This window comes from Rosa chinensis, chromosome 4 (assembly GCF_002994745.2).
Source record: "Rosa chinensis cultivar Old Blush chromosome 4, RchiOBHm-V2, whole genome shotgun sequence".
NCBI classification, from domain to species: Eukaryota; Viridiplantae; Streptophyta; class Magnoliopsida; order Rosales; family Rosaceae; genus Rosa; species Rosa chinensis.
Genome location: NC_037091.1, coordinates 57,006,864 through 57,077,055, shown reverse-complemented (window position 1 = coordinate 57,077,055; position 70,192 = coordinate 57,006,864). Strand labels below are relative to the sequence as shown.

Here is a 70,192-nt window from a genome sequence, read left to right as displayed (position 1 = left end):
TTACTCTATCCTATCGATATGAAAATTTACTATAAAAATTTGTTGTTGAAGATTAGGAATGAGAGAGTTGACAAAACATATATATATATATATATATATATCAATTACGGAATTAGAAAGTGGTTAAAGTTTTAAATAGTAGCATTCATTGCATGTTTATCTCTGAAAAGAGTAAGTAGATTATGACATAGAATGATGTAGAGCGGATGATATCTAGGATCGAATAGCAATTTGATCGTGAAATGAGTAAAATCGGTTTGCTGCAAAGTTGGCCGGTGTCAAAATGCTGATTATTATACATTTTCGAGAAGGAAAAGACACTAGGAGTCAAACTTGTTACTTCACCACGATGTATGAGCTTTTTTGGGCTTCCGAGGTCGTTTCGGGCCTCAAAACTGTATTTTACTATTTTTCCAGCAATTTAGGTTTTCTAATTTATTTTTTATTTATTTTGATTTAATCTGTGGGCTTTTATGATTGATTGTTAGTCGCCCTTGGGTTTCCTTTCTACTATATAAGCAATCTTAAACGACTGCATGCGGACTCTATTTTTCATATTATTATCAATCAAATTGAGATTTTTCTTATATTCTCTAGTGGAATCATAATTTTTGTTCTAGAGTTTATAGCTTGTAACACGTTACTTCCGACTACATCATAGAATAATAGTACGGCAAGTTGTCTTATTCTCCGCAACTCCAAAAGAATGATTACCTAGGGTTTATCAATTGTCAGGTTTAGATCACTCTTGCAGCCTTGCACAAATGTACTAATACTAAGGCAGGCATGCACTACCTCTATATATACTAAGAAGTTCACATAATTAGTCTCCCATAATCCATTGTTTAAAGAAAGGAGAAGAATAAAAACCTAAAAGTGCTCCCAAAAAGGTGGAGGAAAACCTAGACGCGTTGGGGAGTTATGCCTTGTCCAACGGCGTACCCTCACGGTGTCGTCGTCGGATCGGCTTGAACAGACCTAGTGTCTGGTGGAGAGTGGTCTAGTCGAAGCTAGGACTGCGGGGGGATGGCGGTGTTATCGAGAACGGTTAGAGGTTCTAATGGGGAAGGACCGCAGCGGTTAGAGACAGGGCCGGTGTCTTCTGACCCTAGAATGAAGTGCAAATAGCCTAAGGTTACCTGGAGGTGATGACTTTGTGGTGGCAGCGCTAGGATGGACGGTTCTCAGATCGGATCAGTGGGATCCGATTTGCTTTAGGCGGTTTGTCTTTGATCTGGGGAGGAGCGGTGTCTCTATCCGACGTATTGATCGGAACACGATCGCTTGGCGGTCAAGCTGGTAGCAGCGATGATGTTGGCGGCGGTCGAACAACAAGGGTGGTGCAGGTGAGAGGGTGGTGTCACTACAAGAAATATGGGCTAATAGAACGAAGTGATCTGCAAGGACTTGACAATTCATTGCATTTGGTTATGTTATACAAAGAATTATACAAATCTTTGCTTTTGGTTGGAAGGATATGCAAGGAATAGAAAAAGTCTTTGCATTTGAGTAACCAAAATAAGAAAAAGCGTAAATTCATTGTATAAAATTTTCATTTCCTTGCATTAATCGGGCGGGATCTTTGCCGCTCAGACTATTTGCTTTTTTTTTTCTTTTTTTTTCCCTTTTCTTTCTTTCTCTATCTTTTACTTCCTCATCTCTCCTCCAAGTCGCTCTCACTCTCAGAAACCAGATCGAAAAACACACCAAACACCAACAACCAAATCTGAATCGGACCTTCGCCATCCATCTTCTCCCATCCTTCTCTCTCAGCCTCTCACATCCTGCTTCATTTCCTTTGAAATCCAATCTAAGCCCAAAATCCGTAATACCCAAAACCCTAACACCTCAGCCCCAGTTACCTCCTCCAATCTCACATGCTCTCTCGACTTCTTGCTTAGCAATCAGTTTCTTGTTGCCCTCGATTTCTGCTTAGCAATCGATTCTTGTCACTCGTTTGGTATTTTTTTGCGTTTTGGTTTACGTTTGCAATCTATTGTCGGTAAATTGGAGTTAATTTTGGTAATACTTTGGTTTTGGTTGTGATTCTGTCAAGAAATTGAATGGGTAGCAGGCTCAGATCAAATTTGTAGGTTGCAGAGGTCTTTGCCATTGAAGCTCCCTCTCCTCCATCTCTATCACCTTCCCATTTCAGGTTTCATTCATCTCATGCCTAATTCCCAATCTATACCCAATCCCTGATTCCCAAATCACAAACCCGAACACCTCAGCCCCAAATACTTCTTTCAATCTCACATGCTCTCTCTTGATTCTTTAATCCTTTGTCTTCTTTGTTATTCGTTAAGGAATGGGTTAGTTCTATGAGGGCTTAGTTAATTATCGGCTCATGATAGATTACCAGACATCGGAAGAAATATCGGTCTCTAAATCACCGAGCTGCGCATGACTAGCCATTTCCTTCTGGTTACTTTGCTTTGCCGTTTTGGAAAGGTATTATTGGACCTTTTCTGCTTATCATCAATTTCTTGCAGCTAGTTTGGTATTTTCTGCATTTTGGTTTACCTTTACAGTTTATTTTTGGTAAATTGGAGTTAATTTTTTGGTCTTTAATTGTGATTCTGTTAAGAAATTCAATGGGTAGTAAGCTCAGAGCAAATTTTTGTAGGTTGCAGAGGTCTTTGCTTTGGCTATATTTGCAGGTATGCCCATTTGTTGCATTTGTGTTTGGGTCTTAGAGGTACATTTGTTTCTTCAATTTCTTCTTTGCTGGTTTTGTAATTTTCTAATTCCAAACAAGATTTGAGCTTGTTGCCTATTAGGTAGAAAATTATAATTTGGAATTGATGTTATGATATCACGATAGTGTAGCAACAGATGTTTGTTAGTACACTTTAATAAGTTAATGAAGCTCACAAATGGTAATGCTTTCTTATTTGGTCTGGTGCAGGGCCTAGCATACTCGTAAATATTGATGAATAGAAGAGAGATGCCTCCAAGAGTATGAAGTTGTGGACTGTTTTCTTGCATTAGATCCTCTGAAAGAACAAAACCAAGTTATCTATCAAATTTTCCATGGTAGCAAGAATACTTTTCTTTCACTTAAAGCTATAATTGGTTGTATCTTCTTTCACTTTAATGATCACACACGTTAACTTTTCTCAAGGACACATTAGATAAACATACACACCATATATTAGTATATTCACTGATTAGTCCAAACTGGCTTTGAGCTTGTTACCTTCATTTTGAGTTTTGAATATCTTCTCTTCCTGCTTGTCATTTTCAGCGCCTTTGCATGATGGACAAGTCAACTGACCCCAGGTGATGCTATTGTGTGCTTGTCGGCTAGCACTAAGAAAGTCAATGGAGTTGTCAAGCTGGTGAAGCTCTCTACATAGATATGTACCCTAGCTAGATACCTCTTTTTTTTTTTTTTCCTTTTAACTGTTACTGATTCGTGATCTCCTCTGCTTTTTCTCTCCATCAGATCTAATCTTAGAGCTTTTTTTCTTTATATTCATGTCTATTCCTACTATTTTTATCCCTTTCTACTCACTGAAAGGATATATGTACATTTGGGATGTGAGTTAGCCATAGTTCGGAGACAAATTTATGTTTCACTACAGTAAGCTACAGCTTTGTGAGTGAAGCATCTGCATTAAGCAACTTGGACGCAGGTCCCTTTATTTGTTGCTATTATTTTCAGGTATTCTCTTTTTCTTTACCAAGTTTCTAGGTCTTCAATATTTTGTTGTACAACCACAATTCTCTCATTCAGAAATGTTATCATAGCTGAATCCAAGTTTAACATAAGTGTATTATGTGACTTGTGAAAAATGTATGTTTTCTGGCCGAGCCTACTTTTGATTGAGTTAATTGTAGTTAAGCAGTAAGTTAGGTTTTAATGATGTTCCAATGTGCCATCAGAATGCAAGTTAAGTAACTAATGATTCTCTATTCCTCTGACCTTGATTTGGCAAAGTAATGATTCTATTGTGCCAAGCATATTCCCGTGCAAATGTCAATCAACCATTCCCCTGTACTTGAAGAATACATGCAATCTTCTGTTCATGTTCTTCTCTTTCAACTTTTTTTGAAAGTTGACCTCTATTACTAATCTTCCTTTTCTAGTTTAAGAAACTTGTTTTTATGAGTTTCGTAATTGTCCCAAGGATTACTTGTCAAGAATAAGCTCCTCACTTTCTGTTTTAAGTTCTGAGTTGTAGATAGTTACGCTCTGGCCTAACTATAAAAATAATATGTCAAAAATGAGTCTTCAGGAGAAGTTTTCTTACACTTCTATTTTTATGGCTGATTGTCATTAAATTGGAACTCTAGCTTTGATTCTAAACTGCTGCATATGCACTTTGTTGGTTAGTATATTTCAACTTTGGTTTTTTGTGAGCTTGTTATCATGTATACCGTTTCTAATATTAACCAAGTCCATGCCAAACCCAAAATAGGTTTGGATTTCTAATGTTTCTACGATACAAATATGAACTCGTTTTCTGTGAGGCTGTTATCATGTATGCTCTTTCTGATGCTTGTCATTGCTTGTCTTTGTAGGCTCGACGTACAACTTTTTGGTCACCATTAAATTTGCGCTGCTCCAGCTAGAACTGTTATGTGCTTGTAAACTTGTAAATCTGAAGCTTTGAGATTATCTCAAAGTCTTTGTGAACATTTGAGTTATTACTCCTGGAATTTTTCATATGTAATCGTTACTCTAATTTATAATAAAGTAAGTCATTTACTGAAAGCCTCAAATTTTTTTTGTTAGATTTGGTAAGTAATTGATAATAAATTAATTTTAATTAAACTTTAAATAGCATGTAATTGCTAAAAAGGGCCTTGCATCTACTAAATGCAAGGAATGATATGCAAGGAATTGTCCTTGTATATCAGTTAACCATAGTTAACCTCAAGTGCTAAATTCCTTGCATTTGAGATGAAAAATTCCTTGCATTTGTGAACTCAAATGCAAGGAATTTTCAAGTTGTTGTATTTGCTCTTTTGCAAGAGCATCTTTGCAAGGACTCAAATGCAAGGAATATTCCTTGCATTTGGGTTAATGCAACGAATTTTCAGTCTTTTACAAGGAAAAAAATTCCTTGCAAAAAGCCATATTTCTTGTAGTGTGTCGTGCCTCCTGCCGTCTGGAGCTTTGGCTTGGGCATGATAGTAACTGGGCCTGAGCTTCGACTCTGTGCCTAAACTATTTTTCTTCATTGTTTTATTGCTTTTTATTTTTAATTAGATGTGGCTTGATGTCTGTAATTAGTCCTTATCACCATTTGGTAGGGCGTTATGGGTTTGATCCCAGTATGCACACTCAGTGTGTCTTATCTGGCCTAGCGAGGAAGCGAGTCATTTACTTAATCAAATGGACGCAACCTCCTAGTGGCAGAATAAAACGAAGTGCCATCGGATTTGTTTCCGTGCAGCAACATAGTCAGAAAGTTGTGCTATTTGTAATGATGTTTTTTAGTGATAGAATTATCTTTTCCAGTATGTCACCGCTTTATCAAAATAAATGGAGTAGTCAGTCATGCACTCTTTGCTAATTGGTGTTTGTTAAAGTACATATATTTTGTAGAAGATATTTTCTCAATGCTTATTGTAATATAGGATTCAGGCTCTATGTCTCATTTTTGTATTCTGCAGTTTCATTAATCAAATCTTGAGAGTAGCCGTACCGGCCCTCTTTAAAAAACTATATATAACCACCGGCCGTAACTTAGTTAATTAAGTACGTCTTTCTTAACTATATTATCATTAGCAACAGGGTCGGGAAAGACATGGATGATGGATCAGTCGATCTCAGTCACTTTCACCAACAAATGCAGTGTTCCTAGTGTTCTTTCAGACCCTTATCTGCTTATCCTTCATTAATCAATAGATGGGACACTTCCAGCGACCTTGCATCAAAATTTGATCGATCAAACATACAGATGCAATCCAGAACACCTCTGCAAAGCTATCTACCTATATTATAGCTCCTCGATGTTGCTCTCTCATCTATGTGGGATCCAAATATGTTGTCATTAAATTTTCCAACTCGCGTTTGTTCTTGGTCAAAAATTAACATGATTCATTATATTATGATTCGATCATTGTATATGATTCATTGTATTATGATTCGATCATAACACAATCATCGAATCCAGACAAATGATTCGATCATTCTACTCAATAAGCTAATGCGATCCCACATGGTAGGGCATAGGCTCGCTAGCAAAGTCTAGAAGCATCAGAACCTTAAAAACAACTCCCTTAATTAAGCTGTCACGTACCCAGAAGCAAGATTTAGATATCTCGTTCACTGGGAATCAAATCTCAAATCACTCGACTTTTTCCGCATATTATTACTTCTAAACTAATAAATTAAAAGAGGGGCCAAGGGAATCTCATCGTCACCACCCTTTTGAATGCTACATGAGTGGACTCAAAAATCACTCTGAGGTTCTCTATCTAACATCTGTGTTCACTGACATTGATTTTAATTTGTGTTTGATTAGATTTAAATATACGTGCACCTTCATGCACCAATTCCATTACCAGCTGTCGTACATAATATATTATGGCAATGGGATCCATACAGAAAAATTTATTATGGCTCACTTCGATCTGGCTCCCATCCCATGTATGTTAATCAAATTTGTTTTGGCATTCAATTCATTGATTGATGAGAACCTCCTTGTCTATTTGTCATTGATAATTAATTTGACACCCAAATGGTCCCCAAATTGCTTCCAAGAATTTCTCTATTGCGATTGTTATGCTTTTTGGAATTATACGGATGTTTGAGTATGATACGATCGAAATAACCAGTAATTCTACCTTCTTATCGTCCCCAGCAGCCAATCCTTGATCGAATCTGGTCAAAATAGCAAACAAACCATCATATGTACATGCATCAGCATCACTAGTTAGTTATGGTCCCTCATGGCCCATAACTGTGATATCATAAGAATAAAATATCACCCCTTTCAAAAAAAAAATATATATATATATATATCCGACCGCAACTGTTGTTTTTTTTTTTTTTATCAAATAAGAACTTCATTAATAATGAACTGCTTACAACGAGTTTTAAGCAACATGTCTTATACAGAAATGGTCATTAGACTTCACACTGAAACTCTATAATAATAATAATATTGGACATTAAGAATATCTTGATTTTTAATTGTAAATTTAAGCTTGCTTGAATTAGGTTAAAAATCCTAGTGTTCCCATGTTTTACTCATGGCAACAATGTACCAAGAGCTGCACATCAAAAATCGACTCATGTTCATGCGTCTGGAGGTTAAGTCGAGTGGGCAAGACCATCGTGTCAAGCACGTCTTATTAGTTAGGCCCTAGGGTTAGAGTGATCACAACCTCCTCCTCGATCACTCCAAGCTGTAGTACTCTTCAATCTCAATCACTCAAGTAGCACGTAGCAAAAATAGACTCATGCTTTGTGTCATTATAAATAGCACTGAATATGATGAAGTTTTGGTAGCACTAATGCTTTGCATGCTTATGCTACGTACTATGATAGAAGTACATAACACTAACCCAAAATAAAATTGAGTTTGCTCAATCATCCGAGAATCACTGAAACATGATCGAAGAACAGAAAAGGTCAAGTATAGAACTTACTACGTGCTGCTCCCAAATGAGTCGAAAGCTAGCTATTTATCTTCCCAATCATCACCCTGCTTGGTTGTTTCATTTTAGTGCCTTCGTCATAAACCTGCAAGCAGTGCCAAAGTACAAATAAAAAAAAAACAAAAAAAAACTGATTAAGATAAGCATGAAAACATGGAGAAAACAACAAAGACTGAAATTGTAGGATTCAGACCGACGAAAAGACCGGAAAAAGATGAGGATCAGATTAGGGTTTGCATGCTCGCGCGGCCCCCATAATACAGTGACACATCACAGAGACACAGTACGTCTAAGCGGTGACACGAAACACTACGTGGCAAATATATACAGGTGATCTGACACAGCCACCAGCTGTTACGCTTACGGATTCAACACAAATTACAATGCACAACAGACTACGGCCTCAACGGACTCTCTATCTAACGACCGGGAAACGGTGACGGAAAATTCCGTTGTTCAATGACAAACAATGGATACTGGATTTTTGGGAGCAGAAGAAAAACGAAAGAGAAGGAGAACAAAAATTAAAAAGCACTCACCAAATCACAAAAAATGAGGAAATTGGAGAAGTACTGAAAATTCATTAATCGCCGCGGATCAAAATAAGCAACCCTTCTGAACGATTACATCATATAAATATATACTCTGATTTTTGTTTTCTTTGGATTTTTGGTATTTAGTCTCTTTCAAATGCGGCATATAGGATTTGTTCTGTCCGACTAGTCTCTCAGATCAAAGGTTTTATCACTGCCATGCACATGGTGTGTTATTGCCAGTGGTTGCCGTTGTGGACGAGGTAGAGACGGCTAGGGTTTCCATGAGCTTGGTAATTAGCACAGTGAGGAGCTTTCCCAGCTGCTGCTGGAGCTCGCTGAAACGGCGCCGTATGCGAAACTTGACGGAGGCAACGTTCCGCCAGCAACGGCATCGAGAATCTGGGAGTGGATCCGGAGGCATATGTATTACTGTGATTTGAAGACGAGGATTTCGAGGAGGACGCCGAGGATGACTGAGGAGACGTCGGAATTTTGTTGGCGGGGAGCGAAAGGAAGGCTCTGATCTTCAACGGCGTGGCGGCCGCCGCAGCTGTGTCGTACTCCTCGATGAGATTGGCGAGGTCCTCGTCGCACTTGACGGAGATAAGGGCGTCGAGGTCTTCGGTTGGCAGTTGGCAACGGAGGCCGACGGTTGTGCCACACAGCTCTCCCAGCTTCAGCAATAGCTCTGTAATCACCCAAAAAAACCCTCATGAGCTTACTATGTATAACATATTACGAACAAACTGAAAAGGGCAGTAGCGGAAGTGGAACTGACCAGAGAAGGAAATGGAACGGTGGACGGCAAGGACGCGGGTTTCGCCGCCGAGATAACGGAGCTTGCCGTCAGGGTAACGGGGGAGGATTTTGCCGCCGTAGCTGCAGAGGAATTTGAGAGTGTTGGTGGGGTCAGCTGATGGTCCGACCATACTGCCTTTAACTTTAGGGGTTTGAGTAAAAGAGAGAGAGGACTACTGGACTAGGGATTGGAGAAGAGAGGAGGAGGATTGGGGAGGTTGTAGACTAGACTTGGAGTTGTGTTTTCAAGCCTATGTATAGAACCCTTTGGACCTTATTTATAGAATTTTGATTTGCAGAGGGGGTACCAAGTGAAAGGGGAATGGGGTTGGTCAGCTTACGTAGGTGGATCAGATTCCTATTCCTGTGGAGTTAAAGCCGAGCTCACACTGTAACTTTCTTTTTCCCATTTTCTCTCGGCCATCAAATTATAATTTTGGTGCACATCAAGAAATTATTTGGTGCTAATCAAACAGTGTCATAGTCAGTGATGACTTGTCTGTCTTCTTTTCTCGATCTTTTTACTTGTATGAAGATTTTTATTCATGTCGACTTTGCTTGGCGGATACATTTGAACATAGACTGTCATTTCATAGTAAGAAAATTCTAGGCATTTTGATTCTCTTGGGTTATACCGGATTTTAGGTAATATATTCGTGTTAAACAAAAAATTGTTATTTTCACCACATATTAACATTTATATATAAAGAGCATAAATTCTAACTGTCACTGTCTTTATCTGTGAGCCTAGTCAGTTTTCATTCTATAATCATCCGGTGGTGGCTAGCATGCAGCAGTGCCGACCTTGGTCATGCTACTGTCGTTGGCTGTGGCCGGACGGGTGATAGTTCTTAAAGTTGGGCTTCTTGAGATCACTCTGTTCGGAGTCTGGACGGTGGTGTTCCGACTTTGTTATGTTTTGTTGCTCTATGACGAGTGAAGATGGGTGCACTGGTTTTGGTTCGACGTTAGGTGCACGTGGGAGGGCTTGTTCCAGGAGGCGGAGGCAGCAGCGGTGCCCTGCTCTGTTGGTTGTGTCGAGGTGGGGGGATGGAGGAGCTCCTCGTTTTGACCACAGTGATGGCGGATGGAGTGGGTGCTCTTGATGGGTCTACATGGAAGGTTGAGGCAGGGCTGGGTTGGGCCTATTGCTAGGCTTTCCTTAGGGCCTTGCTTGGGCTATTGTCCTTTTCCATTGTTTTAGTTTACTTTTCAATAAGTCCCTTCTTTTGGGAGTGGTAGTGGGCTTCGACCTGGTCTATGCATTTTGTATGTTTTCTTTTTCTAGTTTAGGTGACAAACCGTTCAGCTTGATCTAGTTTGTCTCATCTATCCTGGCTAAAGTTCTTCTATGTGTCTTCCTAGAAGTGTTATTGGTGTTTCCCACCACAATTACATGCTTGACGGGTGCAAGTAACAGCCTATATAGTTCCTTCAAAGGCAAAGTGTTTTTGTTTAGCTTAGACTAGGAGCTTAACTGTCTAAGGTAGTTATGTACCAATGTAGTTAGGCATGTCTGCTTGAATTTCATGTATTGGTGTATGTACTAGGTTGATTTCATTAATACTATGAACCTATTCTACCTATCAATATATAAATATATATATATATATATATATATTTCACTAAGATATCCTTTTTTTAGTAATTTTAATAGATCCCTTGTGGGACCCACTTTGAGATCACATATCAGCATCTCGACTGTTCACTTCTTAGGACTCCATGAATAGATCTCTGTTGCAAAATTTCAGCTAAATTAGTGACTGTTAAGGTATCAACCTAGATTAAATCAATAGACAAACCAAATCTGTCAAACCAGAACCATTCATGTTTATAATTGTAAATCACAATTCTGAATGCCTTAACAATTATTAATTTGACTGAAAATTTGCAGAATTGATCTACTCATATAGATCTAACAACTGAACGGTGGAGATGTTAATAAGTGACCGAAAAATTGATCAAAGAATCAATCCCTTAAAATGGCCCAAACAATCATCAATTTGGCTAAAAAGCTAGAACGGTAGAGATGTCGATATATATATACACAATCCGTCTTAGGTGCGGACGTCCGTACCGAATTTTCGGTCCGGATTTCCTGTTTTCGACCACTTTCCGGCCACATTTTTACATCTTAACCGTTCAGTTTTTAGGTCCTAGTGTATAGATCACCTCTGCAAAATTTCAGCCAATTTGATGATCTTTAAGTCATCCAAAACTGCAATTTACCATTATAAATACGAACGGTTCCGGTTCTACAGATTCGGTCCGTTCGTGTAAAATGCAGTTTTGGATGCCTTAACGATCACCAAATTGGCTGAAATTTTGTAGAGGTGATCTATACACTAGGACCTAAAAACTGAACGGTTAAGATGTAAAAATATAGCCGGAAAGTGGTCGAAAAACAGGAAATCCATACCTAAAATTCGGTACGGACGTCCGCACCTGAGAAAATTCCTATATATATATATATATGAAGTATCCACGATTATGTGTATAATACATACTCCATATTTCCTAATTAGTGAAAATAACACAAATCAGCATGGCGAGTCACAAACCCTAAGAGTCTCTCTCTTTCTATCTCTCTAGCCGCTGAGAGCCGTTTTTCGGTTTCAAGCTACGCTTGCAAAGGAGGTGGTCAGCGTCAGTGCCGACCTCTACCGCTCTGATGTTGTGGTGCTACCGGACGAGTGGTGGTCGTCATGGCTCCGTTGTGGCTCTTGGGATCTCGGACATAAGGGAATCATGACATAGATTAGCCGGCATCGAGCTCTTTCTAATCCTTGTTGGCAGTTGGTGTTTGCGACACAAGCTCCAGGAACGGCAGTGTTGGCATCTGAGTGGCAGCAGGGTTTAGTAACCCAAATCCGAATGGGTTCGGGCTTCATACCCTGGCCTGTTGCTTAGACGATGATGGCGGTGGGAGGCGGTACTCCTGGAATGGCGGTGACTGAGTCATGGCTGGTGCTCGGGCATCCATGTTGCAGGGGATGATGTTGGGGTTGGGTCGAGCTAATCTTCTTGGGTTCTAACCTTGGTTTGGGATTCTCCATTGGGTCATAGTTTGGGTTGTTGTTTTAGTTTAGTCATTTTGATTACAGTAATTCCTTACTTGTTAGGGAGGTATGCTTCTAGGTTTTTAGTGAGCGTCATCGAGTCTATTTTACTCCACCTATTTACTAAATAGTAGTTAATAGTCTATAGGCTCCCTTTATGAGCATGAAATCGTCAAATGATTGGACCTAATGTATATATCACTGTGCTACTACCACAAACTCTTTATATATTCCGTGACGATAGAGGGAGGATATGTAATGACCCTTTCTGACTTGAGTTATTAATATATCGATATGATATTTATTAAAAAAAAATGTGTATAATACATTGGCCTATAAAATAAAAGAAATTAGAGCATTCAATGTAACTCGCAATAATTAGTTGATAAAGATCGACTTACGAAGTCAAAATTCATAGTTTGATATGCAAAACTTAAAAATTCTGATGTAAACTGTTCTTGATATTTTGGAATAACATCATTGTCCTTAGTTATCATTGTCCTCAGTGACTGATCTCGATTTATTGCATTCGATCAATTAAGACTAAGGTTTAATTAGTATGATCATCAAGTCTCCCAGCATACCCATGTTCAGAGTCATTTTCATGGAAGCAAAACTGTAATGCCCGTACGTAAGGCATGGGATCCACTACTCCAAAGTTTGTTCTTGGAGCAAATTATGACTGAAAATGCTGATCGAGTTGGGTCCCTTCTACCTGGCGTCCGAAAAAATGTCAAGATGTGGCTGGATATATATAGCAGCTACATCCTCTCCACAAAAATTTGCCCCAGCTGTGATCCGGCCCCATATATATCTATCTTCTAATTAAGTACGTTATACTTTGCTTCATTTTAACGTAATGTCCATGGATAACTGGCAATGTGGTCCTGTTCATGGAGAAATGCAATTTCGGAGTTTTCTCGAGACTTACACAAATACACTCACAGCAAACAAACGAAGAGGAAGAAAATTTGGAAAGGGGTAGCTTCTGTGTTAAGGTTAATCGGTGCCGGCCAGTCTAATTAATCTAGATCTTGTAGAGACTAATCATAGAGAAAGGTAGGAAGGCTCCAGCTATCGATACTAATTATTAATGTTCATTTAGTTGGAATTGATAATCCAAGTCATGATCAAGATCGTTGCACTGATTAACAATTCCTTAAACAAGCTTTGCTCCAAAACCGAAAACAAGTAAGGGTTACCTTTGATAATGAATAAGTAATGCAAAGTGGTAAAGGGTGTGGAATTGAAAAGTGACAAGTCGATGGAAAAGCTCATGCATCCAATTTTCCTCTTCTATATCGCAACATTCATTTTATGATAACTCCGATCAATACTCAACTTAAACTAAAATCCGCTTATCCTTGTCTTCTTGCTTGTTTATGTCATTCCTTTATCCACCATTTGAAGTTTTGAACATGTAATGGGGTCCTACAACGTTAGTGGGAAATTATTAGGTGGTCTTGGACTATCACGTGACATTGTCATGTGGTTCAAGCCAATAATATCACTCGAATTTTGTGGGGTGAAAAAATAAAAGAAAAATTAAATTAAAGGATCAATAAGAAACAAACATAAATTATATGAACCAATAACATCAATTCGAACCACCATGTATACTATGATCCGAGACCACCTAATAATTTCCCGACGTTAGCCTCCTAACCGATTGTGCTCTCTATCATAATCTTGTGCTCTCTATCATAATCTTAATCTCCCACAATCCTCGGCATCACTCCAAATTAAATTCTAATAAATGAATAATTAATTTGCATGACACTTGAAAAACAAAGGTGCCGGCCACATCCCACCTTTATCTCCTTATCCTCCACGAGAGAGAGAATCAAGCACTAGCAACTAGTCAGCAATGTTTGGTTTATTCACTTCCCAGACGTCATACATCTGCATCGCACTTGAATTCTAATAATTATGGTGTAGGTCCCCAACTCCCAATTACAAAAGTGGAGAGACCAAGGTCGACTGAGCTTCTAAAATAGTTTTCATTGCATGGATGAACATTATCTGCAGCCTGTTCTCTGCTAGATAATTTAATAATTTTTTAGGGTTTTAATGTTAATTATGTATGATATATAGTCATTCTTATTACCCAATTAATAATTTAAGTTTTAATTTTGTTTAAGGGATTTTGACCATTTACTCTAATTCTAGGGTCCCCCCACACACCACTTACTTATTTTTTTCCCACTTATCCATAAAAACTTTAATAAAGTCTTCCCTAATACCCAATTAAGTTTTTTTTTTTTTTAAAACTATTTTGTCATCACCTCTTTGTTACATAGAGAGAGAGAGAGAGAGAGAGAGATAGAGAAGCCATAAGAGACTCGCCAGAGTCCGGTCATAGGACTTTTTCGAAAACCTAGCTGGAGGTCCCTAAAGAGGTCGTCAGAGATCTTACAGGTCACTAGAGAGGTTTATTGTCACCCAATAAACCTTTGTTGCCCCCAATAAAGATTTATAAGGGATAATAAAAGTTCATGAAACTTCACCGGAGGTCCCCATTGAGGTCGTTGGAGATCTCAATAGGGGGCCCGAGAGGTTTATTGCCCTCCAATAGACCTTTATTGTCCCCCAATAAACCTTTTGATTGCCGAAGTGGAAACTAATCTCTCTAAAATTAGATAAATAAAACTTTGATTAAGAAAAAAAGAAGAAGAGGAGATTACATCAATTCAAAACATTTATTGCCCCCCAATAAATATTTTATTAGGAGACAACAAAATATATTTTTTTCTTTTTTCTTTCCTTATAGGCCTTCTGCCCCCATTTTACCCAAAAATAAAAAAAACCAGAACGACGCCGTCACGAGCCCTGACCCGAAGCAAAGCCTGGACCTGAACTCCCTCACTGGCGCGTGGAGCTTCAGAGGTCTGATGAAGTCCGAGTTGGTGTGGCAATTGCGACGATTGGAAGTGGGAAAGCTGCAAGTTTGGTCACCTGCAAACCCTCCCTCGCTGATCAGCAAGGCTCGACTGAACCCGCAACTCGCCGATTTAAGCTTGGAGAAGGCGACTACCCTCAGATAGTTGGCCTGGAGCTGACTCAGCAAGGCGTAGAAGGCCGCCGAGTCCGACATGTCATGGGAGTTGGAGTCAAATTCGGACCGTCGATTGTAGTTGGTGTTGTCGTATTTGTTGGAGGCCACGCTGAGGGATCGCGCCCACGAGACCTTGGACGACGCACTAGAAACAACGCCGAGCTCAGTCTTGTCATCGTCGCGCCTCTTGCCGATGGTGAAATGGAAACACTTCATCACTGGGACCGGTGATCTGTATGTACAGGGAGGGAGGGAGGGTGATCTGTACGTACAGAGAGAGAGAGAGAGAGAGAGAGAGAGAGAGAGAGTGCATATCGGAAGAATGAGAGAGAGATGATGTAATTGTTCAATTTGACTGAGGGTGAAATTGGTTTAGTGAGAATAAAAATTGCTGGGTTAGATGGAATAATTTTGACTTATTTTTGTGATTTGGGTTAAAGACTCTTTTTTTAATGATATAACAAATATAACAACTAATAAATGAATACGGGAGGCGAATCGAAACCTCTCACTTTCATATGAGAGACTTTTATGACTACTTGATATTAGACAATGATTTAAGTTTTTTTTTTGAATAGTATTCGGGTGAATGAAAAACGTGCTTATTATATCTTATTAACTCGTATTTAAGAATAATAATTTTTATCAATTCTGTAAAATTAATGTAATATTCATAGATAATTCGATCTCCTACAAGTTGTTTTTAAGACGGTTCTTTACTTCAATAATAACTCATATATCGTGGAATCAGTAACTAGCTAGAAAAAAGATGTCATTGGGGAAATCCTTCGCAAAACAATATGAGTTGTTGTTCGAATATGCAGGATTACGTGCAATAATTAATGTATAGTACACATGCAATATCACTAGCAAAGTTCATAAAATGATATATTCTTATTCATTTAGCAATATCCCTGTGGAGAACAAGCAATTAATGGATGCTGCACTCACTATATCCCTTTTTCCTTATTCCGTGAAATCTAAAACCACACTTTTACTGTTGCGCCGGTATGTTTAATTAGGAGGATCGGGATATTCTTACGTCGACGGATCGAGTTGGCTTCGTGACCTCGCAATTATTTCCTATAATACGTGTCATGGTCCCAGAAATGACACCTGTAAATGGCGATGCTGACTGTTTAGGGCAAACCACCCAAGTTGGATTTGGGGTGGTAGCGACGGTCGGCTGTCGTCTAGTTCCGATTTCAAAAGCGTGTCGTGAGTCCACTCGTGTCGCCACCACAACACCAGGTGGCAGGGAAACTCTCAGCCTCAATCTATCTTTAGAGCAAGTTCACCCGTTGAGCTTGACCGGTCAAGACTATTCACTGCATTTTGCTTTGTATTTCCACTATTGAGAAATTGACCATTCTTGACATTTTATGAATAGTGTCTGACCAGCCAACCTCAATAGTGGAAATACAAGGCAAAAAAACAGTGAATAGTCTTGACCGGTCAAACTCAACGGGTGAACTTGTTCTTAATCTTCAAGTTTGTGGCGGACACATAATCACAGCTACCTAAATATTTGGTAACTATATATATATATATACACACACACACACATACCTGATCGATGATTAGACAAGTTTGTTACCGACCTATTGGACTAGGACCCATGTTTATGTAACCCTAGCCGATATCGGAATCGGTTTCCATGGCCACGGAGCCAGATTCGATTGTGTAGCTCAGCATGGGTCGAGCATGTACATACACGTCGCAGAATGATGGAATTATTGAATTAATACCACGTATTTATGTGTGTGATTTGGTTTGGCGCGCTCCCAATGATGTGGGAATTGGTAAAGTGATGGGCTAGGGCAAGGTGGACCTGGAGCTTTTCCGTCGTGAAGCGGCGGAAGGAATATATTTGTTATCGTTCTGAACTCGATCAGAGAGGGGACCAGAGGGGGAAGTGAATTGAAGGTTGAGAATTTTCAATGAAGGAAATTGATGCAGCAATACTCAACAGAGACCGATCGAAGAATTATAGAGGGAAGTAATAAAATTCATTAATTACCTGGATGCTAGTATGCATGAGTGAATTCTCCAAGTACATTGGTGTAGCTCAAAATCAAAGTAAGGTGTAAGGTCTTGATATAATTATTTTTGCAAAATATTTTCAAAGAAATTAACTTGATCGTCGAAGAATTTCTCTTAATATAGAGTGGAAAAAGTCCGTGAATAAACTGTTCTATATCAACAGTTAACTACATAGACTTAATCTACCATAGTTAGAAGCTGGTCAACCATTAAATTAATACACATGCATGCATTGCATGTATCAATATATCACATATTCTCTATGTGGAGGGCAATGTAAAGAAGGGAAGTATAATTCCAAAGATATATTCCTTGTTCGATCATCTCACCAAAGCATTGAAAATTGGTGAGGGTGAAGTGAACACATTTTATGCCAAATTTTGTACTTGAAAATTCTATATGCTTCGGCCTTCAAAATGGTCGACTCGGTACGTTTTGAAAAGTTCATGTACATTGGACGAAGTCGCTCACTGAAACCACATCATAAATTAGTTAGTCGATCGAACATAAAAAAATCAACTTGACAGTGGACCAAAACCGGCCAGAGTCCCCACTGCTGTTGATTCTACTCTTCCTTTCTCATTTACTTTTGATGAGGAATCAAAGTTTCCGGAGAGCAAGAGAAACGAAAAGGGAACAGGGAAAAGGGTAGATGACATTGCATACTATACAGATCCAAAACCGTCCAAAATTAAATCAAGGAAACTGAACCATCTATAGGTTTGTATTGGATGCCCGACTTTTTGGACCTAGCTACATCACTCGAATAAACCTTTGGTTTTCATGAAATGGCAATGGCTAGCTGTTGCTATAGCCTGAAGATCGGGTAATATATATGCAATTAAGTTGAAATTTTTTCCGTTTTGACAAGGACAAACTAATTAAAACACAATAGTAAACTAAAAATGCAGAGCTAAATATAAAAGCCGAGATCAACCGAACTAATCCAAATAAGTCAAAATCAAATATGTTCAGCACATCGAAAGGAAGACCAGTCCACCACCCAAGTGTTGCCCGTTGCAGAGAGATCATGATCATTATTTGCCAATGCATCTGCCCAAACTGAGCATTTTCTCTTTATATAATTCAGTCATATATTGTACATATGGTTCGAAAGTCAAAACTGATAGGGGACCGAGAAAGTGAATGGAGACTTGGGAGCTAGTGTATAGTGTTACTTAGTGTATACGCTAAGCCAAGTACATAGGAACAAAGCCAATTTGATATTTTTCAAAAAATCTTTTGGACGCTAAAAAATCTTCCTCTCATTCATACGTCGGTCGTGTTTAACATTTGCTTCACCTAACATAGGTCGCTGGCTTTACCAGGCCCTACGTAATTAGGGTGATGGAACCCTAGCCTGAACTATATACTGGTATGGGCTTGGTGCGGGTGTTGTTTGTGCGGCCCAATTATCCAAGGATCTCGCCCGTGACCAACTGTTGGTGCTTTGCACTTTTATTTTCTTGTCAAGGTTTTCATTGAAATCCTCTTATTATGAATTATCTCTCAACTTTCGTTTTGGGTTGAACAGACTTTTTGGTTGTTTATTGTACCATCTTCATTATACATCAAACTTTAAGAAATAGAACTCCCCTCCTATCAAAAGGCTAGTGTTTGCCTTATGTGTGGGTGGAAAAACCACCAAGTCACGCGCGCGAATTGAGTAGTTTGGTTAGACTTTTCAGTGAAAACCAAACCGGCCTATTCATTGTTCGGGTTGGGTCAATTTGGACTCTCCGTATTCATACCCTTATAAATGGAACTAAACTCGATATGCATCTTCACTGTCTTTCATGTTGGGGAAGAATCATATATATGATCTTTAAACATAACAGAAATCTCAATAAGGATTGCAAGAAATAGATTAATCCTCAATAAATAAAACTTATTCATGAACAACTATATATATGTACGACTAGGATTGCAAGTAATTGTTTAATCCTAATATACGAGTGCAGTAGTGTTTGAATCCTACTATATGAGTGCTATTTGCATACAAATGAATGTCACGACAAAAATTGCAAGTAAGAGTGTGATCTTGGAAAAATAAAAGCAGTATAAGAAAAAGAGATTATTGACTTGATTTTCCGATTGAGGCATGCAAAATGCATTGGACTAAAACAGGTTTTGCCCCTGCCCTTGTGCTTGCAGTTCAGTGGGTGTCCATCTTGTAGAATACATCAATCAATGATCCAAAATTAAAGCACTGTAATTTTGGACTCTGGCGAATCATAAATTATATTTTGTACTCTCTTGACATGAAGAAGACTTGTAGAAGAAATGAGAAAGAAATTTGATACTCTTGATCTCTTTGGGACTAAACCCTAAATCTCTTTGATATATGATCTTGATGTGTTTTGAAGGAGATATGACTATGGGTTTATATAGAAATCCAAGTGAACCAACATGTCTGTTCATTTATCTCCTTGAGAGACAAACTAATTCCTACAGACAACTATTGAAACTAAAGACATGAACCTTTTCATTTTGAAATGTCATAATTAATTATATTTTCATTCATATTTAATTGGATATTTGATATAATTTCCAACATTTCATGTGTGAGAAGGTGAATTTGCAAGTGCGCAAGTACAAGTTTGACAATAGTTTAGCCAAACAATATTTTCCCACCTTTAGTAGAGAGTCAAGATGACTAGATGAAATAGAATAAATATGAGAGTTTCTATTGGGACCTCCAAATCTGCTCACTTGACCTCACTCTGTTATGAATTATTAAATGACATATATAAACTACTATAAAATGACTATTAAGGACAATAATTATACCAAAAAAAATTTATATTTATTTTATGTAGACTTTTCAATTAGTCAATAATATTAGATTGTATTCCTTATTATTTTCCTTATCTATTTGCATTTTCCAATTTCACTACATACTCATTAAAGCATTCATATATATTTAATAAGAATTAAAAATATGATTAAGATCATGTGACATAAAAATATATGATATATATGTTGAACACATATTGGTGAGGGAAAACAAAATAAATCATGTTATGATTTATGACCTAAATCTAAAACAATCCATTATATTTGCAAAAAAAAAAAAAAAGGATTTAAATAATTAATCATGTGGTACAAAAAAATATAGAAAAAAAAAATAAACATTAAAAAGCGAATGAATATTTTTTTTTTTAAGAATAAAAATAGATGATTTTTTTTTTGCACAGCTAAAATAGAAATATTTTTTTTTTAAAATAATAGTTCATGGCATTTTCTTATTGATTAGACATTAATTTTTGAAACTCAAGTTTGATTAAGAAATGTATATTTAGTTAAGATTTATAGAATGATTAAATCATTGAAATGGCTAAATTTTTTATTTTAAAGGTAATTTGTTTACAAATTATATGAGTAAGGTTATTTGAGGAAGTTTAGTGAGGTTTAGTGAGTAAATTTAGTATTTGAAAATTTGATAAGAGGTGTAAAAAGCATAGAGGTCAACTAAGTAAATTTGGAGGTTCCAATAGAAAAACTCAATAAATATTCAACTTATAAAGTAAACAAAAATTCAGAAGATCTAGCGAATGTAAATATATGAAAGTTAATCTTAAACAATTATAAAATATGCAAAAAGTACATCAAATTTAGAAAATGGAACCGGGCCAAAAACAGGCCATGTCGATACTAGGCTTTTGCACTTTGCTGTCCATGGCATTATTAAATTTGAATCTCTGCTAACTATTTTGATCAAATCATCATCCATACTTCATTCCAGCAGAAGGAAAGTTACAAGCAGGAAAGAAATGTAGTACAAAAAGCCAAGAGACCTACTTCTAACTCAGTTAAATCATTTGATTTGAGCATAACCTTATAAACTCTAATAAACAAAAAACGGAGCTAAAAACTCCAAAACACCAATGAGGCTACAAATAACCATAAACCGGCAACGGGCCACAACATAGTTCAAGCCAACGCCGGCTTACCAACTGAATTGTGGCTCAGACCCAAAAAAGAAGAATGAGCACCAATCATCTCCGCCTCGTCAGCCAGTGAATACACGTGATAGAATCTGTTTTGAGGATCAACATCACAATAGGGGTTGGTGTTTGAAAGCATTGAAGCACAAAAAACCCAAAATGGGTCAACCACAAACAACAACAGAAAACTAAAACTAAAACTGGAAAAAACTGAAGAAAAACAAAGTGCACTAGCCAGGCTTAGACCAAAGGTGGATCAGAGCTTAGCCAAATCCAGAAACCAAGCCAAGCCCAGATCTAAAGCAGCTTACACCTGACCCAAACTTCGGCCTAGACCCGCTGCAACCTCAGCTGCAATGTGGATCTACCATCCCGTTTCCTCCAACCTTTGCCGCTGATCCAACCGGCACTTGATCAAGAACCGACCACCATCAATGGACCTTAACAGACCCGCGACCTCTCCGCATGAAGCAAACACCAACCCTTGGGACAAAACGCCAACCGAGATCGAGATCCAAACTGGAAAGGATCTCTGATCTGCTCGACGACCGCCCAAACTACCTGATCCAACCAACTACCGGATCGGGATTAACAACCCCCAAAACAGCCCTCTCCCCCTCTGCCGTCACTGGATCTGAAGCCATTTTATCCTATTGCTTGATCAGCATATTCAGACCGGCTAGCACCAATATCTTCATACACAATACTACAACCCAAGGAGAGGAGCATCGGTTGAAAACAAAAACAGCAGGCTCACACCAAGGACTCTCCTCTCCCGGATCGGAGTGCTGCGGTGAGGGCACCGATAGCGTCCGACCGAGAGAGAGAGCACATATCTCACGCTTGGACTTCTTTTTTCTCTAGGCGCGTTCTAAGGCGCGTGTGCCCCCCTAAACCACGCTTTCTATTTTATTCAAGTTTCTGAGCTGGTTGTTGAATCTCTGCTAACTTATTCATTTCGGTACTAGACTCTAACAAGTAGTTACACTAACATGTGTTAAAAAGAATGGACGCAAATGAACTGATCCTTATGCCCCTGATTTTGCTATTAGCCTAAATCAAACCAAAACTGAACTGCTACATATGGTTGGTTACTTGGTTTGATTTCTAGTTTGAATGCAAAACCAAACCAAGTACGTATGCCCAGTTTGCTTTCCTCTTCCAGCATATGGACGTAGGGTCCTTGCTCTCGTCCTTAAGCTTTTGAAGTTCAGTTATTCACCCAAAAAGAGAAATTTCTTTCGGTTAGAGGTTCGGTTTTGGTTAGAAGAGCCTTGAGATTCTTTTGCCTCTATCTTGTCCAAAGCTTAATCTAAAAATTCCCCAGTAAGTATTTGTGCTACAGCATTAAACATCCTTCTTATAAATTGACCATAGTTGGACCCGACCCATCACTCTACCTAGCTTTTCCATATGGAGAAACTGCTCCATACTAGTTCTATTGGATATATATGGTGTTAGATTCTTCTTCCTCAATTTTTTCTTCATAATTTCATATTCTTCAGAATATTGACCAGGGAAATATACAAGTGGTGATCACTACTGAGAAGTCTCTCTTGAAGAACGAGCACCACTCCTTCCAATCGAACCAAACAAGCAGCCATAGGGCCCAAATCCACTCCCATCTCCCTTTCTTTCCACCCAAAAAAAAAATTTCTAAAATTCAAAAAAAAAATTAAAAAAAAACCATTTATCCAATTCCAAAATGCACACTCCTCCTTTGATCTAGTGATCTACCATCACCACCTGCTCCTCTCTCCTTCCATTCTTTTCGATATTCCATGGCCAAGAATCCACCTGAATAATTCCCTTGTGATTCTGCTTCACTCTCTAGGTTCTGTTCCGCAAGCTCACTTTGTTCACCAAAGCATGACTCCCTCTTATTGCTTATCTTCAAGAAACGAAGCATTTCTTCTCCATAGCTCTCATCTCTACCTCCCAAAACAGAGACCTAGTGAATCCCAGTACTTCCCAAAAAAGGAAACAAACTTTCTCAAACCCAAGTCTTCTTTCTTCCCCATCTTGAGGCTAAACAACTCCAAACTCGCACACCCTTTTGCCTTATCTTCATTCGCAGAAGCCGGAGGCGAAGAACACGAACAACAAGATGTTCAACTGAATCAACAAACCTCAAAAACGGATGACCAGGCCGAGGAGCGTGGAATGGCTGAGGCCTTCCACATATCTTCTAGAACTGCTGCGGCCATTTCCATATGCATAGCATTCGCTGCCCTTACTCTTCCCTACTTCATGAAGTCTTTAGGACAAGGTCTGGCCTTGAAGACCAAGCTGTTGTCGTACGTAACCCTCCTGTTTGGGTTCTACATGGCTTGGAATATCGGGGCCAATGACGTGGCAAATGCCATGGGGACTTCGGTGGGCTCAGGAGCGTTGACTCTCCGGCAGGCCGTGGTGACTGCCGCGGTGTTGGAATTCTCGGGGGCGCTTCTGATGGGGACTCATGTTACGAGTACAATGCAGAAGGGGATTCTGGTGGCGAATGGGTTTCAGGGGAAAGATACTCTGCTTTTTGCTGGCTTGCTTTCTTCTCTTGCTGCTGCTGGTACTTGGTTGCAGGTAATATATTGTTCTTCCTTCTTCTGTTTTCATTTAGCTCAGTTCTAATTTTATCCCAGTAAATTTCAGTACTTTCTTCTTGAAATTTCAAGTCAGCATTAACATACTGAATTACCACTCTGCATGGAAATTCAAATTAACATATGAATTCCTATTAGACAAAAACAAGATTACTTTGTGGATATATAGGGTACATTTCTTAGTAGTATATACTGTGAAGAACGAAATGATAGAAAGCTAGCAGTGGATTAAGTTTGTATGGATCATGAAGGATATAGAATCTGGGAAGATAAGTGGGTTCCCTGTGCTGGTATTAGGAATATTTCTTTGGCTTACGCATATGATCCACATTGGCAAGAAGCCAAGAAGTGAAGGGAAACCTTTCTTTCTTAGGATAATTCACCCCCTATCAGAATTTTTTAGAACTAGGGATTCTTCTATGGCTTATTTAATTCCTTACTAAATCTATAGCTTTGAAGACATTGGATGAGAATTGTCCAGGGGTTTTGGTTTTTCCAGAGTGGCATGCATGTGGCCATGAGTGTTACACTTATCAACCAAGGGAATATTGCGAATGAATGAATGGTAGAAGTAAAGAACAAATGCCATACTGTATCCTATCAACAAACATTATAGAACGTTTTTTATATATTAATGTATGTGTGAGGAAATCAAAGATTTTTGAGAGGAAAAAAAAAGGGTGATTCTATCAAGACCTCTCAATTTAACATTCAGATCTTCTTCATAATTTCTCCTTCAATATAAAGAAGGTCCAAATGCTAAAATGGCTTCCAAAAAAAACCAATAATTACTCCATGATACCCAATATGGGCTTATTTTTACATCAGCAATCCTCGGAGGATATTTACTCATAGATGCGTTTTGAATGTATATCGCCTTAGATGCATTAATTTTCATGTTTAGAAAATTATAAGTATGCTACATCAATTCACATGTTGTTTCTTTAATTATTTCTTTGCAATCCATGAATAATTGTTTTCTGATAGTCAGGTTGCATCATATTATGGCTGGCCTGTGTCAACAACGCACTGTATAGTAGGATCCATGGTTGGATTTGGACTAGTCTATGGCGGAGCAGGTGCCGTCTTTTGGAGTTCACTGGCAAGAGTCATTTCTTCATGGATTATCTCACCATTCGTGGGAGCACTGGTCTCCTTTCTCGTATACAAATGCATCCGTAGGGTATGTTCTCCTTCCTTGGAGATGGAACTCTCAAATGGTCCACTGCCCTAAAATCATATTTGGGTATGCTGTTGGCTTATGATAAAACATAACAGCTTAACTTACCTGCTAATCAATGCTTCTTACAAGGAAAAATTCCATTTATGCTAGTAAGCAAAGAGTGAAAGACATGCCATTGTTTGAAAATCGAGTTGTACTTCTAGGTTCTTCGTTCTTGCAACCCCTTCTTACTCTTTTCAATATGTTTTCAGTTTGTGTATAGTGCTCCAAATCCTGGACAAGCTGCGGCTGCGGCAGCACCAATTGCTGTGCTTGTGGGTGTAAGTGCAATCTCATTTGCAGTGCTTCCCCTTGGATCAAGCTTGCCTTTGGCTGTGGCCAAGGCTCTAGGCTGTGGAGCTGCCGGTGCGCTCCTTGTGTCCAGAATTATCCAAGGGCAGCTTGGTGATCTCCTTCTCAAGTCGAAATCATCATCGCAAACTGAACCTACAGATGTCCAGAAAGATATCGGGTTTCTCTCTGATATTGCAGGTCCAACTGGTACCCAACTGAAAATAGTATACGGGGTGTTTGGATACATGCAAGTACTCTCCGCCTGCTTCATGTCATTTGCTCATGGTGGGAATGACGTCTCCAATGCAATAGGTCCTTTGGCTGGTGCATTATCTATTCTTCAAGGCGGTGCTGCTGGAGGTGACATTGTTATTCCAACCGATGTTCTTGCGTGGGGAGGATTTGGAATCGTAGCTGGTCTTACAATCTGGGGATATAGGGTTATAGCGACAATTGGGAAGAAGATCACAGAACTGACACCAACTAGAGGATTTGCAGCTGAATTTGCTGCAGCCTCTGTGGTTCTGTTTGCGTCGAAGCTGGGACTACCCATCTCTGCAACTCATACTCTAGTGGGTGCAGTAATGGGGGTGGGATTTGCAAGGGGGCTTAACAGCGTTAGAGCAGAAACTGTGAGGGAAATCGTGCTTTCTTGGGCAGTGACAATCCCAGCTGGTGCTTTCTTTTCTGTTTTCTACACATGGATCTTGACCAAGCTGTTATCATATGTTTTGTGAGTGTTGCACATTTGATGATAGAAGTGATAAACAGCTCATGTACGTCTTTTATTAAAAAACATACACCCACTTCTTTCGAAATTGATCTGTATAACTAATGTCCTTGTGCTCAAAGTCTTGATCTTTTTTGAGTTCTGTACCATGGCGTTCTAGTCTATCATTTAACCTATGAATCAAGGATGACATGATTCGGTTGATTAACCATGCAGCTCAAGTACAGATAGAAAATGCAAACACCATATGCAGTATTCCAGTAATAACAAGTTACCTAGCTATAACAAGTTATGTATGTGAGAGTGAAAAGTTCTTCAGAAGCTACTATATATAATTATTTTACATGAGCAATCTTATATAGAAAACAGGATCTTGTAAAGCATATAAAGCTGGAAATGGCATACTTATTATTATGTATAAAAGTTCAGGTACATTTCTCAGACTTTTCATCTGATATAGCAGTTCAGTTACGTACCAGAATACCAACGACAGATTGATAGCATAAAGAAAGTCATGGAGACACTTCTTGTACAGAAGTGAGACTAGGCTCCCATCCAAATCCTCTACCAGATCTGACCTTTGGGAGGGGAGGTACAAACGGCTTTCTTCCTCTAATTCCCCTCCTCCTTGAAGATTTTGGTCTCTTTTCCTTGGAGACGAAGTCACTGGCGGAGCAAATAGAATCATCAGTGTCTTCCCCTTCCGAATCCACAGTGATCTTTCCATCCAGAATCATCTCTTCATCTTCAGCACGTTCTTTGGCCTTCACCTTCTTCTGCTGTTGACGCTTAAGTTTCTGTGCTGTTGTACATGGTATTATATAATACTTCTGACCAGGCAATAGGCTCTCGTCTGGCCTTAAGAGGGACTCCTGAGGCTTTTTGAAAACTTCTGGGCGGGCAACACATTTCCCAGGATATTTGTCCATCAGCAGAGATGCAGGAATTGCATTTGGAAACAGCTCCTCTTGCCCACCTGCATGAACTATCCTCACAAGAATACTTTTGGACTGTGTACTGTAGTCCAACGATAAGGAATCAGGAGCTTGATTGGCATCTCGTCCGAGCAGCTTGTTTCTCTTAGATTCACTTTCAGTATGCCGAACTAGCCCTAATAATTGCATGCACATCTTTAGCATAGCCACAATCTGAAATGTTTCAACATAGTCCACTGGTGTGGATTGATGAGCATCTACAGATGCTTTGATATTATTAGGCATTGACCACTGTGGCCGGCTGTCCTAATTTAATACTGTCTTTCACAAGAGGCTGTGATGAAATCGAGGCTATCTTGGTTTGATGTGTTAACAATGTGAAACCAATGAATATAATAAAGCACTAACTAGGTTTCAGAATGTATTTACCAATTCATAGTTGTGCCTGACACATTCTTGTGCTAGTATCAAAGTCCCATAGGCCAGATAACATCTGTCTTTCTAGCTTCTTCAGCCTCCCACTGATCCAATTGTTATGGATAACCAAACATCCCTGCTTCACACAGGCTGCTCTCACATTTTTCCTATGCCATAGTTCTAGATATGCCCCATTTGGGAAGAGATCTCTGTCCAAGAAATGGACAGTCAGATTTGTTTCAGGTTCTAAGCATCTATTGGCACCCACACGATTGGAGCCCCCTTCTCCACATAGTGTATCATAGAAGCTTGGCTGTTCAGATAGACCCGAAGTTGCTGCATGTGCCACGACCTTCTTCATAGCAGCAATTGTCGAACTATCTGAACGGGCAAAGTAGAAGCCAGAGTTCAAGCGCCTAGGTAAGTTAATTGGTCCTGCATAGAGAAAAATACCAGAGGGTTTTAGCACATTGGACTAGTAACTAAACAGTTATCCTGATGGCGGTATCATTAAGATTTATCCATTACTCCAAACACACTCTCCATATAAAAAATCAGGAAAAAGAAACCACATTGATTTTAAATAAATCACCAGAGCATCACAGAAATCTAATATACCATTTTTTTCTCTACATGTGTACCAAGTGCTTCTATGTTCTATACTGACAAAGAAGAACAATCATGTAGACAAAAAGCACCTGTTTTGTTGAATTCATCCGACTGAGCTGCAAGAACAGCAGGACCAAAAGACCAGAGCAATGGCAATGGATTTCCAAACCAATACACATCCACGTCACTAAGAAGTACGTTGTAACCCATCTTTAGTATCTTTAAAACCATTCTGGATTTCACTTTGGTCACCTTCTGAAAGCATTTTGTTCCGAAGTGGCAATCATTGAAGCTTATCTCACTTGGTGCAACTGGATCCCTGAATACAGGCAGGCCCTAACAGTAAAAGAAAACAGATAATCAAATAATGAACACATTTGGAGATCATTCTACAAGACAGACAAGCTTCACATTCTACCCAACTGTTTAACTTCACATCTGCTACCCAAGTTTCACTCTCCTTTGAAGCATATACGTGTACATGCTGATAAGTTTCGAGTAAAAGTGGACATATTCGACAGAAACATGAAGAGAACTAACAAAGAAATAATCAAGTTTGAATAAACTACCATCAAGACAGAGAACTCGTAGATCTCCTGGTCGAGGGCACAAATGATAAAATTTGTGACCTGTAGGTGGTGCATTCTACACACCCAGCTCATTAGCATGTCCTTGTAACTATATCCAGCAGCAGCAAGCACAATTGTCTTATTTTTGTCTGCATTTAATGGTAGAAGTGTCTCTAAGGAAAATGGATAGTCTAATGGTTTTGAATGCTTTGTGGGAACCATAGGAGTGCAATCTAATAACTCGCCTTGTGATTTAACACCCTCAACCCAACCCAAACTTTTCTTCTTCCACCAGGAACCCAAGCCAGCACGTCGGTATGCAGACGAACAAATGTTTTCCGTTTTGTTGACAAAGATATATTGGCCGTCACATTTCAAAAGTTTTATCAAGCTAGAATTATTAGTTTCATAATGAGACAATGATCCATATAATGCTCCAACATGAGAGTTTCCAGCATATTCCCAGCTTCTTCTTTCAAAAATTAAAGCATCGGAAGCTCCAACAGTCCAGTTATTCAGATGCTCCTGACTAATCAGATATAAGCTTGAGATTGTCCAACTGGCATCAAATACAAACCTAAGCTCTGATGACAAGGCCTCATTAATGACCCAACTATTGTGCACCCCCCTACCATACAAAAAAGGAGGAAGGACTCCAGAATATAGGGCAAGATCTCCACTATTCCAAGCCATAAGCAATTTCTGTTCGCAGGGGGTCTGCTGCCAACTATGACCAATTATCTCCTGCAACTGAAGAGAGAACAGTATCAACATATGGACCATTAAATTTCAGTCTACAATATCCTGTTTCATACCTCATGTGTTCTCATTGATTTGCCATCCTCCCTTCGCCAATGCTTTCCATCCTCATCCAAGTAGAATGGGAAGTAGGAGACATTTTGTGATGAAGCAACTAGAAGCCAATCATCATCAAGATTGTAAGCATAATTCAGGGTGGAAATGAAGTCAGGTAAAACAATTGTTTCTGGATCAACCAGAACAGATATGTCTGGTGAAAAATACCATGTTCTTGCCATCATCGAATGAAAAAATGGGGTACCGAGGAACCTAGACCCAGATAGACTTGTATCAGATGGCAATAAATATATGACATTTTTAGCTCTAAACCTCTAATACTACTCTTTAAGCATTTCCTTGACCCTGAAATGCCAATGGACCCAAAATGACAGAAATCATCTAATGGAAGGTACTATTCATCTAGAGAATTCTGAATTATATAAAACAAATTCTAGCCTCATTACTTATAACATTGTTCAATTTAAGCAATCCGCGAAAATTCCCCATCAACTCATAGCCAAAACAAATAAAACACAATGCATCTGTTTTTTCCGTTGCATTTCAGAAAAGAAGTTCAACCAATGCATTGCATTCAACTAAAGTAATAAGCAAGAAACAAATGACAAAAGTAATTAGCTTACGTGAAGTCAATGTTGGGATCCACCACAACCCGAGAACCAAACCCTTGAGCAAAAGAAACAACAGAAGGGTCTTTGCTGAACAGCACAACCGTAATCTCTGGTGACAAAGCTAGCCATGAACGAAGAGCTAGACTCTGCCTATCCCCAACAGGACCACTAAACGACCTCGGCGCCGAGAATATGATAATCCTCGGCGTCTCTGCAACGTCACCAACTCGTTGACCGAGCTTGGGACTCATCATGATCTGATCCTTGATGGAAGGTAGCCTCTGAGTGGCATAGAAAGAGAGACCAATCAGCGCAAACCCACATAGCCAAACAGACCACAGACCGGCGCCTCCCCTTCCAAATGCCTGTAAAAACCAAACGAAGTAGGCTTTGTTCATGTATAATAAACAAGAATAGCAAACAAAATCGAAAATGTAAGAAGCAGAAGTGACCTTCATTGCACTTCGGAGTTGGTAAAGAACAATGAACACAATGGTGGGTTAGTTTTGTTTATATATGAACAAAGGTTGGTTTAGTAGCATCTGAATTTGAGAGAGAGAGAGAATGGAACTTTAACCGAAGAAGAACAGTTGCAGGAATAACGAACACACCAGCCAAAGACAACGGCCGTCACAGCGGGATCCATGTGAGAATTTGTCGTCTCATACGCGTCAAATTCCATTTCCAATTCTTCGCCGCTCACTTCTATGAGCCCAGGGTCAACGAAACCATGCGCGCTACTTTTACGAGCCTTACGACGCCGTTTTTAAGCAAATAGTATTTGGTCTTAAACCCTCAATTATCCTTTGTTTACGACTGTATATCAGAGACTTTGTTCCTTTATTTATTTATATATGGCAATAAACTAAAACACACAGGCTTTGAGTACAAAATTTCATTACCTCAAGGCGATCAATATCATTTTCTGGATCCTTAAATACAAAGTGTATTACCCATATGCACAAAACACTACTAGCTAGCAGTAAAACACAAATTATATCGATCAAACGCAAAAGCTCATACACATCGTGATGCTACAAAACTGTAATAATACTTCCCCCAGAGATCATCAGCTCAAAACCTGCCTCCTAAAGGTGTGCATGCTATAACTTGGAGACTAAATGGATCCATTCAACAAATACACCTACTTATTTAGATGTATAGCATTCAACTGCAATAGCTGCATATAGTGCACAGATGTCTGTGTGGAACTTGTGCCAATGCTTATCGAAGCTTGAACAACTTTGGGCCATAACACTGGCACTTGACTTGTAGGTTCCGTCCTCCAATCATCTCTGCCGCCGCACAGGTGATCTGGATCTTGACCCTTTCCCCCTGCATTTAAATTAGCATAGTTAAAACAGATAAATTAACAGTTGTATATGCAGAAGCCTGGATAGTTTCACCTGAGTTGCTTAGTGATTGGTGTTTATGTCTCAAATACATTAACACAACAAAGATTTTTGGGCAACATACCTGTTGCTATCAAGAGAAGAGTAGGGAGAATGCCTGCGCTGAGAATGCTTGCTATGTGGAGACCGCGAAACTTGTCTAGAAATGAAAACATCCATGATACTAATACGGTGAGTTTAACATACATGGTTTCTGAAGAGAAATGCTAACCTTGTGCAGAGTCATATTTGACCTAAGTGGGGCCCACTAGTATATATTATTTCTAATGAGTATGTAAAGAATCTATATCACACAGTCATAACTCCGACAAGGAACTTAGAAGACGAGAGATTTAAACTTTTCGCTTATGTGTCAACTGACACTAGACAGAAAAACAAGTCCCGAACTGAAAAACCCACAAAGAAAGCATACAACATTGAGACACCACCCTTCTTTTCCACATCTATATATTTTCCATTCTTTTGTGTCCATATAGGCAAAACCGCAACATCAAAACGAAGTTGGATTCAACTATAAAACAAACAGTAAACACCATTTATATCAATAGTATATGTTTTAAGTTGGTTAAATCACTTGGCTAACATGCATTAAAGAAGTAGTCATGAATCATGCCACTGGAAATCTAATAGGAACATAGAAATATATCCTGATTTATGGCATGGCACCAAGAATAAGCTATCACAAAAATATTGTTAGTCTCACACAACAATCACATTGAAACCAGAAAAATTCCAACGAATGATAATCACTAACCTAGGAGGGGTACTAATGACCTTTCGCATAACTATGAGTATTTCTGTGCATTATTGTTTTGGTTTAATAAGAAATATCTTCACCAAATACCTACTTTGTACTACTTGAACACAATAGTCTGAATTTACCAGAAAGAGAATAATAATATAATAATATAACACAACTAGTTGAACCTTGGGGTCCAAAGAAACACAAAAAAGGGTATAGGATTAATAAATGTATGAACAAACAAATCTCTGATAAATGATACCTTCTCCTAGACCTGACAGGTGAACGTGATGAGTGACGTCTCCTTGAATGTACCTTCCTGCAGTACATATCTATGTATGAACACTACGTAACATAAGTAGAACAGACAAAGAAATAGTAAGAAGACAAAATGATAAACCTTTTAGAATCCTCAGAAGATTCATCACTTGAATGATTGGCATGATTAACCGAGTTATCCCTGCTGTCAATGGAAGAGGAGCGCCTTCTCTTGTGCCTGCTTGAGTCAGTAGAATGTTTACGTCTTGATCTATCATCCTCCTTATTCTTTGTTCGTTCTCTTTTTCTGCTCACATCTTCTTTAGAACTATCTCTACGGAGTCTATCTGTTTCTCTTTTGTCCTCGTTGACATCAACAAGGGAAGACCTTTTTCTTGAATCAGATTCCTTTGCTTTATCTCCAGGCTTAACATTTTGGTCTTTGATCTTTTCTTTTGAACCATTCCGATCATCTGTCCTTTCCTTTCTCAGAGGCCTCTCATCCTGCCTCCTACGATTCTCATCACCCTTCTCGTCTGTCCTAATCTTACCACTGTCTACCTCCTTATTTTCTTTCAAAGAACTCCTTTTACTCTCATGTTGATCATGCTTATCTGGCTTCATCCTGGACTCCCTACTTTGTGGGTCATTTTTGGTTGTCTTTTTGACATTAACATTTTCCGTAGATAGTTCAGGTTCCACAGTAGTCCCATCTTGCAGATATTTATCAACATTACTTTCCTCACTCTTGTTTCTATTATAACTAATATCACTTTTGCTCAGATCATCCGGCAAACTTGTCTGACTTCTCCTGTGCTCTTCAAGCTCTACTGGAGAACTGCCATTTGCAGTGGCATCATGCGACTCATGAGACTTTCTAACAGTAAACTGATCTTTCCCAGATTTTGGCACACCAGAACTCGGAATTTCACCACCTCCATCATCATCGTCGTCATCTTCATCAGTAGCATAATTTGCAAGACCCAATATATCACCAGGTGAACTGGAGCTAGATTTTTCACCGACATCTTCAATCTCAGATTCCCTAGTCTTGACTGGAATTAGAAGCTTCGCAGAAGCCTTGGCATCTGAAACTGCTGGGGTAGATGGCAATACCTTATGGTTTGATGGGAGTCTGCCCTGTCCAACTGTAGACAATGAGATGATAAATTTTTTTTTTTTTCCCAGTTATGAAAACCCCAGAAAACAAGTAATTTATAGTTATGTGCAGTGGTACGATTACCTTCAGATGTTAGATCATCTTCACTAAGAACTTTTGTTGCAATTTCATCAAAGAGCTCATCAGTAACCTGTTCCAGGGAAACAATAATAATTAACAACTATAGCATGATTAAGTTAAATAAGATATATGTCACTTTCTAAGCAGTACAACCGTTGAGAGAACTTCAGTTAGGATACGCTTTATTTCCTTGTTAATTGCTGCAGTCCGAGCTGCCTCCACCTCATCCTACAAAACAAAAAGATATGGCATGTCAATTCTTAATAATGAAATGGAGTACATACAAGTAGCTAGGGGAGGCTTCAAATGCAAAATGAACCATCTTCAGGTGAGAGAATAAAACCTCATCATCCTCTTCTTCAGTTGATCTAGAAGAATCAATGCTTTTGCTATCGGCTTGATCACCCTTCCCAAAAGATCTGTCAACACCTTCATCCTCAACAGACTGTGTTTCCTCCTTGAGATGGTCCATGGTGGAATTTGTGATGCTTACTTTCTTAATTTCCTCTCTAAGCCAATTAGGCACTGCAGCCTAGCATAATAACAGGAAAATAGATTTAGTAACTGTTATGTCAGTCATCATTCACATATAAGAAACGGCAAAAATTACCTTTTTTGGGCGCTCAGAAATTGTAGAAACTCCGTATGCATCACCAGGGAAAGCCACAGTAGGATGACCAGCAGTTCCTGCAGTGAGAGCAAAGGGAGGACCAGTGGTTGGAATTGTTGGCTGGAGGCTCAATCCAGGAAAACTACCAAATGAATGTGGAGCATTTCCAGGGACCGGAGAGGGTATCGTCATAGAAGGATCATGCTGCATTATGAAACAATGCCATCACATTCATATCAAGGCCTTAGAACTAACGTGAGATTTTTGAAACTAGAAGTCGTACCTGTGGTCCTGATGGTAGAACTGGAAGGGTAGGAGGATATACCACACCAGGTGTAACAGAAACAGTCCAAGAATTCATGGAAGGAATTGTTGTAGCAGGGTCCACACCTCTTATACTTCCACCTGAATCATGATAAGGATAGCTGGATGCGTGAGCACCATGATCAGAATTAAACCCAGATGCAAATTCTAAAGGCTGGTCAGCAAGATTGGCTGCTGGATCTGCAGAATGACTGCCATATCCAAATGGTATTGCATGAGATTGTTGCATATGGTGCTGTCCTTCCTGACCTGAGGAATTTGGCATAGGTAAGAAGTTGTAAGAGTGCTCATTCAGTTCTGCAGAAGCGTCATTGCCTGCCATTCAAGAAAGAAGTCAAGCAGCAAACCAACATACTAAATCAGAAGGGAAACCCTTGGGGGCAACAAAGGTCCCTATTTGCTACAGGGTATCCAATCTTTCAGCTTTCAGCTTACGGGAGGATCTTGTTTACATGAATGTTTGTTCCAACACATATAAACCATAAGAAAATAATATGTAACTGCGAGTATGGTGGCATAACCATCCTCTAAAAACTTTTTCCACTACAGACCACTAGCACTTGTCTCCACCTAATCTTAGGCAGAAGCTGATCAAGGTGAGATTCATTTTCTTTTAGAATATTATTACAAAAGATATCACAGAAAACCCATTTATATTTTCTTGCATCCAACTGAGAGCATCTGTTTAAAAAAGATGTAGTCCTTGCTTATTATAAGGCCCTTTTAGTGGAGATGATCGTGGCATTCAATCAAAAGGAGGACGAATTCTTGATGAACTTCATAAGAATGCTTGATCTTAATAATAAATATTAAAGAAACAAAATGCTTCGCACAACAATATAAAATATATAACCAAGGTTTTTGTGCCTGTACTCATTTGAGTAAACCTCTTTTGCACTTTACACCAACTGAATTATATAATCCCATATACATTATACGAAAACAAAATATACATTTATTATGTATTTGAAATGAATCAACTACAATAACAAGTATATGAAAAGCAACTGAGCATCCACTGAGAAAAAAATAACTAGAAAAGAACAGATATCTGACACAGAAAAAAGGGGGGCTTGAAGGGGTGTGGAACCACTTGACCAGTTACTATTAACCCTACTACTATCCAAAATAACCAGTCACATCATAAGAGAAGCAACCTCCAGTAATAATTTAAAGATACTCCAAAAGGGCTTTTTGGTATGAGTGATAAAAATCCAGAATGTAGAATTCAAGAGAAAATTGAGTTCCAAAGCAGCAGTTTGGAACAAACATTTTGCATGAATATGTCATGTGAAAATTACCTGTAACAGAAGAATAACTAGAAGGTACCTCCTGCTGATGAACAGATGGAATTGCAGATCTGACAGCATGATGTCCATAAGAAGATGGTTCGGAGCCGATATAGGTAGTGTCCTGGGGATGAACTCCTGGTGGCCGGTGTGCCGGTGTCCCTGAAACTGAAACCTGTTGATAGCTAGATGCAGAAAGAGACTGGTGCTGACTTTGAGGATACTGCTCATGATAATGAGAGTGTTCTTCTGGTCTGCCGGCTGGAGTAAACTGCGATTGCTGATCCTGGTTCTCCATTGCCGTCCTAGCTGCCCATGCCCTAGCCTTGGCTGCCCAATCTTGCTCATTGTTATGGGCTACAATTACAGAACAATGAAATTTAATCCCATAAAACAGTTGAATACCAAAACCAAGAACTTGCAGTACTACATGCAATTTGGTCAAAAATACTATGTGCACTACAAACTGTAATGCGAAACTAGATGTTTTTCTCAATATGAAAATCAACAAATCAGAGATGAAATATAGAGAGAACTTACCTGGGTATTCCCAACCTTGGTTATTCGGCCGACTCTGAGCTGCCCACTCCTACAAGCATTCGTTTTAAAATATTAACATACAGAAAACCACTAAATTGCTTGTTCTCAAACCAAGACTAACAATCAGTCTAATCAAGAATCCACAGATAAACACACAAAACTCAAATCTTCAACACCATGGCCCCAATGCAGAAACATACACATACCTGAGGATGATAAGACTGAGGAGGTCCGTGAGGGCGATAGTGGTGCGCAGAATAAGGAGGAGGCGGTGGCGGAGGATAAGAGCCCGGCGGGGGAGGCAGATGGTCGACGTGAGGTGGCGGACCCCACTGTTGCGGAGGAGGCGACGGGGACTGTAATGAGTGGTATTGGTACTGGTTCTGGTTCGAGTACCACGCGCCTTGCTGCTGCTGCTGAGGGAGTGGTGGTCTTGGCGGTGGCGGAGGCGGTGGTTGCTGCTGTTGGTAGAGGTACGGATCCGACGTGGCAGGTGGCGGTGGCCTCATGTACTGCTGCTGGTGCGGTCTGTAAGAATCCATGGTCGATTTTTGCCCTTTCCGAGTTTCTGTTTTAATTTCGTTTTTATGTTCTAACGGGTAGAGAGGGGGGTTGAACGAGGGTTTGGAAAATTGGGTAAATCGGGGGAGAGAGACAACTACAAGCCTTTTCCGCTTTTCGTTTCACGCGGGTAGATCATTTTGGGCCACAAAACAGAAAAATGGGCTCTATTCAGTCCATTGCCCAATCAGATGCAAAGTTTTCAATATTCAGAAACAAAATAAAACCATTGAGATAACAAAGCTAGAATGATCGCTGTAGCTCAAACTTTTGTTTTAGTTGTATTTACTTGATTCTACATTTACACGGTGAGTACAGAAATTCGATAATAACTTTGTTGTACAAGTATGTTCCCTGAGGATTAAACTTTTTGTAATTTTTGCTCCATCATGCCGTAAGCCAATCTATGCATCTAGCTTTCTAAAATTACACTTCAGACGTTCCAAAAAAATGGAAATATGATGCTGCAGATTCTGTTCAAAGCAGCATGGCATTAGTATGGAGATGGAGATGGCATCACTATAACAACTTCAATGCTGTATACTTGTACAGCTTCCTTCACAGCCGTACCCGATGCGAGTTTTTACTTTCTAATTATGTGTCAGCTGTAAGAAAGTTGCTTGGAACTCTAGCGTCCATACTGCATTTCATCAGAAATTAAGAACCCAAAAGTGAAAGATCATGCCACTGCATCAGCTTGTCTTCTAGTTAGTCGTGCATAGAGGCCATCCTTAACGAGCAGCTCACTGTGACTGCCGGCCTGTGCAACAGAGAAGATGTATCAAGAGCAAACATGAGGGTAAAACAACGAATATCTGAATTATGCTAAGAGGTCATGGGATGTGGGGATTCTTCGGAAGTTCAAATATTGCTTTTTACAAATATAAATGGAAAAAATAAAAGAAAAATTATGATGGACGGTACACGCAAAAGATAAATCGAGTACTAACCTCAACAATTCTACCATTATCCATGACCACTATACTGTCAGCAGCTTGTATGGTGGAAAGCCTGTAAAGAGCGACAAAGCTGACATTCAGTATCGGCATTAAGAGAATCAGAAGACAGTATATTAGAGAAACCTACCTGTGAGCAATTATTACGACACTTCTCCTCGTTGTCTTGTCTTTTCTGACAGCACGAAGAACACCCTGGAGATAATGAGGAATGGTACATCAAACTTAATCTTTTAAACCTTTGGAGGATTGGGATGTGGGAAGCTCATTGCCAGAATTGCTTACCCTGACATTGTGTTCACTCTCTGCATCCAGTGCACTAGTTGCTTCATCAAGGATCAAAATAGTTGGGTCCCTAAGAATGGCCCTCGCAATGGCAATTCTTTGCTTTTGCCCCCCACTGAGTAAATCATCATCAACTAGTGTTTGATAACCTTTGGGCAGTGATAAAATGAAATCGTGTGCATATGCCTTCTTAGCAGCCCATTCAACATCCTCCTGCCTGATATCTCTAGTGCATCCATATCTAATGTTTGAACTAATGTCTGTGCGAAACAGTTTGGGTTCCTGTTTACATTCCAACCATAAGACAAAAAGGTCCACTTAACCTGCTAATTTTCATGATGGAAATAAATTAAGAACCTGTCCAACAAATCCGATTCTTTCCCTCCACCACATGACGTCCAACTCTTGTAGAGGGCAGCCGTCAATCAAAATCTGAAATCAAAAGCGATATTGAGGGGAGATTGCATTTAAGCAAAAACGATATTTGAAGACCAACACCACCAATATCATAAAGCCTTCCGATTCTCTTTATTTTCTTTGGTTACTACCGATTGAAGCTAAAAATGATTTACCTGACCATTTGTTGGCTCATAGAGACGGAGCAAAAGATTCACGAGTGTGCTCTTTCCACTACCACTAAGACCAACCTATAAGATTAGAGGTTGCAAAATTAAGTTCTCAACTTTACAGGGCATAGTAAGAAATCAATAAAAAAGCATCAGCAACACTTACAATAGCAACCACTTCATTAGGTTTCACGGATAAGCTGATATTTTGCAGTACAGGGACCTGTTCAAAGGTCTTATTATTCTCTTTTTAACTTAGCATCATTAATCGTGTAACCAAACAAAGAATCATATAATCAATTTCATGTTCAGCTAGGATAGTCAAACCAAACAGGTGAAAAATAAAGATTGTCAAACAAAGTACTCTAGATAAACTTAGAATTGTGATCCTTACAACTACAGACATAGAAAAATAAAATCTAACAAGTTGCAGTAGAAATACAGTAGTGGGGAAGACCAGAAAACACAAAGTAATTATAGTTAAAAAAATTTAGCTTTATAGGTGTGCTCTTGATATGCAGACATGAGATAAATACTTCTTGGACAGTGTATGCTCGGCTCTGAAACAGGGAATTTTTATGAACATTTTTGTCTATATTAACAGTATTCAGACTGTAACGTCCCGAACCTAAATTCACCGGTTTACTAGTCATTGGGACGGTAAACGACCTTTACTTTCACTTTTACTTTCGGTTTAGTACTTTTAGTGGCCCTAAAAGTTGACTTTTTGTTCGGGTCAAAATTTGAGAAAATGTTCTTCATGGAAGTTGTAGAGGACGTTAAACCGAGCGCGTGCATATGTGGTGCGTAAAAATCGGACTTAGTATGTGAGAGTTATGGCCAAAAATGCAGAAATTACTGTTCATGGTAAGTTATATATATATATGGAAATTTACTGTTGGTAGATTTCTATATTTGGAAACCTACCCAACCGGGTAAGTTCTCTCTTTCTCTCTCCCCGACTCTTTCTTCCCTCTCGGCCGATTTCTTCCCCCTCCGGTTTCTTCCTCCTCCGGCCGACCCAGGACACAATCCGGCCACCCCCAAGCTCGGTTTCTTTCCCTTGTCACGTCTGTGGAGGTATTTCACGACAATTTGGCCGGAGAACCTCGATTTGGAGCGGAGGAAGCTACGGTGGCAGTTGGGTACTTTTGCCGATTTCCGGCGATTCCGGCCACCTCCGGTCCCCATCTCGCCGTCGAAGGTTCGGTTTTCATCACTGATCATTTCCCCTATGGCCTTGTATCACGATTTGTTGTGTAGATGCCGAATCGACGAATTGAAATTCTAGGGTTCTTGAGGATTTCTGGGTTTTGTTCATTGATCGATTTCGGCCGTTTTTAATTGTTATTTGGGAATGTTGTAGTTGAGAAGTTGAATCAGTGTGTTGAGTAGGTGCCGCTGTCAAATTTTGGTGTCCATTGGAGTTGGTGGCAGTGGCGGCGGCGCCGCCACTGTGGGCGGCTGTAACGGAGGCTAGGGTAGCTTTTTAATTTCAATTTCTAGCTAGTTAAATTCTATAATTATCATAGAGCATATATGTGAAGTTTGGTGAATTTTGGAGGAGTTTGGAATTGTTAGTGAATTTTCGAAGTTTGGAGTTTTATGGTGGAATTATGCCGTCGGATTTCCCTCGTTTTCATTATGGAATATGTAAATTGAGGAATTGGAATTATGGAAGAGATTTGGGTTGAATTTGAGAAGTATTGGAGATAGGGATTTTCGGATTTCGTTTAAGTTCGTAATTATTTTATCGGATTGCCGTTTACGGAAATATAATTGTGTACAGGGCAATGTCGTGAGCTACGGCTAGATGAAGGAACTCGTTTGCGTGGTTGCCCAATAGTACTGTGAGTGGACCTTTGCTTTTAAATATGGATGCATGCAAATGTTTTTCTTGAATTAATGCTTTAATTAATTAACATATTATTTTCCGAGCATATAAATTGATTTTGGAATTTAATTACGATTTATCTTGTGGATTTGCTTTTAAATAATGATTCTCATGAATAATTATGATTTATACCGATTGTGAGTTTCGATTATTAAGTTGTTATGCTCGGATTCGAATTTATAATTGAAGTTGATTTTTGACGAATTATTTCTGAGGTGATTTCCGGAATTATGCTATTTATATTATATTCCTATTCGTGGATTTGAGATTTTTGGGAAGATTTTCGAAATGGGATTTCGATGGAATTATTTTCGTGATTATTTATTTGATCATTGGTTTTGGCATTGGGAATGCCTCATTGACAACCTATTTATTTCTTTAGCGTGTGGGACACGCTGTCAATTTATACTACTTTACGAGAATTTCCGGGTACGGTTGGGAATCGTACCCGCGTTTTCTTTATTCGTGGGATATGGGGAAGCCTTAAAGATTTATGGGATTTTATTAGTTTTTACCCACCATACCTGGGTCGTTATATATATATTTATTGCTAGCTAGCCTATTAGTACTCCTCCCTGCTTACTATGTGTTTGTGGGTGAGTAAGAGCAGAGCATGAGATGCTCCAGAGTGTGGGACACTCCGACCCGAGCCTGGGAGGCTCCCTTCTTTTGTATGGTGAAATTTCTTCCCCATATTTTATCTTTATTTGACTAGCGGGGCTAGTCCGATTTTCACTGTAGCCAGCGGGGCTGGTCTTATTTTCTTGAGAAATGAGATTTCGGTTTTACGATATAGTTTTCGAATGTGGTGACTAGCAAGGCTAGTCAATTTATCGTTTTGGATTCTTGGATTTAAAGCTAAATGTATTTTTTCTAATTGCTGCATGCATCGGTTATTAAAGAGAATAAATGTGGGAAAGTATGAGATCTTTTTATTTTAAATTGCTTATTTTTGTCCACTCACGCTAATGTTTTTCGTCTACTTTCCCCTGGGCCTTTCGGTTTCTAATGCCCAGTTTGCAGGCGAATTAGTGGAGGTCGGGCGTACATGACATTTGAGGCATAGTTGTCACTACTTCCGTAATGTAGGATCACTTGATCCTTTACTCCTCTGTTATATCCCTGTGTATAGTAGTATTGCTCTGCATAACCTTGGGATTAGTATTTTTGAGTTTTGTGTTTTGTGAAAGTGGAGTTGTTGGTAATTGGGAGCAGGGTGGCTCCAGGAGTATAAGGTTGGTTTGCTTGAAGTGTTTAGTGTGTTTTACAGGTTTTTGGGTAGTCCATTTTAGAGGTGACTCTGCCGAATTTTTGGTAGGGTTATCCCTAAGGTGGGCCCCACAGGGCCACCTCGGGTTTCAGGGTGAAATTCGGGGTGGGTCCTGTCACAGACTGTTCCGAAGTGGTGGACCACGGGGGATATCAGAAACATGGCTGTCAAAAGAATTAACCAAATCATATATTTTAATAGGGAACTAACCGTTGGCCTCGATGGATAATAGAAAGAAGTGTTTACAAACTCAACATTTCCAACCAGATTTTGCAACTTTGATCCTGCCACAGAACATAAAAAATAAATTGAATTAATACAAGAAGACTAGTAGAACAACTTCAAGTACATTAATACTGAAATACGTAACGAAATAAACAATAGAAGGCCCCAAAAGTATGAAACGTAAGTTTAAAATGAAGGCTGAAGCAACATCTTAATATAACAGTTCCATTGAAGTTCATAAGTTTCTTGCCTTTTGATATAAATTGGTCACTGGGCATGAGATCCATTAATTGGAAGACTTTTTCACTTGCCCCAACAGATTGCATCAGATTGGACAAATTGTCACCCACCCACCATGTTGCATAAATTAACCACTCACTATACAATATAAACTTCGTCAGTTTCTCTGCTGTATTATGACCAGATAGAATAGACATCCCTCCAAGCAGCACAGCAATGACCTAGAGATCGTTTGTGCAAATAAAAGAAAGAAATCAATGACAAGAAGGTAGGATCAATAAAACAAAATAGAAGCATTCTAATTTGTTTGGTCATGAACACTAAGTCACTATCTTAATTACTAAAATCATATCAGTTCAAAACCACTGAAAAATATGGACCTGGGTTGAGTGGTAAAGAGCATTGAAGCTCAAGTTCCAAAAACCATACGCAGCACTTTGCCGTATGCTTATATCAGCTAATTTATCTAACCACAGTTTGTACCTAAAGACCACATAGAAAAAATACCTCCGTTAACCACTAATCAAATACATACATACATGATTTTCTTGGTTGCCTATGCCAACATTTATTACCTACATTGATACAACAAAGGAGCAATAAAAATGTTTGACAGGGTATACAAATGTTCAGCATTTATACCTTCCAAGTTCTTGTTTTTCAGTTCCATAAACACGGACAGTTCTCACCAAAGAGAATGCCTCTTGTGCAACCTACTTGAGATGAAGAAAATTGTGAACATTTAAACAGGTTGCAATTAAAATCTTCAAAAACAAATCTTAGCTAAAATTACTTATTCTACCTCATTGGCAGAAGCAGTAAACTCCTGAGTTAGTTTTGCTGCCTTCTTCTGGTACCTACAAGAAAGTAAGAGGTTTAAGCCTCAACTTTCTCAAATATACAGTAAGAAGATAAAACGAACAGGCCTTAAGAGCAACAAAATTTTGAAAGACATTATGTGAATTCTTTGCATTTAAATATCAATTTCTTCTATGAAGTCGTAGGATATCTTGTTGTTCTGAAACCTCAACACCAAAAGACCCATTATTTCCCCGTCCTTGTAAAGCAAGTGACATCAATTTGCAACTTATTATTGGCCTTCAAGAGAATACTGATCTCTAATGTCACCCATTCTTTTCTTGCTAGAATCCACTTCATAGCCTCATATTGACCAATAAATTGAAAAGTGACATCATTTTGGTTCAACATCTATAGGAAGGATAACTGATAAAACAGTAAAATAGTCTTACCGGCCATAAACCAGCATAATTGCTGCTAGAGTAGAACATATCACCAACACAGATAAACCCAGGGGACGTGATAAAACTAACAAGTAGATCATTGCTCCTGCTCCCTGGAAAAGAACAAACGAAAATGGAAAGTAAATCACAGAATAATTAGGCAAACTCAGAATAGATGGATAACTTAAGCAGTGAATTTACCTGAAGAACATTCCGCAATATCATATTGAGATCATTTCCAATAACTCTTGACACTTGCTGACAATCTGCCCCAAGCCTACTTGTCAAATCACCAACTGTTTCAGTGTCAAAAAAGAATATATCCTACAACAGAGAAAACTGCAGAATAAGTCAAACAATACCAACATACCTAGATGGTTATAACTTCACAGACAGAAGCAAACGATCTCAAATTACTGTTTTAAAAATACACCAAAAATGTAAGTTATTCAGAACCTGAACAAGAAGTGAAGAGTATAGTGTTTCCCTCATGCGCTTGACCTGAAAATGACATTAAAGGATCCACTGAGAAATAGAGAAAATAAAAATTATAAATAAACAAATAAAAAGGACCAAGACAGTATTTATTCATGAATAGTGATGTGAAATAGAAGCTTATATTCTCGAATTCGCATTGCATAAGTTGATCCAATTCCAAGAGTACTGATGTCATTGGTGAGTCTTTATGCTTCAACCAAGTGATGTCAATTTTAATTGCATTTTCGAATTCACATTGGAAAAAGATGAAAAATCATGGATGCGAAACTCACAAGAATCATATTTGCAATGCCAAAACAACATCCTCGCACACCACTGAAGTGCAAAAACAGAGTCCAATGTCAGCATTGTATTAAATCACTAAACCATGGAGATGGTTCAAATTTCAAAATATCCAAGTGAAACGTTTCATTCATAATATGCAAAGATTTCGTCAAAGAAAAATTAGACGGTGAAAAAGCAACTATTTGAAATGCAGCTTGGAAAAAGAAGAAGGGAACTTAGTCCATACAAGATTTTGACCTGCATATTCCTGAAACAACACAGAGAATCACCAACAGCCTCACATTGTGCCGAAACACGGCCACTTCGCCGCTCTGTGCCGAGAAGATTGACGCCGTCAAGTAATGCGGTATCGATATCTCCGATAGCTGAAAGCAAACAACTCTCAGTAGGAAAACAATTTCCGGAAAAAGTTAACTATACACTTCGGAATTAGATAAAAGCACGAACCGCGGCGACAATTAGGGCAGAGAAAGCGGCGAAGATAACCCAACGGTCCTGAGAAACCAAGCCCCACATCCGAGTGAGCGCGCGCGTCACAGTCACCGGCTTCGCGAAGATACTAATTTCGGCGTCATCGGAGAAGTTCCACCAATCTCCGCCGGGAAAAATCGACCGGAGAAAACCGAACAGTCGCCGGAGCCGCTCGAATAGCTCGACCTCGGTTTCGTCGGCTCTATCGTTTTCCTTTTCGTACTCCTCCGCCGCATAGCCGTTAACGGAGGCCGATTTGAGCGGAGAAAATCGAGACCGTCCGGCATTAGAGAAATGAAAGGAGAGAGAGACCCTTCGGCGGTTGGTTCTGGCGGTGGAGGTGAATTGAAGAAGTTTGTGGTGGTGTTTGGGGTGAAAGGAAGAGAGAAATGGAGGTTGCGAATTGCAGAGGGGCTGAGCCATAGTGGAAAGAGAGAGAGGCATTTGGATAAAGCTTGGCTATGGCGTTTTTGAGCTTAAAATTTGTTAAATACTGTGGTGCTGGTTTGTGTCGTGGAGACGAAGAAGATGTGGAAGTCGAGGGTGCACGCAAAAAAGGACTATTGCGGGGACGTCTGCTCATTAGGGAAACCTCCAAAAGAGCCCGCATTTTATGGCGTGTGGTAGGCCTTCACGCAAAACACGACGACTTCAACACCGTCGTTTTCACGGCCAAAATTACGGTAAAATTTTGGTAATATTTTGAATTTAGGAAAAATAATTTTTAGAAATTTTTATCAATTAATATATTGATAAATAGAGGAACGCTCTAGAGCTAACTAATTATTAAGAAGCTATCTATTTTTTAGATTAATTTTAAGGTCACATATCGATATTTCCACCGTTCAGTATTTGTTTTTAGGTCTCAATGAGTAGATTACTTCTGAAAATTTTCAACTAAATTGATGATCGTTTGGGTATTTATAATCATGATTTACTAATTATGAACATGAACGGTTCAAGTTTGATAGATTCGGTTCGTCCATTGATTTGATCTAGTTCTGAATTCAAACGATCATCAATTTGGCTCAAAAGTTAGTCTAAAAAATAGTTAACTTCTTAATACGAAGTTAACCGATTAGCTCTAGAGCATTTCTCTTGATGAATATTGATAAATATTAGTACCTAACAATGAGTGATTTGTGATGGTAATTTGGTTTAGTTGTATTCATGTTACTGAAGTTTGAACTTTATTAACACTAAAATGGTGAACCATCATGACGTTAGTGGAATTTGGTTGGTTTGACGACCTACTATAAATGGGATAAGCTATAAAAAAAATAAAATAAAAACATCAATCAGTCAAACTTTATCAGCTCTGTGCACATTGAGTGAAGTATTATACAAACTAGACAATGATTAGTGTGATCAATGTTTGTCTTCTTTCTTTTATGGAGCATATAAATACTTGAGATTTATTTTCAATAAAAGAAATAAATACCAGTTAAATTACTATAATTTCAAGTTTTTAGTTGTTAACTTTAGGATTAAATACTTGTTACTCCTCAAACTTTTGCCTGAACAACAGTTTAGTCCATCGCCTTTCAAATTAAACTGGATAGTCTTTATTCTCTCTAATTCTCACACAACAGGTCCAAAAAAGGTCTAAAATGACTATAATACCCCCAAGATCCTTTTTTATATTTTTTTCTCTCTTTTCTTTTTCTCTTTTTTATCTTTTTATTTTTAATCATTTTTTAATTTTAATTTTTTTTTTTGCTTCTCTCTCTGCTCTCTGCTCTCTCTCTCTCTCTCCCCCCCCCCCCCCCCAATTCCAGCTCCGATCCCATTTCCAACCAGGACCGAGCTCCAGAACAAGTCCACCACTTAAACCCCCAATCTCTCACCCTTATCTGCCTCTTCTGCTCCATCGAATCCCAACCCCCAAATCTCGAATTCAATCGAATCAATCCCTTAGTTGAACACTCATACCCAGCCTTCAATCCCATACAAATTTCGACGTCTTCGGCAGCTCCTCAATAAACAGCACCGTCTTCGGCACCATGAAATTCGGCAGCTTTCCTCTGCAGTACTCTATCATCTCCTTCTCCGTCGGCCTCCGCCCCACGTCATCTTTCAGGCTCACAAATGGAAGCATGGGATCCCGTACGGGTAGCTCCAGCCGTTGGCGTGGAACATCGGAAGCGTCCAGAGATAGACGGGCTGTCTGGGTACGGCCCAGTCGAGGAGAGAGTTTGACGGTGATGATGAAGAGCCCTCTGTGGCAGTGGACCACTCCCTTGGGCGAGGAAGTCGTGCCGGAAGTGTAGTTCAGCGTCATCGGGTCCCACTCGTTCTCCGGCAGGGCCCACTGGAAGTCCGGGTCGCCACTCTCCACCATTTCCTCGTACGTGGCGCAGAATGGGGATGAGTCGAAGGAGTTGGGATGGGGTGCGGGTGCATCGTCGTTGGCGATGAGGACGAGGAAAGAGAGAGAGAGAGAGAGAGGGGGGGATGAGTCGAAGGAGTTGGGATGGGGTGCGGGTGCATCGTCGTTGGCGATGAGGACGAGGAGAGAGAGAGAGAGAGAGAGAGAGAGAGAGAGAGAGAGAGAGAGAGAGAGAGAGATAGATAGAGAGAAGCAAAAAAATAATAATAAATTAAAAAATGATTAAAAATAAAAAGATAAAAAAGAGAAAAAGAAAAGAGAGAAAAAATATAAAAAAATGATCTTGGGGGTATTATAGTCATTTTAGACCTTTTTTGGACCTGTTGTGTGAGAATTAGAGAGAATAAGGACTATCCAGTTTAATTTGAAAGGCGAGGGACTAAACTGTTTTTCAGGCAAAAGTTTGAGGAGTAACAAGTAGTTAATCCTTAACTTTACAGTGCCGAACCACCTGGTGTGGTAAGGTTAGTTGAGCAGCCAAGCATGGAATCCTCGTGTCTAGGGTTTGAGTCCTAACTCCCACTAATTTGAGGGGTTTTCGGGCTCGTGCGCTTGCAACCCTAAACTCTAAAGTATTCGTCTGACTTAATAGGTTTATCTTTGTGGACCTCAACTTAAATACTAACTAAATAGGTGTGTTGTTAACTAGCTCGCTAATGTAACCAAGGTTCTGAGGTGTCTTGCTACCTTACCCAATATCAATATGCAGTGGCGTGTTTCCCTGTGACAAGTCAAAAGCTACTGTAGTCGCCCCACGGCTCTAGCCTGTGAGGCGCCACGTTCACATCCTTGAGAATAGGATTTGCCCTTTACCTGATTCAGAATCTACGCCCTCAAAATTTGAAATTTAAAGTAATTAAGCCATAAATGAAGGATTTTTTAGTCATGAGAATAATTAAACGACGCCAATATCTCTGTCACAGTCTTTTCAGCGGGAATCTCATATCTCACTCCTCCCTCTTTATCTCTCTCTTTCTTGACTCTTCCCGGCACCAATGGCCGTACTTGTCGGAAACCTAGCTCTGCTACTAGACGTGACCTCGCCTAGGACCATATTACCTGACCGCAAGACTCGTCCGGTGGCGCTGGACGCTTTATTGAACCTAAACCTCAGCCTGCCAAGGAGAGATCCTCACAATCACAGTCAAGCGTATAACGGCTTCATCGCCGCCAAGGGGTTTGACTCGGACGGCGGCGAGACTCGGAGCCAACGAGTCGTGGCTCGGGGGAAGGCGAATTCGAAGGTGAACGGGGTGGACTTTGGGAGGGACGAGGAGGGGAACGGGAATGGATTTGGGGAAGGGGATGGGGAGGAGGAGCCGCCGGCGCCGTTGGATTGGGAGAAGGAAATGCGGCGGAGAGTGAAGGAGATCGAGGAGAGGAAAGAGCTGGAGAAGAAGGCTGAGGAGTTACAGAGCCGGATCGAGGAGGATTATGAAGATGATGGTAGAGAAGAGACGGAGGAGGCCAAGCGGATGAGAGTCAGGAAAGAGCTTGAAAAGGTCAGCTACAACTCTTTGAGCTTAGAATAGATGAATATAAATTGTAGATGTGATCTGTTGTTTAATTTGTTAAGCCAGAATTGTTCAATTGAATAGATTGAGATGTTTTTATTTAATTTGATTGTTAAAAGTTCAATTGTTTAGATATGTAGCTTCTAGGTAGCTTAGTTGGGTCCAAAAGTGATTCAATGGTTTCGATGTGTAGCTTCTTCGTAACTGAATTGGGTAAGAGAAGGATTCTTGCATAGTTCATTGCTTTAGTTTTGCATTAGTTGTTGTAATAGGGTTGATTGGTTATGTTGTTATGGGATGAGAGCAGGTGGCTAAGGAGCAGGCAGAGCGAAGAGCCACCGCACAGTTAATGTTCGACTTGGGCCAGAAGGCTTATGGGAGGGGGATGTACGGTCGCGCCATTGAGTTCCTAGAAGGAGCACTGACAATCATTCCAAGGCCAACGTTATTTGGTGGTGAGGTAGGTTAACCCGCCATGACTTTGAGGATCTCGTTTTGTTAATTTTGCAAATGCAACATGTTTGATCAGTGTGCTAATGGAATATGGTGTTATGGTTCAACAGATTCAAATTTGGCTCGCTATGGCCTACGAGGCTAATAAGCGCCATGCCGATTGCATTGATCTTTATAAGCAATTGGAGAGCAAGCACCCCAGTGTCAGCATACGACGCCAGGCTGCAGAGCTTCGCTACATTTTGCAAGCACCAAAGATCAAGATTACCCGGGAAGAGATGGTAACCATACCACTCATTGGTTCTAGTTATGACAGGTATTGGTCCTTTACCTTCAACCATGTCATGATGTACTTTGCCTATGGTCCATCTTTTATTCTGTCAACAGTTTTTGTGTTTCCTCTGTCCTGCATAGAGCTATCCTTCTCTTGTTGAGAGTTCCAATTCTCAGTCCATACATAAAACGCCATCATATTTTCAGCTCTTGTTTTCAAACATCACGTATGCATAATGGGAACAAAATTGATCAGTAAATCTTTGTTTAAACGGTGATATCAATAATAAGAAATTTGACGAAACTTGAATCAGGATCCATGTAGGATTGGTTAGGGTTTTGGAGTCTGTCTGTAATCGTGCTTTGACCTTTGCTTCCACATGCACTTTTCAGTTGGTTGAATATTTTCTTCCTTTCCCAACAAACACTTTCTTGGACAAATTGGACAGGTCGATGAAGTTGTTTCTATCTTCTCCTAGTGTTTTTAGGAAGCAAGAGTTGGCAAAACTGTTAAGTAAACGAACTGAAAAGAAACTATTAGATGTATTTGCTAATTCATATTTTGGTAGATTTGGTCATTTCTTGCAACTCTTCAAGAGTTTGGTTGACTAATAAGTTTATTTGATGCGTGAGTACTGCAGCTATGCTGGAACGTGGAGTGATAAATACAAGGACAAAGATCAGAGGAGCACTGGGACAGTAACCAATCAGATTCCATCGTCGAAAGACTATTTTGGGGACTTCATGGTCTGGCGACCCCCAATTGGATTGGAGAAAAGCCAAGCTTTCTGGATAGCCTTGACATTATGGTTGGGTTTAGTTGGAGCTGCAGTCTTTCTTCAAAGTTGAATTATGCAAGTATTGTAATTGTATTTGTGAGTAATTTATGTGTTTACCATGTTATTCATGTAATTATTTGTTGTTATGTAATTAACACGCCAACACTTTGTATATTTCATGGTGATAATATTAAATGTCTCAACTTCTTTTCTACAGCTTTAGAAGTCCAGCAGATAAAAGAGTAGCACACAAACGAGGAGTAAGAATGGAGGGATATTTTTGACTTGGTGAAAAATAGGGAGGTGGTTTTTTGGTAAAATAATATAGTTTTCTAGGAAACATGAGGGTGTTTCCGGTTGTTAATAGCCTATGATGGCGTTTATAATATGAAAAAATAGTTCATGGAGAATCATTTTTGTTACCTGCTAAGAAGAATGAATATGAGGTTATATGAGTGATAATAATAAACATGATATGAGCATGTCTTTCAGTTACTTAATATGCACACCACGCTTAATATGCACACCACGCTTATGAGTGCATCCATCTCGCATGCATGTTGATTAATGAAATTCTAGCCACAATTGATCATATATAATCACCCTTCCAACATCTTACGAGCAATCGCTAACCATGTATATTGCACTCTCAATTCTCAAACAATGTGGTGGTATATACATCAACCGCAACAAAATCTATTGTTTGCTTTTTATCCTTTTTTTAATGTCATATAATTTTAAGATATTGGTGTAAATTAAAATTTTGTAGTATTGTAACCCTAGTTGGGATTCGGCTTCTCTGCTAGAATTCATTTTGCTAGGATCTGCTTGGATAACACTCTCAGCTCGCCACGTGTTACTGGTTCAATTTAAGGGCTATAATGCTTACAACACATAAAGCCTGAACTTCACTAACAATCTCCAAATAGTTCTTTAATGTCAGTATTGAATCGAACAAGATCTCTACCCCTGGACTCCTCGCATCTCCCTCTCTCTCTTCGCCCAATTTCCTCCTTCCCCTCATCGGACCCCCCTCATCATCTAGTCGTGAACTGAAGCCGAGTCCGATCTCTCAACTCCTCACATCTCCCTCTCTCTCTTGGCCCAATTTCCTCATTCCCCTCATCATCTAGTCGTGAACTGAATCGAAAACGATCTCTCGACTCCTCAAATCTCCCCCTCTCTCTTGGCCCAATTTCCTCCTTCCCCTCACCATCTAGTCATGAAAAATTTAAGATAAAGTTATTGTGTCAATGACTTGTTAGGAGGTGGCGATCCAAGTTTGGTGAGATGTGTCTTTTTGTTTTCGTTTCTTGTGTTGTGTTGTTCGTTTGATTTGGGTGTATTTCAATTTATTGGATTTGGGCGTGTTTTGTTGGGAGGTTGTAGGAATGAATTCTAAATTGTTTTGCTGATGCAATAGATCAAATTTGAAGATGACTACTTTGTTGATGCGTTTTCTCAGGTCTATTATGATTACTCTTTTGTTTGTTCTGCATATTGTTAGTATTTTCCATCTGTATTAAGCATTTTATCATCTGGGTTGGTATGTTTTGAGGGAGTTTTATTGTTGATTGATGGGTTGAGTGTGGAAAAAATTATGCATTTGTACCACCTGAGCTTTGATTTGGAGTAGGAGGGTACCATTGGTGTGAAGTAGAGGAAAGATTGGAAATTTGTAAGGATTTGGTATAGATGTTGTAATTTTACCAATTTCGAAACTTTTGGTCAGACTAAGAGAGAAAATGCTGAAGTTGGTTTGTAAGTTATGGAGCTAATGTTATTCATCTTCACCTTCAAGCTATGAAGCTAATGTTGTCTTGCATTTAAAAATCATGAAGTCTATGAAGCTAATGTTACTCATCTTCACCTTATCAGGTTTATCATGCTCATGTTGTCAATGACAATTTGTATGACAATTTGTACAAGAAGCCATGTTGTTGCAGGACTCGCATTGATCTATACAACGAAAGATCTCGTGAAGGAATGAAAATTAGAGCACTACATATTGGTTAGGATAGGGGAGTGGAGCTGATGATGTTAACAAATTGGAGCTAATGTTATTGTTGAAGGCTGTTGGGTTTTGGTGAAGGTGTAAAACTTTTACTTTTGGCCATGAATTAATATGAAAAGTTTCTATGTATGGAAAGGTTGTGCAGGACTCCAATTTGGAGTGAATTAATATGAAAAGTTTCTATGTATGAAGAAATTCTGCAGAGTATACGAGAATTTCATTTTTTATCTTAACTTGGCGAATGACCAGCCATGTTGTTCAAAGTTCTCAAGCTTCTTTAAGTAAAGTAAGTAGCTTTGTCAATTGGTGTACCAAAGAAGCAGGTTTGAAGAACAAAAATTCCAGTTTTAAGTGATTGCCTCCTTGTTAAGCTACTGAATATGAACACTTAGAAACTCAAAAGTGGCTAACCAAAACTCCCATACATACACAACAAATTGAGCAGAAAACTAAAAACTGATGGTCAAATTACTCAAGTTCTGCAACTTTCTGCAGAAAACTAAAACTTGTACAATTCATTATCAAATAGGTAATGCTTAAACTATAAAAGCACAGAGTTAAATAACAGTTCCACAAACAAGCATCTTTGTTCCACAAACTGATGAACAGCAAAAACAGTTCCATAAACTGATGAAACTCCTAAACAGTTCCACAAATTGATGAAACTCCCAAACTGCAGAAGAAGACAGCAAGCTAGATGATGAGGGGAAGGAGGAAATTGGGCCAAGAGAGAGAGGGAGATGTAAGGAGTCGAGAGATCGGACTCGGCTTCAGTTCATGACTAGATGATGAGGGGGGTCCGATGAGGGGAAGGAGGAAATTGGGCCAAGAGAGAGAGTGAGATGCGAGGAGTCCAGGGGTAGAGATCTTATTCGATTCAACACTGACGTTAAAGAACTATGTGGAGATCGTTAGTGAAGTTTAGGCTTTCTGTGTTGTAAGCATTATAGCCCTTAGATTGAACCAGTAACACGTGGCGAGCTGAGAGTGTTATCCAAGCAGATCATAGCAAAATGAATTCTAGCAGAGAAGCCGAATCCATAAGGGTTAGGGTGTAAGATGGGCCCCTGGTCCGATGAGGGGAAGGAGGAAATTGGGCCAAGAGAGAGAGGGAGATGCGAGGAGTCCAGGGGTAGAGATCTTGTTCGATTCAACATTGACGTTAAAGAACTATTTGGAGATCGTTAGTGAAGTTTAGGCTTTCTGTGTTGTAAGCATTATAGCCCTTAGATTGAACCAGTAACAAGTGGCGAGCTGAGAGTGTTATCCAAGCAGATCCATAAGCAAAATGAATTCTAGCAGAGAAGCTGAAGGTAAACACTGATGGGTCATTTCGTAGCAGGTTTTGGAGGATTATTTAGATATTCGGATGGTTTATTTAAGGGTGCCTTTGCCCATAGAGTAATTGTTAATAGTGCAATTGATGCCGAGATTCTAGCAGTCATTGAGCCTCTTCGTGTTGCCTGGGCAAGAAGTTGGACACATATTTGGCTTGAAACAGACTCAACTCTAGTAGTTCACTATTTCAATTCGCCCAATCTAATACCTTGGAGGTTCAAAGTGGAATGGTTGAACTGTATGCACTTTACTCAATCCATACATTTTCTTGTTACTCATATTTATATAGAAGGTAACTCTTCAGCTGATGCTCTTGCTAGTTATGGTGCTCAAAATGATGGTTCTATTGGTGGACTTCACCTCCTAGGTTCATTGTTAGATTCTATAGTCGGGATCCATCTTATGTTACTCATTATCGTTATGTGTAAAGACATAGGTTTTTATTTGCTTTTAGTTTTGCTAGTGTCTAGGAAGGGGGTTTGTCTCTTCCTTGTCTTGTTTTTGGTGGATGGGTTTTGGTCCAATCCCCCAACTTTTTTTTTGTATTTGTCAACTATTCTTCTATTAACAAAATAGGGGGATGGGGGGTGGGTTCTCAGAGTGTGGCAGACCCTTCTCCTTCGAGATTGAGGGTGGGACTGGTTCCCTACGTTGTCTACCTCCGAGGAACTAATATCGCCTAATCCCTTATTATTTATAAAAAAAAATTTAAATTTAAATAAAAAGGTGTGTTTAGGGGGCTTTTTAGCTCTCCCGCTTATAAGCAACAACACCCAAAGTGTTTGGTGATTTGGCTTCCGGGCAGCTTTTTCCAGAAGTAGCTGCTTTTTTTGTCCAAAAGTAGAAGCCGGCTAACCCCTGCTTTTAGAAGCATAAGCCACTTGGGATACTGTAGCGCTAAATACTGTTCATTAAGGACTCTTTCGTAATACCGTCTCCTACCCTCCCTCCCTTGAACAAATTACACACAACCATGGAAGCAGACACTGCTCTTCCCTTCAGATGCACTCGAATCTCTCTCTGGCCTCTCTTTCTTCTGTCTTTGTCAATCAACAATGCGACTCCAAGTTCAAAATCGTAATCTCAATCAAGCAACGCGGCATAGAAATTTGATTGAGGGTTAGTGTTCTTAAAGTTTACGACTTTGTTGATCTTCTGAAATTTTGATGCCCATAAATGGTACTTAAGGTTTTATGCATAAATTGGGGCAATTCTATCTTTAGTTGAATGTGGAACGCACTTGTTTTGATATATCTAGATGCTTATTAAGATCTGATATCTGGGTTTGGGCATTAGTTTTCAGTTTGATCCCATTTACTTGCTTTCTTCATCAATGAGTTGTAGTTGTATCAATTATTGGTTGTGGCATTACTCCAATACCTTTGCCTTTGTTTATCACAAAAACATTTGTATATAGAGCTGTTATTTTCAGTCTGGTAGGAGTTTCAATGCAATTTGATATTGAATTTCACATGAACTTCTCTCTTGTGTGTGTATTTGTTTCTGTAGTTGCAATATTGAGGATATGCGTATCTCATTAAGAATTCAAAATCCTGAATTTATCTCTCAGTCCTCAGTTACAGAATTGATTTATTTTGGTCAAGCAGTTAAAAAAATTGTTATACTTGAGTTATCCTTTTTGAAGATTTTCTCAAAACCTTGGATGTCTTGAGATGTGTTTACGCACTCCAAGTTCCATTGCATATATTGTGACGTCCCGAACCCGAATTCACCGGGTTACTAGTCATTTGGACGGTAAACAACTTTTACTTTCACTTTTACTGTCGTTTCAATGCTTTTAGGGGGCCCTAAAAGTTGACTTTTTGTTCGGGTCAAAATTTGAGAAAATTTCCTTCATGAAAGTTGTAGAGGACGTTAAACCGAGCGCGTGCATATGTGGTGCGTAAAAATTGGACTTAGTATGTGAGAGTTATGGCCAAAAATGTAGAATTTACTGTTCATGGTAAGTTGTATATATATATGGAAATTACTGTTGGTAGATTTCCATTTTTGGAAAATCTACCTAGCCCCCGGTAACTTTCTCTTCTCTCTCCCCGACCCTTCCTCCCTTTCGGCCCGATCTCTTCCCCCTCCGATTTCTTCCTCCTTCGGCCGACCCAGAAAGTAATCCGGCCACCCCCAAGCTCGGTTTCTTCCCCTTATCACGTCTGTGGAGGTATATTACGGTGATTTGGCCGGAGAAGCTCGATTTGGAGCGGAGGAAGCTACGGTGGCAGTTAGCCATTTTTGCCGATTTCCGGCGATTCCGGCCACCTCTGGTCACCATTTTGCCGTCGAAGGTTTGGTTTTCCACGGAGATCATTTCGCCCCTAGCCTCGAATCAAGATTTGAAGTGTAGAGGCAGAATTGAAAATCTAGGGTTCTTGATTTTCTGGGTTTTCTTCACCGGTTGAATTCGACTGTTTAAAGGTAAAATTGGGATGTGTTGTAGTTGAGAAAATTGATCAGTGTGTTGTGTAGGTGCTGCTGTCAAAATATGGTGGCCATCGGAGGTGGTTGCCGCCTGCGCGTGGGTCCCACGCGCCGCCACTGTGGGTGGCGCGTGGAGGCGTGTTGGGCTGTGTTTTAATTCCAGTTTTTAGCCCATTAAATCCTATAAATATTGTAGAGCTTATATATGAAATTTGGTGAATTTTGGAGAAGCTTGGAATTAATTATGAATTTTTGAAGTTTAGGGTTTCGATTATCGAATTACGAGAATCCGGCCGTCGGATATCTCTCGGTTCTGCCTTGGAACCTTTAAATTAACAAAATGGTATTAGTGGTATAATTTGGGTTGCATCCGAGGAGAAGTGGAGATGTAATTATGAGGATTTGATTTTGAGAATCGTATTTAATTGTTGAATAGTTATTCACGGAATATAATTGTGTACAGGGCGATGTACCGAGCTATTGCTCGACGAAGGAAGTCGTATGCATGGTCGCCTAAATAGTACTGTGAGTGGACATTTGTTTTTAAATTAATTCCACATGCAGTATTATTATTTTCTTCCAATTGAGATTTAATTATGTTTTGAATATTTGAGCGTTGATTTATCGAGATTAGTATTGAAATTCCTTCCCGAGGGCTTTTAGTAGATTTTTGAGATAGTTATTCAGGAGTTATTGAGTTGAGAAATGATTTTCGGGAAGTGACTGATTCAGAAAATATTATGAGAATTTTGGATTTCGAATATTAGTTTTTATGAAGATATACGAGTGCGAGGGATTTAGCAAATATTTGAGCATGATTGATTTATCGAGATTTATTGGGTTTTGAATTCCGCACTTATCAGACTTGGGTTAGATGGAGCCTTCTTTCCGAAAGCAATTATTGAATTATAGAGTATGTGATTATGCTTTCGAGGATTTATTGAGATATTGAGGTTTGAGTTAGCGAGTTATTACTGAGTTATGCTTTCGGTGAATTATTATTGATTTATTGAGGTAATATCGAGTTTCTTTCCGAAAGCAAGTGATTGAAAGAGGTTATTTTCAGTTTCTTGAGGAGGCTGTTCAGTTTATTAAGGAGGCCAGTTTTGGCGCATGCGTATCTTACCTAGTTGGCAGTCCCTTCTAGGTAATAGTCTGGTTGGCAGTCCCTTCCAGACTACAGCTCGGTTGGCAGTCCCATCCGATGCGTCACCTGGTTGGCAGTCCCTTCCAGATGACATGAGGTAGTTAGTCGGCAGTCCCGTCTACTACCTGTGGTTAGTCGGCAGTCCCGTCTACTACATGTGGCTAGTTGGCAGTCTCATCTATCCACCGCCTCCTATTCCGGTTGGCAGTCCCTTCCGATGCGTCATCTGGGTGGCAGTCCCTCCTAGATGGCATGAGATGACTAGACAGCAGTCCTTTCTAGTCATCAAACGAGCCTCATGAAAAGGATGTTTGTATAAGGATTGAGGATGAGATTTTAAGAGGTTTCGAGATGTCCTTGTTACGTGATTAAGATTTCAGTAAAGAGGATGATTAAGAGTGTTTTCAAGATTGTTACTGTGTTAATGTCTAAAAGTCTAGCGGTAGCTGGACCCTAGCTAACGTTGATCCGGCAGGCGGATCGATACCTTTGTTGTGAATGGTTCCCGTTACCTGTCAAATAAAATACAATGGGCGTCAGAGGGAGACCGCGCCGGGCGGTCTTCAACTCTCCGATGCCTAAGTTAGTCAATGTATTTATGTTGACAAAGTAACAGTAGGTAAGTATTGAATGCGTAATAAATGAGGAGAGAGGAGAGGACCTTTTATAGGTGAGGAAGAGGATGATCTTCTCCTTGTTTTCGATGTGGGACTGATGGTGCTTCAGTTCCCAGTTTCAGTAGCTTCTGATGCCATCTTGACACGGCGCGTGGCGGCGCGTCGGCGGTGCTTTGGGGTTGATCCGGGGCTCAGGCGGTAACCCGGCTAACTGTCTTTACGTCAGTCACTCATATGGTGGGCGTTGGTACCCCCGGTGGTACCATGAGCGTGGCTCATTATAGCTAATTATGCTTGCAAATGGACATGCATGTACAAGTCCCCCAAATCCCCAGTCAAGGAGGGCAATCTTGGTTGGGGAGTTGATCGGCGGTTTGAAGCGTTTCTCCCGCTAGACTTTGCAGAAGCATAATTAGCGTCAGTGCGTTGTCAACCATGGATTTACTGAGCAAACGCTTTGTGCCCTTTCGGGTGGGCCCCTGCTAGGCCCCCCAGGGAGTCCCCCACTCCCCGGCTAAGATGGACCTCCGGATGGTCGTTGTTATTGTTTGTTGAGGGGGAGCTGCACGGAGCAGAGGGTGTTGGGTTGCGAGCCCAATCTTAGCACCCAGGTGACGGGGGTCAACGTACCTGATCAGGGCTGTCGTAGACTGTTGACTAGTCCCCGTGTCCCGTAGGGACATTCTGACCGTAACTCCGCGTGGCGGCGTTGTCAGAGAGGCGTGGCCTCGGGATCCGCCGCTGGCGGAAGTCCCCCCGCTAGATGTAGCAGGAAGCAGCGTCAAGTAGACGTGCTTGGTATTTTATTGAGCGGTGTTGCGCTGAATAAAGTACGCAGCTTGTCAGATGAGAAATGGGGTCAGCCAGCGGTGCGCTGTGTAGCGGAGGACGCCCCGTTTACCCAAATGAGGAGAGAAGCTCCGCCGGCGGGGTTTCGCTCAGCGGAGACTCCGTCACTTGGAAGATGATAAGTGAGGATCCGCTGGCGGGGTTTCGCTCAGCGGAGACTCCGTCACTTGGGAGATGCAAGTGAGGATCCGCTGGCGGGGTTTCGCTCAGCGGAGACTCCGTCACTTGGGAGATGACAAGTGAGGATCCGCTGGCGGGGTTTCGCTCAGCGGAGACTCCGTCACTTGGGAGATGCAAGTGAGGATCCGCTGGCGGGGTTTCGCTCAGCGGAGACTCCGTCACTTGGGAGATGACAAGTGAGGATCCGCTGGCGGGGTTTCGCTCAGCGGAGACTCCGTCACTTGGGAGATGCAAGTGAGGATCCGCTGGCGGGGTTTCGCTCAGCGGAGACTCCGTCACTTGGGAGATGCAAGTGAGGATCCGCTGGCGGGGTTTCGCTCAGCGGAGACTCCGTCACTTGGGAGATGCAAGTGAGGATCCGCTGGCGGGGTTTCGCTCAGCGGAGACTCCGTCACTTGGGAGATGCAAGTGAGGATCCGCTGACGGGGTTTCGCTCAGCGGAGACTCCGTCACTTGGGAGATGACAAGTGAGGATCCGCTGGCGGGGTTTCGCTCAGCGGAGACTCCGTCACTTGGGAGATGCAAGTGAGGATCCGCTGGCGGGGTTTCGCTCAGCGGAGACTCCGTCACTTGGGAGATGACAAGTGAGGATCCGCTGGCGGGGTTTCGCTCAGCGGAGACTCCGTCACTTGGGAGATGACAAGTGAGGATCCGCTGGCGGGGTTTCGCTCAGCGGAGACTTGCCATGGTTGGGGGGTTTACTTGTCAGGTGGTGACTTCCCTTGGAAGCCAAAGAATGATGACGGTGGACACGTGGCTAACTCTGAGAGGGTTAGCGTCTGGAGGCTTGCCTCCTAAGCCTAGCCGTCTTCTCGTCATTAATGCGAGTAATGATGGATCTCGTAACCGAGGCGACGCCTCGGTTAATCCAGGGAGTTAATGAAGACGTGGGACACGTGTACGGTTGGTACGTGATGTAGTTTTGTAGCGGACGGCTCAGGATTATTTGATGTTGACATAAAAAGGGGGGAACTGAGCGAGTTTCGACATTTCTGGAAAATCTTCAAATCTGAGTTGCCTGCTTCGAGCCTTGTTCGCCTGCGAATTGCGAAGGAGATCTCCGGGCTTGCGTGGAGTAGTCGGACTGGAGAGGACGAAAACTGTTAGTGAAGACGAACTGCACTCCAAAGTCTTCGACGTGAGGTTGGTATTTCGGATCCTCTTCCTGTTTCATTGAATCTGCAATGGTGGTTTCTGGGTTTTGGTATTTCTGTTAATGGTATGATATTGCCTCTGTGCTGTTTTCGGAGGGTGTAGGGAGAGATTTGAGGGAGGTTATGGTGTTTGACAGAAAGTTGGGGTTTTGGGTTTTGCTAGACGGTCTAATCTGGGTTGAGCGTGCGGTTGTTTTTGTTTTGGTATTTTTGTGGGTAGTTGTTCTTGGCATCTTTGGCTGTATCTGATGTGAGAGTAGGTTAGATCTGTATTTGTGCTAACTGATGTGGGTTTTAGGGTTTGGGATGGCCAACGTCATAGATATTTCGAGCAGTGAGGATTCCGGGTCTGACGTGTCGTTCAGCGTGGCGGATATGACCTTTATTGACTCGTTGCGTCCGTCTGCCCATGCAGGAACCTCACTGCCAGAACCGCTTGAAGTTGAGCCACTTCGGACCATCCCCTGGGAAATAGCTATGGATCGTGGATCGCGTCCAGAGAGCTCTAGGGCGGGTGAGTTGGCTAGGCGTGACGAGCGCTTGGCGAGCAATAGCGCTGCTAGCGGCTCCGCTGGCGAAGGGGAAGCGCCGGGCCAAAATGTCGAGTCGGCGTGGTACCTCTCAGATGGCACCGCCGTCGACGAGGCAGGTGGGCGGATGGATGCCGCCGCTGTTAACCGGATGAAGCGGACGTTCCGGTTGCCGGGCTCGGTGAAGCTGCGCCCCCCGACAGCGGATGAGAAGGCCTCGATGCTCCCAGCGGGATGTGCTGCCGTGCACGAGGCCATATTCCGCCAAGGAGTGACATTCCCGCTAGTGCCCAATCTCCAAATTCTTGTGTGCGAGTTTGGGCTTGCCTTTGGGCAGATCTGTCCCAACATGTGGCGGTTGCTGTTGGCGATGAACTCCCTGTGGCGCTTGTCGGGGTGCGAGGGGCCTACCGTGGCGGAAGTGCTTCACTTCTACGAGCTAGTGTATGTGAAGCGCCGAGGTTGCAGAGGGTGCGTGAACCTAAGCCGCCGCCAGGGAGCGCCCAAGTTGATTGAGAACTTAAGGGACTCAATGTCCTACTGGCGGGGGACCTTCTGCGTCGCCACAGACGGCTGGGAGTACCATACTAGGTCGAATGTGGAGGGGCCGACGTTTAAGACTAAGTCGGAATTCCAGCCCATCCGAGGTTGGCAACTGGTTTCCGCTAAAACTAACTGGCGGTTTCAAACTTTTGCAAACCTGCGGTTTTTGCTAATGATTATTGTGTTTGTGCAGCGGGACTAAGGTATATTCTGACGCGCGAAGAGGAGTGTCGCGTGGCGAGGATCCGCGGCTGCTGGCGGAACCGGAATTTGCTTGACTTCCGTCTTCTGACCGGTTGGGAATTGCTGGTTGACCTGGGGCTAACTCGCTCTATTGGTGAGAGCCACTCCGCCACACCTCATCATTTTTTTTTTTTTTTTTTTTTTTGATCCGGACTGACGGGTGTTTGTGTTTTTCTTTTCAGAAACCCCGCCCGGTAACAAATCTAGTCGCGACGCTTTCGAAAAAGCAATGGATCGTGCCGAGATAGAAAATTTTCTGGAGGCTATGTATGCCGAGGGGTTGGCGGCCCAGCAGACGGTGGTGAACCCGGAGACGCTGGTGCTGAGCCAGTCTGAGGTTGCGGTGGAGCTGCCGATGCCGCACCACTCCCATCTGGGTGAGGATGGCCTGCCGGTAGTGCAGGCGGACACCCAAGTGGGTGGCGGGGAGAGGGGGAATGTTGGTACAAGGCCGCGGGAGCGGATGCCTACCACCCGGCGCGGTCCTCAAAAGAAGACGGTGCAGCCGACGGGGACTGCCACCGAGTCCCGGGGTGAGCCGCCGGTGCGGGTGACGAGGACCGCTGCTGGGACACAACGGGCGTTGGAGAGAAAACGCCGGCAGCCTGACTCCCCCGTCGAGGAAGAGGAAGAAGAGGTGGTGATCGGAGTCCGCCAACAAAAGAAGGCTCGAGAAGCTGCGTCGAAGGGTGCAGTGGCGGAGGGGGAGGCAGCAGCCGTCAGTGATCTGGACTCCTTTGCCGAGTATGCGCCATTCATGACAGAAGGGGAGCGGGCGTTCCTTTTCCATTTGTGCGAGCGGCTGGGGTTCGGGGGTCTGGCGGGCATATCGCGCCCGACGGCAATTGACCAATCGCCCTTCAGCTCGGCGTTTGGTCAAATATCTGCGGGGTTACATGATATGTTCGAGGCGGCGTCTAAGCAGCCCCGGATTGAGGAAGAGCTCAGGGGGGAGATCGGAGGTCTCCAGAGGGAGCTGGCGGAGGCCAAGGAGAGATTGGCGGAGGCCGAGCAGGGGCTGGCCAAGGCGGAGTGTGACTATGCGGACGCCCGCGGCAAGCTTAATGCGGCCATAAGGCGGGATCTGGAGAGGAATGAACGCGTCTCCCAGTTGGAGCAGGAGATCGCATTGCTGCAGGAGCGGATAGCCGCGAAAGATAAGAAGCTCATTATTGTGCAGCGGGAGTCTGCCGCCAGACTGGGTGAGATGCAGCGGCTGGACGGGGAGGTCAACCGCCTGAAAAATGAACAGAGTTCTTCTGCAGCCGCCGCCGTTGAAGCGTTCAAGATGTCGGCGGAGTATAAAAAGACATTGACCGAAGCGGCGAAGTCTGGGGCCCGGGCAAATATAGACATGTTGACGCGGAAGGGCGCCATTGACTTTGTAAAGGCGTCACAGCCCGACGTGCCGGTGGTCGAGGGTGTCCCGCCGGAGACAGAAGTCGTGCCTCCCACTGCGGCAGGTACCCACTCGGGCAGCGGGGAAAGTGGCTCCCATCCGCCGGAAAGTTCCCGGCAGACTCCCCAGCAGACCCCGTCGGAGGTGTCACGTGCCGGATTTCTGGAGGCACACACCCGGGCGGATGGTACAATGGAGACTCCCAGCCCGACAGCTCGAGGGTCCGATCAGGCGAGCCGATCGGTCGTGCCGCCGCCAGTTGAAGCCGGAGAAGCCGAAGACAACCGCTGAAGCCAGCTGAGACTTCCATAGGTTTTTTTTTTTTTTTTTTTTTTTTACTGTAATAATGAACTATTTTGGGTGGGGAGTCCCAGCCCTGAAATGAAATTTCAGAGTTTGACGTTTGTCATGATGTGTTTGTACCGCTAGAGTTTTGACGTAGAGACTTTTCTTTTGCCAAGCAATGAAACATTAAAGGAATTAAAATTGGTCCAAGTGCACCACGTAGCGGACGTGGTCCGCTGACGATTCCTGGCGTTGCCAGTTGCCCTCAGTGCTAGACTTGGTAACAATGGTTTGAATAATTCCTCGTTTCATTGATAGCTGACTGACCAGCGTTTACAAAAGAGGGGTAGTACCCGTTGGGTAGCTTCCCTTAGCTAAATATTGAACAAAAATTTAGCTAAGTCAAGATGCTCTTGGGTAGCGGCATGACTATTTGTAATAATACCGAAGGTGTTCGATATTCCAAGGGTGGGTCGTTGTGACGCCGTCCTTGTCCATTAAGTAGAAGGTGCCTGGGCTAACGACTTCCACAATTTTATATGGACCTTCCCAAGTTGGGCGAAGCTTTGTTGGCGGTGGAATGACTTCCTTCATTACCCAGTCCCCCAGTTGGAGGTTCCGGGCCTTGACTCTGGCGTTGTAGAAACGCGATACCCGCTGCTTGTTTTGCAGGTTGCATAGGTGGGCCCTGTGTCGCTTTTCCTCCAGGAGGTCCTTGTCCAGGTTGATGCCGTCAGTGTTGGTCTCTGGGCGGTAGCCCTCGACTCTGGCGGTAGGTTGAGAGACCTCAATGGGCAGGACAGCCTCCGTTCCGAACATCATGCAGAAGGGAGTTTCACCTGTTGCGGAAGTTGGGGTTGTTCTGATGGCCCATAGAACTTCCGGGAGTTTCTCCGCCCATAGACCCTTTGCTTTGTCGAGTTTTTTCTTCAGCAGCCTTTTGATTATCTTGTTTGCTGCTTCGACCTGACCGTTGGTCTGGGGGTGGGCGACAGATGCAAAACTCATCTTAGTACCCAAGTTGGCGGTGAAAGAGATGAGCTCCTTGTTGTTGAATTGCGTGCCATTGTCGGTGATTATCGTGTGTGGGACACCGTAACGGCAGTAGATGTTCTTCCAGAGGAAGTGAATTACCTTGGCGGTAGTTATTGCTGTTAGTGGTTCCGCCTCTATCCACTTGCTGTCGTAGTCGATAGCCACTATAATGTACTTGAACTGGCCCTTGGCGGTTTGAAATTTTCCCATCAGATCCAGGCCCCAAGTTGAGTGGATCCATGGGGCGACGATGACCGATAGTGGTTCCGCCGGTGCATGCGGGATGTCAGCAAATTGTTGGCACCTGTGGCATGATCTTGCTACCTGGCGGGCATCGTCGCCGAGAGTAGGCCAAAAATAGCCTTGTCGCATTGTGCGATTGGCTAAGGATCTGGCGCCTGAATGGTTTCCGCATTCTCCGCTATGAATTGCTGCCAGAACGACCTTTCCCTCCTCTGGGGTTAGGCAGCGGAGGTTGGGATGGGTGAATCCCTGGCGGTACAGCTTGCCGTTCTGGATGTTGTAGCGGGTTGCCCTCCGCTGGAGTTGTCGCGCCTTAACCTTGTCGTCCGGCAATGTGCCGTTGCGCTTGTACTCAATGACTTCGTCCATCCAGCTGGTATTGACCTCAATGTTGAAGATCTCCGCCAGGGTTTTTGTGATACTTGGCTTGTCAAGACATTCCACTCTTGTGTCCGCTGGACTCTGATGTGGCTGGGCGGTTGCTAGCCTTGCCAGTGAGTCAGCCTTGGCGTTCTTTTCCCTGGGGATTTGTGTGATGTTATGAAATTTGAATTTCTTGAGGAGTGTCTTAACGTACCCCAAGTATGCCGCTAACTGTTGGTCCTTGGCCTGGAAGCTGTCATTGACCTGATTAACGACCAACTGGGAATCACTAAAGATGTTGACGCTGTCAGCCCCTGAATCGATGGCGAGGAGTAGGCCGGCAATGAGTGCTTCGTATTCCGCCATGTTATTGGAGGCTTTGAAGTTGAATTTTAGTGCGTATTCCACATTCAGCCCCCCAGGGCCTGTGAGGATGACTCCTGCGCCGCTGGCCTTGGCGCTGGCGGAGCCGTCCACATGCAGGTTCCAATCTGATTGTAGGGGAGCTGGCTCCTTAGCGGTGACCATTTCCGTCCCGGGCTCATTCTCCGTGCTGGGACTGGGCTGGCGCTCAGTGAGCTCGGCGATGAAGTCCGCTACCGCCTGACCCTTCATGGCGGTTCTTGGCTTGTAGTCTATGTCAAATTCACTGAGCTCGATGGCCCACTTGCTGAGGCGCCCTGAATGTTCAGGGTTCTGCATTACCTGTCTCAGTGGTTGATTGGTCAGCACGTGGATTGTGTGCGCTTGAAAATACTGGCGGAGGCGCCTGGCGGCAACGATGAGTGCAAGAGCTAGCTGTTCTAAGGGTGGATACCTTGTTTCTGCCCCGTTCATGCCCCTGCCGGCGTAGAAAACTGGGAGCTCGTCCTGTCCCTCCCGCCGGACAATGGCGCAACTCACCGCTGATACCGATACCGCTAGGTATATGAACAGTGTCTCTCCTTGCACAGGGATAGAGAGTAGTGGGACTGCCGCCAGGTAATCCTTCAAGCCCTGAAACGCCGCCTGACATTCTGGGTTCCAGTTGATGACTTTCTTGTGAGTTGTTTTGAGGAGTTTGAAAAATGGGGCACACCTGTCAGTGAGCCTGGAGATGAATCGAGAGAGGGCGGTTAACTTGCCTTGGAGGCATTGGACGTGTACCTTATACTCAGGGTCTGCCAGGTCGAGTATGGCCTGCACCTTGTCCGGGTTAGCCTCGATGCCTCGTTCACTGACGATATAACCCAGAAATTTGCTGGCGGTGACGCCAAAGAAGCATTTTTCTGGGTTGAGGCGCATGCCATAGGCCAGGAGGATGGTAACTATGATCTTGAGGTTTGCCACGTGTCCGCTGGCTTTTATACTCTTGACCAACATGTCGTCCACGTAGACCTCGATTATCTTGCCCAAATGTTCAGCGAACATAGCATTCATCAGCCGCTGATAAGTTGCTCCGGCGTTCTTCAGACCGAAAGGCATAACATTGTAGCAATAGAGGCCCTTGTCGGTGGTGAAGGTGGTACACTCCTGATCGCTGGGATGCATCTTGATCTGATTGTAACCGGAGAAAGCGTCCATCATGCTGAGGAGTTCATGCCCGGCGGTTGCGTCAACCAGCTGATCAATGCGTGGGAGAGGGAAACTGTCCTTTGGGCATGCCTTGTTGAGATTTTTGAAGTCGACACACATCCGCCACTTGCCGCTAGGCTTCTTGACCATGACCAGGTTGGAGATCCATTGGGGATAGATTACCTGGCGGATGAATCCAATGCCCTGGAGTTTGGCGACCTCTTCTCCTATGGCGCGGTATTTCTCCTCGTCGAAGGCCCTTCGCCTCTGCTTGATGGGATGGAAGGATGGCTTAATGGTTAGTTTGTGTGTGATGATTTCGGGAGAGATACCTGGCATGTCCGCATATGACCATGCGAAAACGGCGGCGTTGTCCCGCAGGAATTGAGTAAGTTCTGCGGCTATTTCTGGGTCTAGCTGAGCTCCTATGCGGACTGTCCGCTCTGGGTGCTCGTCAGAGATGCTGATGACCTTCAACGATGTTTCAGGATTGACCGGTTCCTTCCTTACGTATTTCTTCTCCTCATCCCTAGGATCCTCGAAGATATCTGGTGGCGGTGCCTGATTTCCTACCGTTAGGATTTCGTGGCGGCGGGTTGACCGCGCAATGGTGGTAGAGTAGCATTCTCGTGCCAGTTGCTGACTTCCCCTGACACAGCCTGTGCCGTTGGGTGTGGGGAACTTCATGAGAAGCATGTATCCGGCGATGATGCATTTGAGCTTGTTGAGTGCCGGCCGTCCTATGATGGCGTTATACGAACTGAAACAGTCCACGATTATAAATTCGGTATGTACCTCCGCCATACATGGACTGGAGCCGATGGTTAACCGCATGTAGTCAGAGCCCAGCGGCTGAGTGATATCGCCGGAGAAGCTAAGCAACGGCTCATGGTCTTGTAGTAGTTTCTTGTTCCGCTTAAGGTTGTTGTAACAACCGCTGAATATGACATTGACAGCAGATCCGCTATCCACCAAGATTCTTCCTACTGACCATCTGTCGAGAATGGCATCGATCAGGAATGGGTCGTCATGGGGTAGATGCACTCCTCGCTCCTCCTCCTCTGAGAAGGTGATGGGCTCCCAACCAGACTTTGGGAGTTTGGTGGATCTCTCGTAGCGGATGTTACAGACTTCCTTTGGGTGATTGGCGCGTGCGTAACGCTTTCTTGCCCTGTGAGACATGTTGGTGATTGGAGCCCCGCCGTCGATGGTGTTGATGCGGCCCAGTGGCTCAACGTTGGCAATCACAGGTGGCGGTTGGCGCACCTTGAATTGATCCATCTTGCCGTCCCGGTATAGGGTCTCAATGGTTGTTTTGAGAGCGTTGCAACTGTTGGTATTGTGACCGCTGTCCTCGTGGTACTTGCACCACATGCCGGTGTTTCTTGGCCTACCCTTTTTGGGGAATCTCGGCGAGGGTGGCGGTGGTATCTGATCCTTGCACTGATTGTAAATCTCCTCGTACGAGGCTGTGAGGACGGTGAACACTGCATACCGCTGAGAGGATTCCGTCTGCTTGTTGCGATTGTCCCCCTGGGATTGGCGGTTGCCCTTGTAGTGGTTGTCTTTCTGCCTCTTGCTTTGGTAACCGCCCTGCTGCCACTCCCTCTTCTTGTCAGCTGGCGGTGCAGTGGGGGCTTTGCTGGCGGTCTCTTGATGGCTGGAGGAGGGTTGAGATGACTTTGTTGGTGTTGCTGGTGGCGGTGGGGTTTCTCCATATGTGATAAACTCTGCCTGGGCATGAATGACCGCCTCACTCATAAGGTGATCATACGCCGCATTTGGATGATTGTAGTTGAGGTGATATAGGAATGGTCCCTTGAGGAGTCCCTGCTTGAAAGCCGCCGAAGCCATTGTTTTATCGAGATCGCGGCACTGAGATGCTGCCGCTCGCCATCTTGTGACGAATGCCTTCAATGATTCGTCCCCTCCCTGTCTGACGCCAAACAACTGGCTCGTGTTGTGATGACCGGCGGACAACAAGATGAATCGAGAGAGGAAAGCATGAGATAATGCGTGGAATGAGTCGATGGACCCTGGCGGACACTCGAAAAACCAACTCATTGCCTCACTATCCAGCGTTTCGCTGAACAAGTGGCACAGGGTGGCGTCATCAAATCCCTTGTTGTTGGTGACCTTCTTGAACGTGTCCATGTGGACGAAGGGATCGGTCTTACCGCTATAATGTGACATTTTTGGGGTCTTTGCAAACGCTGGTCTGACGGCTTGCAAAATTGTGGCGGTGAATGGGCCTGGCCTGGACGCGAAGAGTGGGTTTGGGGCTGGCGCCGGGGTGCCTGCCTCCGCCAGGATTAATCTCCGTTCTAACTGCTGCATCCTCTCCAAAATTTGGGTGGTTGCGTCGCCAGCGGGGCCCGCTCGGGCGTTCCGCGGAGCGAACCCCCGCCCGGGAATGGGTAGATTACCCTCAGTCCTTGTTCTAGTCCTCGAGTGGTGGGTGCGCAGCGATGACTCCGCCTCCTGCTCCGGCAGGTGTGGGATAGGGGGTGGTCCCATTCCTGCCAGCTCAGGTGGGCCTAGCGGTACCTGCATTTGCACGATGGGTCCTATACCAGCGGTAGGCCGGCTGTGTCTGGTGCTGTGCGACTGCTCACTTCGTGCAGGGTTGGCGTTTGCGTCCAGCGTTCGCCTTAGTTCGTCGAAACGTGTCATCAGCGTGGCCACTTGGTTTTGGGCCTCCGCCTTCTCCTTGCGTTCCTGCTCGCGCTCTCTGTTTGCTTTGTGGAGGTCCGCCAGCGCCAGTTCATACAAGGCGGTGAGGTCCTGACCTGGGGGACGGCTGCTGCTTGGATTTGTTTCACCGCCTGGGTTGACCGGGGTGTTGAATAGTGCGCGGTTGATGCTTACCGCTGGGCGGGCGGGTTGGGGAACGGCGGACTGGTCTGCCTGCTCCCCGATATTTCCCCCGCTACCGTTAGTCATGGTAACTGTGATGGGATGACCTTCCGTTCAAGGATTCCCACAGACGGCGCCAATGTTAATGTCTAAAAGTCTAGCGGTAGCTGGACCCTAGCTAACGTTGATCCGGCAGGCGGATCGATACCTTTGTTGTGAATGGTTCCCGTTACCTGTCAAATAAAATACAATGGGCGTCAGAGGGAGACCGCGCCGGGCGGTCTTCAACTCTCCGATGCCTAAGTTAGTCAATGTATTTATGTTGACAAAGTAACAGTAGGTAAGTATTGAATGCGTAATAAATGAGGAGAGAGGAGAGGACCTTTTATAGGTGAGGAAGAGGATGATCTTCTCCTTGTTTTCGATGTGGGACTGATGGTGCTTCAGTTCCCAGTTTCAGTAGCTTCTGATGCCATCTTGACACGGCGCGTGGCGGCGCGTCGGCGGTGCTTTGGGGTTGATCCGGGGCTCAGGCGGTAACCCGGCTAACTGTCTTTACGTCAGTCACTCATATGGTGGGCGTTGGTACCCCCGGTGGTACCATGAGCGTGGCTCATTATAGCTAATTATGCTTGCAAATGGACATGCATGTACATACTGCATGTGAGATTTTAGAGAATAACTTGGGAAAGCATTAAGTTTTACTTATTCATTTGAAATTACTTATTTTTCATCCACTCACTCTAATGGATTTTAAATGTTTTCCCCTGGGCCCTTCGGTTTTAAATGCCCAGTTTGCAGGCCAGTTTAGCTTGAGGTCGAGCGTACTTGGGGTTGAGGCATAGCTGTCATAGCTTCCGCATTATAAAAGTATTGGTCGTTTATCTTGTATTCTACCTTCTTGTACGCCTGAGAAATAGATTGCTCTGATATCTCTTGAGATTAATATTCTTAAGTTTCAGAATTGTTTTGTGATATGAGAGATGTTGTGATATAGGGAGCAGGGTGGCTCCAGGAGAATAAGGATGGATGATTTAGAAGTGTAATTGTTTGTTTACAGGTTTTGGGTTGTCCATTTTTATGGGAAGTTCTGTCAAATTTTTTGGTAGAATTTCTTCTAAGGTGGGCCCCGCAGGGCCTTTTCGGATTTCAGGGTGAAATCTGGGGCGGGTCCTGTCATATATATATATATATATGTTCTGGGTTTTAGGGATATGAGTGGTAGAAATGTTCATTTGG

General features: G+C 42.0%; 6 protein-coding genes across 7 annotated transcripts; 2 read left to right on the top strand and 4 right to left on the bottom strand.

The window, feature by feature from the left end:
• Positions 1-8,170: 8,170 nt before the first annotated feature.
• LOC112200357 lies at positions 8,171-9,221 on the bottom strand. Its single transcript, XM_024341384.2, has 2 exons — positions 8,932-9,221; positions 8,171-8,841 (listed from the first exon to the last, which is right to left on the bottom strand). Exons 1-2 carry the CDS (start codon positions 9,080-9,082, stop codon positions 8,384-8,386), a joined length of 609 nt encoding a protein of 202 aa, XP_024197152.1. The 5' UTR covers positions 9,083-9,221; the 3' UTR covers positions 8,171-8,383.
• A 13,584-nt stretch (positions 9,222-22,805) lies between these two features.
• LOC112196918 (inorganic phosphate transporter 2-1, chloroplastic) lies at positions 22,806-25,986 on the top strand. Its single transcript, XM_024337400.2, has 3 exons — positions 22,806-23,632; positions 24,644-24,835; positions 25,087-25,986. The coding sequence occupies exons 1-3, from the start codon at positions 22,925-22,927 to the stop codon at positions 25,903-25,905; spliced, it is 1,719 nt and encodes a 572-aa protein (XP_024193168.1). The 5' UTR covers positions 22,806-22,924; the 3' UTR covers positions 25,906-25,986.
• Positions 25,987-26,379: 393 nt separating this feature from the next.
• Positions 26,380-27,152, bottom strand: LOC112196919. Its single transcript, XM_024337402.2, has one exon. The coding sequence runs from the start codon at positions 27,116-27,118 to the stop codon at positions 26,411-26,413; it is 708 nt and encodes a 235-aa protein (XP_024193170.1). The 5' UTR covers positions 27,119-27,152; the 3' UTR covers positions 26,380-26,410.
• Positions 27,153-27,227: 75 nt separating this feature from the next.
• LOC112199628 (transcription elongation regulator 1) lies at positions 27,228-36,940 on the bottom strand. The gene is made up of 17 exons (XM_024340609.2): positions 36,477-36,940; positions 36,271-36,319; positions 35,743-36,087; positions 34,401-34,756; positions 34,118-34,321; positions 33,851-34,039; positions 33,661-33,735; positions 33,511-33,577; positions 32,410-33,415; positions 32,272-32,328; positions 31,332-31,406; positions 31,163-31,190; positions 29,868-30,220; positions 29,244-29,496; positions 28,429-29,178; positions 27,949-28,195; positions 27,228-27,685 (listed from the first exon to the last, which is right to left on the bottom strand). The coding sequence occupies exons 1-17, from the start codon at positions 36,810-36,812 to the stop codon at positions 27,267-27,269; spliced, it is 4,809 nt and encodes a 1,602-aa protein (XP_024196377.1). The 5' UTR covers positions 36,813-36,940; the 3' UTR covers positions 27,228-27,266.
• A 175-nt stretch (positions 36,941-37,115) lies between these two features.
• On the bottom strand, positions 37,116-45,340 carry LOC112196917 (ABC transporter B family member 26, chloroplastic). Its single transcript, XM_024337397.2, has 18 exons — positions 44,739-45,340; positions 44,529-44,656; positions 44,279-44,321; positions 43,965-44,009; positions 43,710-43,832; positions 43,518-43,621; positions 43,070-43,124; positions 42,910-42,980; positions 42,648-42,750; positions 42,278-42,488; positions 42,013-42,086; positions 38,805-38,861; positions 38,645-38,719; positions 38,430-38,504; positions 38,073-38,354; positions 37,918-37,982; positions 37,782-37,842; positions 37,116-37,591 (listed from the first exon to the last, which is right to left on the bottom strand). The coding sequence occupies exons 1-18, from the start codon at positions 45,204-45,206 to the stop codon at positions 37,511-37,513; spliced, it is 2,121 nt and encodes a 706-aa protein (XP_024193165.1). The 5' UTR covers positions 45,207-45,340; the 3' UTR covers positions 37,116-37,510.
• A 2,734-nt stretch (positions 45,341-48,074) lies between these two features.
• On the top strand, positions 48,075-50,515 carry LOC112199905. 2 transcript variants are annotated; one of them, XM_024340892.2, is made up of 5 exons: positions 48,075-48,653; positions 48,973-49,125; positions 49,229-49,434; positions 50,033-50,266; positions 50,388-50,515. In XM_024340892.2, the coding sequence occupies exons 1-4, from the start codon at positions 48,147-48,149 to the stop codon at positions 50,238-50,240; spliced, it is 1,074 nt and encodes a 357-aa protein (XP_024196660.1). In that variant the 5' UTR covers positions 48,075-48,146; the 3' UTR covers positions 50,241-50,266; positions 50,388-50,515. The 2 variants fall into 2 exon arrangements, with proteins under 2 accessions (XP_024196660.1, XP_024196659.1); XM_024340891.2 differs by lacking the exon at positions 50,388-50,515 and having other exon boundaries at positions 50,033-50,386.
• Positions 50,516-70,192: the final 19,677 nt, after the last annotated feature.

Coding starts and splice junctions, on each gene's coding strand:
- LOC112200357 (XM_024341384.2), bottom strand. CDS start 9,082: ATGGTCGGACCATCAGCTGACCCCACCAACACTCTCAAATTCCTCTGC. Junction 8,842..8,931: donor CCGTTCCATTTCCTTCTCTG/GTCAGTTCCACT, acceptor GGGTGATTACAG/AGCTATTGCTGAAGCTGGGA.
- LOC112196917 (XM_024337397.2), bottom strand. CDS start 45,206: ATGCCTCTCTCTCTTTCCACTATGGCTCAGCCCCTCTGCAATTCGCAA. Junction 44,322..44,528: donor GTTGTTTCAGGAATATGCAG/GTCAAAATCTTG, acceptor TTTGCACTTCAG/TGGTGTGCGAGGATGTTGTT. Junction 42,087..42,277: donor TGACCAATTTATATCAAAAG/GCAAGAAACTTA, acceptor GTTCTGTGGCAG/GATCAAAGTTGCAAAATCTG.
- LOC112196919 (XM_024337402.2), bottom strand. CDS start 27,118: ATGCCTAATAATATCAAAGCATCTGTAGATGCTCATCAATCCACACCA.
- LOC112199905 (XM_024340892.2), top strand. CDS start 48,147: ATGGCCGTACTTGTCGGAAACCTAGCTCTGCTACTAGACGTGACCTCG. Junction 48,654..48,972: donor TCAGGAAAGAGCTTGAAAAG/GTCAGCTACAAC, acceptor GGATGAGAGCAG/GTGGCTAAGGAGCAGGCAGA. Junction 49,435..50,032: donor ATTGGTTCTAGTTATGACAG/GTATTGGTCCTT, acceptor TGAGTACTGCAG/CTATGCTGGAACGTGGAGTG.
- LOC112196918 (XM_024337400.2), top strand. CDS start 22,925: ATGACTCCCTCTTATTGCTTATCTTCAAGAAACGAAGCATTTCTTCTC. Junction 23,633..24,643: donor CTGCTGGTACTTGGTTGCAG/GTAATATATTGT, acceptor TCTGATAGTCAG/GTTGCATCATATTATGGCTG. Junction 24,836..25,086: donor TATACAAATGCATCCGTAGG/GTATGTTCTCCT, acceptor ATATGTTTTCAG/TTTGTGTATAGTGCTCCAAA.
- LOC112199628 (XM_024340609.2), bottom strand. CDS start 36,812: ATGGATTCTTACAGACCGCACCAGCAGCAGTACATGAGGCCACCGCCA. Junction 34,040..34,117: donor TTTCTGAGCGCCCAAAAAAG/GTAATTTTTGCC, acceptor TTATTATGCTAG/GCTGCAGTGCCTAATTGGCT. Junction 29,179..29,243: donor AATCAATGAGAACACATGAG/GTATGAAACAGG, acceptor TTCTCTCTTCAG/TTGCAGGAGATAATTGGTCA.